This window comes from Ruditapes philippinarum, unplaced genomic scaffold, assembly GCF_026571515.1.
Source record: "Ruditapes philippinarum isolate M1 unplaced genomic scaffold, ASM2657151v2 ctg2385_1_1_1_1, whole genome shotgun sequence".
Taxonomy (NCBI): domain Eukaryota; kingdom Metazoa; phylum Mollusca; class Bivalvia; order Venerida; family Veneridae; genus Ruditapes; species Ruditapes philippinarum.
Window position 1 is genome coordinate 9,435 of NW_026862461.1, and position 62,249 is coordinate 71,683.

Below are 62,249 nucleotides of genomic sequence, written 5' to 3' on the forward strand. Positions count from 1 at the left end.
CACGCATGTACAGAAAATAGAAAGTACATATAAAATCAAATCCAATGGTTGCTACAGACCATTCGTTTCCAACTTATTTATTTTCTATATAACGTCATAATTATTAATATATTATAACTTTTCATAATATTTATGATGATTCAACGTTTAGCTGAAACGAAATATACATACATTAATGAGTTGTATATATAGCTATTTTAATTACTACTACTAACTTCGGTAATTCTATACTCATTAGATTTCCGGCTTACTTTTACTTTAATTAAAAATCATAGTCCAATTTTATTTCCACAACGACAAAATGTAAAGTTAAAACAATAAACTTACGACGAGTAAATACATGACTTTCGACACCCATGTTGCACGTTTTATCCTGAACAATAAATACAGACAGGTCTGGACAACGATCAGTTGTGTACGGCAACTTTATTACTTATTATGACTAATATGTCATCTTTTAATCATCGAACATGATTTATTACTTCGTCTGATCGGTTTTAATACCGCTGTACGAGGGTTATTCCAAAAGTATACAAAAATACAACTACTGTCATCTTTTTTCATTTTAGGTCACTCCTTCAAAATAGTTTTTAAGGCGTTCTTTCAACAGAATAGTCCCGTTTAATATACACAAAAGGACACTGTATAAAGAGCTTTTAGTCAACAATGCTAAACAACGTCCAAAAATGAAGTTGCTAATCTATTTTTCCCCATTTAAAGGAACAGAAGAGGACAATAAGGAGCATCTCAGCATCAAGAAATCATTAAGTCATATTTACGAGAAGAACTATATACATGAGATATATCCCTTCTAGAGCGACGATTTTGATTACTGATGTTTCAAAACAATATCCTTCATTCTGGTAATATTTACCATTGCATGGCTATCGGGAAATCCGAATTAAAAGAAGGCGAAACATATACTGTCGTCATCTATGGAAGCGTATATGGTGTCTAAAAGAAATAAGTAGTTCTGAACTTTAGTCAGATTGTCGCAACAGGTTGACTTACCTATTGTGACGGGCAGTGCACCGTGAAGCTATAATGGTGAAAGTTTGTTTGTACCAATGGATTAGCTGGGAAAACCCCACGGATAATTTTAAGTACTCGACGTAACATCGTATAGTTGAGTACTATTGTCCTTGCGGGCATTGTATGACAAAACCGGTTTGGTTAGAGCTTTTTGTTTGGCGGGAATTGATTGTTGAAATCAGTTCTAGCGAGATTTTCTACGTGGCAATTTCAAATTCAATAATGTTTTATTAGACGTGTAGTACCTGTTGGTCATATTGATATGTTCTTTTTTTATGATGCTTAATCTTAGAACTGGTCAGTGGCAGAAATCGCCTGTCTTAAATAAGAATTGCCCATTCAAGTCGCATTCCGACTACCTGTATTATAAAGTCTTATTCGATCTTTCGCGTTTCTTGCTTCTATACGTACTGTGTTAGAACGGGTACCCGTGTATCAAAAACATTGAATAAGAGGGAACCAAAATCAATAGCAAAGAGGTGGCCTGTTTCGCTGCAAAACCGAAAGTAGGGTGATTTTATTAATTTTACATTTATTTTTGACTAATAACTGCTACTTTTTCCTGAATATTATGTATAAATGAACATATGTAATAGGTATGATGCATATATAATCAAGCCACTGGTTCATTTCAGCCCGAAACAATATGTCGAGGTGATGGGCGAGACAAGACATGTCGATTTTATGTAGCTTATAGTGTGGTTGCAATGTTTGAAAATGGGCTCACTGCAATAAACACTCGGAGATAAAACATTTTAGTGTTCCGTGGTATACATATTTTCCACATGACATACCTCCTTTCGTCATTTGAAGGAGCGTGGATTGTTTTCCACCGCTGGTTTGTTTTTAGCAAAGAATAGCCTGTACATGTGCAGATAGGCTACAGTACCGTTGAGTAGATTTCGCAAAGTAGGTTACCGATATGGATAATGCACCGTGAGTTCGGTCGATTATCTTTTTTAAAGATACTTCTTGTTATTGATATTTCCGTTCTTATTAGGTTTCCTTATCATAATTATGATGCTAAAATAAAATCTGACATACACTGATGCACGGGTTATATTATATAGTAGATCTATTAGTTGATACTTTATATCTGGAAAATCTACGGCAATTCGTAAGCAGCGAGGAAGCGAGGAACGGAGAGTCTCGGTTAGATATCACAGGACCATTTGTGTAACTTACCAAGAGAAATGAAATTAAACGCGAATGTTGATTTTAAGAACTGTACAGTACTGTATCAAATATTTAAGACATCACGAGTTCATAGTTGACATACATGTACTGTATATAAAATGAATAAGGTGGAGAAATAAAAAGATCGGAAAACTTCCGAAAAATAAAAACAACGGCTTACCGCAATGGTGATCTGAGCGCTACTGGTCATTTATGACGTCAAACCACATTGAAGTGTTCGTTAAAGTTTGACGTCATTAATTGACGTCATAAATAGAGGATATTGAATGAGTGTAAGTTCAATACTAAATTTTTTGCACGAGTTGAATAAAATTATATTATGCGAGCCTCTGGCGAGCATAATATTATTTTATTCAACGAGTGCAATAAATTTAGTAATGATAGTTATTTTATTCAACGAGTGCAATAAATTTAGTAATGAACTTACACGAATTTAATATTCTATTTATCACATACCAAAAATAAAGACCGTTTAAAGTGAAATAAGAGTCATTTTTCATTGACGCACCTATAGTATAACGCTAACATTTAGCGCGTCTTTACACTATGTTTGTATAACGCTATTGACGTCACGTCAAAATAATATAGTAATAAGTCAAATAATATTAATACCATATTTACGGAGTCGCCAAATCGGCACGGATGTGTGATAAACATGTTCATTAAACTAGAACTCCGCGAGTCGGATGTTTTTTGTTGTTCTTTTTTTAACGAAGGTAACTTATTAAGACAACCGTACAATCAAATGAGCAGACAGCAGTTCCAACGTCGACAGCTGTACCAGTATAAACATGTCGGCGCACGAAACACAATTGACGGGCGGTAAGTATTCATCTATTTCTAACATATTCCAACTGTGTTGAGTAAATCAATGTTATGGATTCATAGTCAACATCCAAAGGAGCATACTAAAAAATTTCTGGCCCTGTGCAAGCTTTACTTCACGTGAATTTTGACTGAAAAAAAAAACACACTATCCGATGAGATAAGGCATTTTTATTTTTTAAGTCACAAAAACTTATATTTTCTCATGATAATATAGAGGATATTTGTTTAGTTCAGTGTAAGATCGGAATATATTTCACCGAGTGAGCACCAAAAGGTATATTTCACGAGTGGCGCAGCCACGAGTGAAATATAAAACTTTTGGTGTTCACAAGGAGAAATATATTTCGATCTTACACTAAATTAAACAAATTTTCTTTTTATTATATGCAAAGAAACGTTTTAAAAAGACATTAAACCTAATACTGAATGAAAAGCGCGCCAAATAATAATACAACGTGACGTCATTTACGACGTCACGTCATTAAGTTGGTACCAAGTTCTGTGCACGCTGGTATTTCACTGAAACAACGTTAGGGGCTTAAATTCAAAACAGTGAACTTATCAAAGTGGTAATTTCACTGTTTCAAACAGTGAAATTACCATTTTTATATCACTGATATATTTCTATAAACCACCGAAAAGCATGTAATAAAAATCCTTTTATCATACGATTCGTAAACGTCAACATTTCGTCATTAAATATTCCAATTCATATCTTCAAAAATGCTTTTCTGTTAAAGTTATAGGGTATTTAAGTTTGAGTGTCATCAAAATTTTAGTAACGTCATCAGCCGTTCACCTCTTTTAAATGATAACATCGACAGCCATTCATCAGCAAGAATGAATAACGCTGAAAGCCGTTCAAGGAAACAATTTTCAGCGCTTTTGTGCTACAGTAACTAGGAAAGAGTTAAACGTTTTTGTTCATTTAAAATATTACTTTATTCATGATACTTTCTAATAGACGTCATGCTTACGAAATCCATCTACTCTTCAATAATTTCTAAATTTTCCACCATAATAAATGATTTATTTTACAAAAAGTATGAGTATTAGTTCGTTCGTTCGTTCGTTCGTTAGTTAGTTAGTTAGTGTTAGTGTTAGTGTTAGTGTAAGAGTTCTCTTGACGGGCTTTTATTTGTTGTATCTTAGTTGAGAGACCTTTATGTCGATTTACCGCACTATATTTCAATATAAGAAAGGTAGCAAGATCTATAAATATGTTTCTGAAATGTTAAATTCAAAGTATGAATATATATAGGCAAATTTAACGCTTAAGACGAATATTCAGTCTTATAAATAAAGGCAACCATCAAGTGTTATTATAAATAATGGCATATAGTAGACATGTCCCATGCAGTGAATGGCTGTGTAACCCGAGATGTCTGCCATATAAAATGAGCGAGCGAGCGAGCTTCCATGCGGGCTTCTCATGATATTTTTTTCACAATTCAAAATCTTAATTTATCTAGTAACAAGAAAATTAATTAACAAATGTTTATAATATAATGAAATAAAAAAGTACAGACCAATGGAGCAATTATGTTTAACGCTCAACATTTAATTAAAATGGTGTTTCTCAAAGCAAGGGCTTCTTTAACAAATTTGGATTAATGAATTATTTATTTGTGCTATACAGTACTTGTGTTGTGTTCAACAATTGTAAAAACTATAAACTGGCGGGTTTCTGGCATATTTAATTTTCGAATATTTTTTCTTAACTCTGCATAACAACGGCATTAACAAATGAAATGTTCATATTCAACGTCCTTTCTACGGTCATTCGCGCTGTACCTCTGCTTTTGCATGGGGTGATGGTGTCTGCAAAAATGATAAGTGGTGTTCAAAGTGTCTGAGGTATGAACTGTCTGTATACGATTACTCTCCTGCGCATCGGTCGAATGTTCCACTATCGCTCACTTCTTAAGTAACGGGAGTGTATTCAGTAAGCTGCGAAGGGAGCGTAGTATACGATCAGAACTGGCTATCTTAACTAAAGTCATTATATTACAGACAAAAACTACATGGATGAATACACGATTTTAACTTGGGAGGACTTACATTGGGACACTTCAAAGAGCACCGAGGTGACTAAGTATGTACATGTATCGATACCGTGAGATTTCGTCCCGGGTAATCAATATTCCGGATACCAGAAGAAAGTGATTTCCTACCTGACATGAAGAGTATCTCGGATGTAAACAAAATATTGTTACATAAATTTGAAATCAGAACATTCGTTATGTAAAGTATGACAGTTAGATGTTTTCGAAGGTTCTATAGGTAGATCTTATTACTAATAGTTTATTTAACTTGAATGTGTTTGCAGATTTTTCTAAAACTCATTTCGTCTGATAGACAGGTAGGCCTACATCCGAATTTCTTACATCTGGCTTTCAAAACTTTATATGTTTATAATATCATATATATACTCAGTTCCTATGATATCACTGGTTCTATGATATCACGGTATTTACATTTTCTGTGACTGCGAGTAAAAACAACACATGTAGATGCATTTTTTTAAAACTAGATTCAGTAGATTGCTTAGCATGGTAGCAAGACACTTCACCCTCCAGACACTTCACCCCTCAAATTTTGAAGACACTTCACCCCTCAAGACACTTCACCCCCCAAAATCAGTAAGACACTTCACCCCTCATCCAATTTTTTCTAAAATAAGCCATAAAAATGCTTTTATATCATGTGTTTATTTTAATTGTTTTTAGTATAATTTGATTTATAATTTTTTAATTAAAGGACAATTTACAGACATTTCTAAGAGTAAATATTTGTTTAGTAAATAATTCAGAAACAAATAACACATGTTATTACGCGGAAAGTCCGAGGGCTGTAGCGCTCTTAGATAACATGTATGACGCGTATCAATTCAAATGAAATCAAATTAAAAGTAAATGAAATATTCAAAAAATATATATCCTATACCTAATGAGCTGTGAAAAAATCCTTAGTTAACTGGGAGCCGCCATTTTGAAATCCTTTTGAGCTAAATATAGATATCAGAGCACTTTTTATGAGCGTCTACATAATTCAGACCATTGCAAGCAGACGCATGCTAATACTTCCGGTGAATTAATGATGTACACAATCAGAATATAAACATAATTTCATTGATAAGAACTATAGTAATGATTTTAAATATAAAAAATTACTTTAACATATCCTTTTTGATAAATTAGCACATTGAAAAATAACATTAAAACAACAACCGTGATTAGAGACTAAAAAAATGGCGGACGGGATTTTCCAAACGCCGACACATGCGCAGTGGGCCCACTTTACTTTCGGTGATGTTCGGAATATTCCGAGCGCTCCGATGATAGGTTGAACACCACCAATTTATTCGTTTTGTTTACGGTACAAAATACCTGCAAGAAAGATCCTGGTTTACATGTACACTTAACATGTTATGCTAAAATCATAATTCATAAGAGCTTTCCGCGCCATAGGTAGCACCTAATTTCATATTACACATGTAATAATTTCTTTAAATCATTTACATATAACATGCAATAAAACATAACATTTTACTGGTTCTAAAAACCACATTCTTATAAATGTCCATAAATTCACCCACTTTCTCCAAGAACTCCTCAGTCCTTGACCATAAATTCGCATAATTCATGATCATCGTATTGCCCACTGTTATACATTATTAAGTGTTTATTGCATGTCACCTTGTTTATTCAACTTGTTGATTGGTTGTTTATTCAACAGTTATCTCATAATTGATTAAATAATTGGATTAAAAAGGTATAATTGTATGAAAATGAAATAAATGAATAAATAAATAATAGTGTATGTTACTTGTAAAATAAATAAATAAATAAATAATATTGTATGAAAAATAAATGAATAAATAATTATAATTGTTTGAAAATAACTAAATAAGTAAATAAATAATATAAATAAGTAAATAAATAATATGAATATATAAAAGAATATAAATGAATGAATGAATTATTTATTTATCCAATAATGTAATAAATAAAAAAGAACAATTTGTATTTCCTTATATACTTAAAAAATGTTGCTAACAAATTATTAAGTAAACTTACAGGTTCACATGCTATGTGTTGCCAGTTCAGTTTGTATTCAGTTTGTGTTCGATATATTATATCAAAGGAAAATTCACGAAAAAGGTTCACACACTTCAATAGAAGATATATGCTACAATTAGTTATATATCACTTTCACTTAAATTGAAATTAGTATAAAAGATATAAAAATAAAATAAAAAATAAAAAATTACTTACTAATAACTTTGTGATATGAGCCTTTTTTAGGGCAAAAACAACAGTATATATATCCATTGTCTTTGGTCTTTGGTCAATTACATGATAAAATAATAATAAAATATGTTAAAACAATAAACATACTCAATCACTATTGAATACATTTAACATTTTCTGCACAAAAAGTTGTTTAACACAAAATAAAAAATGGGGGGTGAAGTGTCTCAATCAAATTTCTTAAAATGAGGGGTGAACTGTCTGAGGGGTGAAGTGTCTGCAAAAAAGGGCCTAGGGTGAAGTGTCTGGGGGGTGAAGTGTCTGTAAACCCTTAGCATCTGTCAATAAATTTAATTTAGTGAATACGGTAAGAAAACTTTTTTCTATAAAATCTTCATATTTGTCAACTATTTCCCTTAATTCTTTTTACACAGTCAATTAAATTATGTTATAGTCCCATATATAGACATATAGTAGTACCCATATTTTTCATTTCAAATGTGTCACGGTTCAGAACTGTTCACTATGTAGGGGAGAAGATGTGTAAGAGGCCAAATTGCTCAGTGGGTAGAGCCGCAGAACGGTATTCTGAGGGTCCCGGGTTCGAGTCCCGGTCAGACTGCACATTTTTCTCACCCTGTGACATTTGGCGCCCAACGAGGGATTATAGCTCAGAGTTTAATTTACATTGCTCTGTAACTCTGTGAAATTCAAGGACGAATTTCAATATAGCAGGGGATATCAAATCAAGCAGATGCATGGACTGGTCCTATAAATATGAAGTAGCTTTGTGATATTTTTGCTTCTGGGCAAAGCAACAGGCTTGACCGACATAAACTATAATGAGACAAAATCTAAAGTGTCAGTCAGCAATATTTAGAAAAAGTTTAAATTTTAAATCGGTTTCACCTGTTCGTTGTCAAAAAGGTGACATTGTAAATGTTGGGGGATTTCTTCCTTCTGTTAAAGGGTTTTCCATTAATACCACCTTATAAGTGGACGATGTGATGAAAATCTGTTTAGTTATCAGAATTTTTACTATCTTACTATATTAAATAATTTCATGTCTTTTATGAGGAAAATATCATGCATACAAGCAAACCATTGCATGTGAATGTGTTGGAGTAATGGTACAGAGTAATATAGATAAGAGTAATAAAGATAACAGCGTTTAGTCTATGCTCTATTGACTGAATTACATCTATTTACCTCTGGGAAAATGTTCTCTTCAACATTTATAAATGAAAAATAGGGCTGATATAACAACAATTTTAGTTATAATGGGTTATATGTTATGTACCATTTCTGCTCAGTAGCTTTAAAATCATTTGACCCATTGCCTTCAAACTTCAATAACTCAGTAAGTAGATAAATAATTAACCCATTGCTTCTTACATCATGGGATGATTGAAAATTGTGTGGTCTTCATAGTCTTTTTCGGTTAATATAACTTTGGACCCCTAAAATTTAGGCCTGGACCCCGACTTTTCTAGTCTGTGCATCCACTGGACCCCTAAAATATCAAGAGACAATTGACTTTTAGTAGAAGCCAATTACTTCCGCAGCAGCCATTGACCTCCCAAAGCAACTAGTGACTTCAATTGAAAGCCAGTAATGTGATTTTCATAACAACCACTGATTTTCTTAACAATTTGTTATTTCCATAGTTACCATTGATTTTCATAGTATTCATTGCCTTTCCTGGACACCATTGAAGCAACGATTGACTTGCCATAGCAACCAGCGACTTCCATAGCAACAATTGACTTTATTGCAACCAGTGATTTCCAAAGCAAATATTGATATGAACTATATGATATCAGATCTAGATTTACTTCTTTTATCTGCTTTTCAATCATAGTAAATGATTATGTGTTCCTTGTCATATTGTCAGGTAAGCTATATAAGGGCCAGCATGGCCCTCTTCTTTAAATACATACATTGATTTCTTCTTGATTTTAGACAGTTTTATGACACATATTCAACACAAATTGTTTTCTTATCAAAGATAAAATTCTTTTAAAGATAAAAATGATTATTTTCAGCCAGGCACCAAAAATGTCAGATCAAATAAGAAAATGTTCAGACGGAGCTGTGTGGGGCATGCTTATAGCTGATGCACTATCTATGCCTGTACATTGGTATTACAATCCTCAAGACATATATACAGGCTATGGCTCCTGGTTGACTGGTTATGTGGCGCCAAATAAGAGACACCCATCAAGTATCTTGTCTCTTTCATCTGTAGGTTAGTGAATTGAATTCTTGTTTATAAATAGGTTTTAAACACTCAAAGGTAACTAAGATCTTTTTATAATATGGTGCTTTTCAAGCTGTTCAAATATTTGGTTTGGAGAAAGGGTCATGATTAGTTTATGACCCTTGTTAATTTTGAGGTCCCGAAGTCAAAGTACAGTCTTAAAAAACTGCTTAAATTTGAGTCCCTTTCTTAAAAGGTGCCTTAAAATGAAAAAAGGTGCTTAAAAGTCCATGAATTATATTACTCTCTTGAAAAGTACTTATATTTGTTGCAAATAACGCTTGAAAATTATTGAACAACAAAAGTGTCGGTAAAAATCGACAAATAAAACATGATACAATTTAGTATCAACAGCAACAGTAAGGGAATGAAATGCAGTTGATTTGAACTAATTTGGGTATGAATAAACCTTTTTTGTGCTATTGTTGTTTTTCTATAGAAACCGTAAAATGGTGACCAGAAAATGTGTATTTTATCATTGGTTAAATTTCAAGGAAACTTTACAGAAGTGATCAGTACTTTAATTTGAAACCCTTGTTTTGCATATTGTCGGCACATTCCCCTTTGCTGCATAAATGTTCGCTAGAGTTATAGACCTTTTTGCAATATGATTTTTCCATAGTAACAGATGTTGCCTTTCGTGCATGCGAATTTTGTGTAGGGCAAAAATGAATTTATGAAAGACTACATTTTATCATAAAAGGCTTTAATAGACGTGTATATCAAGTTTTGTCACCCAAAAAAGTAATTTTGAGATGACTTAAAGCGGTACATTTTTTAAAACATGATTTGATATTTATAACAGAGATAGGAAAGTATGCAGGAATAATAATTCAATGATAAAAACGTGCATACAAAAGTCCTTTATTAAGGTATCATTAGACGACTTTTTCACCAGTAATTGTCAGGTCCACGATCATAAGGGGGAATTCTTTAACAATCATCTTTTCCTTGCCTTTTTATGGCAATCTTAAAAATAGCCACAAAGCTATAAAGGTATCTTTTGTGTTTTTGTTAAAGGCTGTTTTATATAATTTTCTACTTTTTACCTTAAACTAACTTGGAATTGTCTGTGAACTTCTACTACATTTCTATGTAGAGTTTTGCCCTATAGATTGAGCATGCACGAGGAAACACTATTTCCGGTCGCTTTTTCATAGCAATGGACCACATCATAAAAAGGTCTATAGATAGAAAAATCTTGACCATCTTTCATAGGTCAAACTGCTGACAGGAATTTAATGAAACTTCACAGGAGTTTCTTCAGTACCAATATTAGTTGTGCATTGCCGGCACGTTTGTTTCTCTTTGCTGCACAAAATGACAGCCAAAGCTTAAAAAATGTTGTCTGGCTTCCACAGGTCAAACTGCTGGTGGGATTAACATGCGGCTGTTCCATTCATAGAGTAGATATGTGGGAAACATGTTTTTGGGACAAAAACCCTTTCTAGTTTAAGTAATGATATTTATATTTCAGCTTTTGAATGTCAGAGATGTGTTTCTGTTATTAACCAGGTTTTCAACGAAAACCGGGTTATTGTAATGCCGAAGTCGGCGGGCGGGCGTCAACTTTTGGTTTCCGCTCAATAACTTTAGTTTGCTTTGGCCTATTGACACCAAACTTGGTGTATGGATAGCTTATATCAAGAGGCAGCTTGGGATTGCTACCCAGGTGTCTGTGATCAAGGTCAAGGTCACTGTTACTAAAAATAGAAATTCAGTTTCCGCTCAATAACTTGAGTTTGCTTTGACCTATTGACACCAAACTTGGTGTATGGATAGCTTATATCAAGAGGCAGCTTGGGATTGCTACCCAGGTGTCTGTGATCAAGGTCAAGGTCACTGTTACTAAAAATAGAAATTCAGTTTCCGCTCAATAACTTGAGTTTGCTTTGGCCTATTGACACCAAACTTGGTGTATGGATAGCTTATATCAAGAGGCAGCTTGGGATTGCTACCCAGGTGTCTGTGATCAAGGTCAAGGTCACTGTTACTAAAAATAGAAATTCAGTTTCCGCTCAATAACTTGAGTTTGCTTTGGCCTATTGACACCAAACTTGGTGTATGGATAGCTTATATCAAGAGGCAGCTTGGGATTGCTATCCAGGTGTCTGTGATCAAGGTCAAGGTCACTGTTACTAAAAATAGAAATTCAGTTTCCGCTCAATAACTTGAGTTTGCTTTGGCCTATTGACACCAAACTTGGTGTATGGATAGCTTATATCAAGAGGCAGCTTGGGATTGCTACCCAGGTGTCTGTTATCAAGGTCAAGGTCACTGTTACTAAAAATAGAAATTCAGTTTCTGCTCAATAACTTGAGTTTGCTTTGGCCTATTGACACCAAACTTGATGAATGGGTAGCTTATATCAAGAGGCAGCTTGGGATTGCTACCCAGGTGTCTGTGATCAAGGTTAATGTATTTAGTTTTCATGTTATAACTTGAGTTTGCTTTGACCTTTTGACACCAAACTTGCTGAGTGGCAGCTTTGGATTGCTACTTAGATATCTGGGAGCAAGTTCAAGGTCATTTGCTTACAATAGAATTTTCAGCTTCTACCCAATAACTTCAGTGCACTTTGACCTATTGATTGCTGTCACATAAAAACTTGGCCGTTGAAAACCTGGTTTTCGTCGCATTGCGGCGCTTCTTGTTACATTAATGATAATGTGTAACTGTACATTTACATTTATGTAGAAGGGAATTATAAATGTGCAGGTTTGTACACATACAAATAATTCCTGGTATTTCTAATTACAGATGGATCTGGCAGGACTGGGTGGCACAGTAAATCCAAACAAATTATAGGGAGTGTTATATTACACGATAAATTAAAATATTGGCAAGGTGACAGATCAACACATTATCATCAAGGTAGGACTTTGATATTTCTAACCCAGCTGAGACTATATATTAAATGGATTTGTTCTGCTTTAAATGTGAACCTTACTTTAGTTGTAATGGGATTTTTTTGTTAAAATTGTCCAACACCCAAACCTGAACCTCCAAAGTCAAGGTCACACTTAAGGTCAAAGCTTAACATGGCCATTTTTGTGTCCAATTCACAAGTTTTCCATTCATCAAAGGATTAAAATAAGTTTGCACAAATGTTCACAATAATAACAAAATGAGTCATTGGAAACACCTTGATCCATAACACCAAGGTCAATCTCATACTTAGCGTCAAAACTAAACATGGTATTATTTTCCTTGTCCAGAGACATCATTCCTCAATCTTGAGAAATAATACAATTGTGTGCTTCTTGTAGAATTTCCTTTAGACGGGCACATTTTAAATTGTAACAAAATCTTGTTGTCACTAAAATGGTTGAGAAACTCTAAAAAAACAATGTTGTGAACTAAAGTCAGTAAAATTTATTTATCCGAACTTTTTCTAGATTATAAAAGTCTCCAGTGGCATAATCTAAATAAATTGTACAACATTTGATTTACTTGAAATTATTTATACAAGATGGAATGAATTATAATGATTTAGAACCACTAAACTTTGATTATATATTATAACCACAATTATAGCTCAACAAAACAATTTAGAGTGTTGCTTATGCATTCATCTAACTAGTGCCTTAAAGGGACTCCACTGAGGTTTAAAAACCTAAAAACATAACATTTGCATTTCTTACTTAAATAAGCTGGGGCACTTTAAAAAGAAATATATGCAAAGATAGTTAAGAAATATACTTTGAAATAAATTGAAATCGTATATTTATGCTTTTCTTAGCGCAATTTGAGTGAAAAGCGTTTAGAAATTTTGCACAAAGGTTAGTGGTCTAAACCTACATCAAATGGTACATTTATCTGGAAAAAATATTTTCAGTCCCATCATGTCAAAAAACCTCAGTGGAGTCTCTTTAATCTTTAGCTTCATATATTTTAATATTGATAATTATAAACTATATTTTGATATTAAAATATTGAATGATAATACAGGTATGAGAGCTGGAGACAACACACTCAATTCTCTAACAGCTCTCAATATACTCAACACTTTACAACAAGTTGATCCAAATCTTACTAAGTCAAGCAGGAATGTAAGAGGTCTGGTTTTAGAAGAGTATGTGAAATTTATGACCACCCCAGGAACACATAATGACACATATGCAGAATCATTTCACAGATCATTTTTCAAGGACTGGGCATCTGAGGAGAAAAAACTAGTTACTGCAGAGGAGCTTTTAGAATTCACAGACAAAAGGTATTTCAAGCATAAGTAATTTGCATCATTGAAATTATTTCTCCTAATTATTGATAACTGAATTCTAATTTAATAAGACCTACATTTTATTTCTTCTATTAACCTTTAAAAGAACGAAAAGAAAGCACAAGGCATAATTTTCTGATTCAAAAAAATAATTTTTTTTATCCAGACCATGAAAAAAAAATTTGAGTAGGGGCAAATTTTGTGAGTCGGTCGCGTTACTGCAAACAAACATTTTTTTAAGGATGGCCTCACCAACAGATTTTTAGTGAAAATTTCATCAGATTTAACTGTATTTGCCTTGTTGAAATTTTGTCATACAAATAATCCAGTCATATAAAGAGAAGGGTCATTTTGAAGACATGTAAGTGCATGTTCTTGTGACATGTGATAATTAAAATAAGAAGAAAACAAACAGAAATGGTAAATATTATATGGTCCTTGAAAGATTTAAAAGTAAGAAATACAGTGATATGAGTAACAGTATATTTACAAAGTTAAGCATTATTTTTGCAATATTTAAAGGTACCAACAAAAGTCAAAAGGTCCTGGGGACTCACAGTTGGTTGTTATAGGTGCAATGTCTCCAGCACTTCCCTGGATCATAAGAAATGCCCACAGATCAGAAGATGAATGTGCAAGAGAAACAATTGACTTTGTGAAATGTACTCATCCTGTACCAGCAATTATACCATTTGTTGATCTCTATGCTAGACTATTACATGGCGTGATTAATGGAAAAGATTTGAAGCAAGAGGTTTTAAGGGTGCTGAGTCATTCGGAGCTAGGAGGACCTCGGAAGAGAGAAATGGTAGTCTCTCTAATTGAAAGAGCAGAAAGGTATTGTTATTAGTAAGTAGTGATATGCATTACTCCTTTCCATCTGTTACATTACAGGTGTCAAGATTGCTATTGAAGTGACTGGTTGATATACATATAAGGAAAATCCATGACCCCCCTGGGCGGAGCCCATTTAGACTTTGTAGAAGTTAACAATATAATGTTGCATACCAAATATCTAAGCTCTAAGTCTTGTTAGCTTTTACTATATAGATGTAAGGAGATTCCTTGACCATCAGGGCGGGATCAATTTTAATCCAAGGGTTCAACATTGTGGGCCACTGAAATATTGTTCAAATAATGGTCCTAGTGTCAAAATAAGCCTAGCCTTGGGGGTCATATGTATTCTTTATATATGTATACATAAAACAGGAAAAAACAAATACAGAAACAGAGAAAGCTAGAGCTAAGATATTTGGCATATAATATTATCTGGTGGACCTTTATCAAAGTTGTTCAAATTTCGCATCTAGTTTCAAAATTTGCCCAGTCGCATGGGGGTCATAGGTTTTGCTTACATGTGTATAGTAAAAACTTAGAAAACTTTTTCTCTGAAATTAAAAAGGCCCGAGGTAAGATATTTGACATGAAAAATTGTGTAGTGGACCTCCATCAAGTTTGTTTTAATTATGACTATGGGGTTAAAATTGGCCATGTCCAGGTTGTAGGTGGGGGTGGAGAGGTTTTCATTATGTACATGTAGGAAAATATTATAAGAAAATTATCTTATGAAGCTACAAAGGCTAGAGCTTAGATGTTTGGCATGGAACATTGTGGACCTCTACAAAGATTCTTAAAATTATGGCTGTTTGGTCAAAAGCCCGTCCCGGGGTCATGAGTATTTTTATATACATTCAACAAAAACTAAAAACATGTTTTTTGAAACAGATAAAGATAGAGCTTAGATATTTGACATGAAACATTGTCTGGTGGACCTGTATCAAGATTGTTTGAGTTAAAGCCTTGGGGTCAAAAATGGCCTTGCCCCAGGAGACTCAGTGACCTGCTGTTTTGTTATTTGATATACAGCTATGACATTTTGAACATGTGCACAGTTTGAGGTGTAAAATAGAAATCTGATATCAAATGACCTAAATAATGACCTAGTAACTAACATTCCTGTTTTGATGTACAGCTATGAAATTAGACCATGTTTATAGAAAAAAATAAAAAATATATTTTGCATTTTAACCAACATTGTTCCAATTTTTCAAATAAACACTAGCTATTCACTGCTTTTACACAAATAATAGTTTGTCCTCATGTGAGTGCTTTATTTAATGCCCCCATGTTTACAAATGTCTTCTCATCTGAAACCACGGAGTCTAATTTGATAAAATATCTCTGGGGTGTTCCTAGCATTAAGCTCTATTAAAATTGTTCAAATGGTTCTGCTCCATCAGAGTGGCTAAAATAGGTTTTAAAAATGAAAGCTTTAAAAATCTTCATCTTTTAAAGTGCAAAAATGTTCAAATTATAGCCCTGGGGTCAAAGTTGACCCAGTTTCATAGCTTTCCATAGCACTCAGTGTTTTTCCATAGCAACCATTAACTTTCTACAGCTACCATTGACTTTCCAAAGTAATCATTGACTTCGAAAGCAACCAGTGATTCCCATAGCAACCAGTACCTCCAATAGCAACCATTTACCTCCCATAGCAACCATATACTTCAATAAAAACAATTGACTTTCCATAGCAACCAATGACTTTCTATAGCAACCTCTGACTTTCCCAACCATTGACTTGCATAGCAACCAGTGACTTTCCCTTGCAACCTTTGACTTCCACAGCAACCAGTGACTTCCCATAGCAACCAGTGACTTCTTTAGTAACCAGTGACTTCTCGTAACAACCAGTCACTTTCCTAAGTAACCATTGACTTTCCATAGCTACCATAGCCTGCCATAGCAACAGTAGACTTTCCATTACAACAATTGTATTTCATAGCAATTTTTGCCTTTCCACAGCAACCATTGACTTTCAATAGCAAACAATAAATTTCCATAGCAACCAGTTGATTCCTTAGCAAAACTTGACTTTTTTCATAGCAACCAGGTACTTCCATAGCAAACATCGAGTTTCCGGGAATTTACCATTGGAACGATTGAATCTACTATTGACTATCATAGCAACCACTGGCTTCCACAGAAACTGTTTGAATAGCAACCATTGACTTCTAAAGTTACTTTTTGATTTCCCTTAGCAATAGCAATCAGTAAAACCTTTACATAAGCACTATGCAGATATGAAGATGAAGATATGAAGATGCAGATATGAACTTTTTACTGATACCAGTTTAAGCCTTTCATTTATAAGTAACAAGATTACTTGTTCCTTGTATAATCAGGCGAGAGATATAAGGGCAATCATGGCTCTCTTGTTTTGAAATAATTGGTTTTGGAAGCATAACTTTTGAAGAATTTCAATGATTGTGTTTATATTTGGCATGGAAGTATGTTGTATGTTGTATCAAAACACAGGTTAAGTTTGATTTTTCTCTGTAATCAATTTATTATTAAGAAGAATATGCCCCTTCATATGCAAACGATCTATTACAAATATGCTTTTACCTTAAAAGAAATTGGACTGTATTTTTTCACACCTAATGGAAAAATCATTTGTGCTATTTACATTAAATTTTCTATCTATCTTGGAGGCATATTTTCGTGCATGATACCTTCTTTAAAACTTGCCATGGGGGTATGTTGCCCCACCTCAGTGGAGTTCTTGTTGTTTATGGTCATTAAGTTCAATGTTAATGAAGATAATTCATTGAAACTTTCAACGTGGATGCACCTTGATGAGTTTAACCTGCCACACTTACATTCAGGCCAAAAGGTCAAATGTCAAGGACACAAGGGCCTGTAAACAGAAAACATTAAACAGTCATTAAATTAATGGGCATTGACCAAGGAGCTTGAAACATGTTATTTATTTGTACCTAGAGGCTCTTGTTTGTATCCAGACATAAATGAATAATACTTTTAAGTTAGAAAAAATACACAAAAAGATATTCACAGCTGGTCTACAAGTCTTACATTTTATGTACCTAATAATTATTGCTTCGATTGAAAGACTTGATATGTTCAAACATTGTTAATTTTTGTTATTAGGCTCTTCATATTAAAATGGGGCAAAAAAGGGGGCAATTTAAAATTGGCGATTGATATAATTCATAAAGATAATTTTCAAGTATATACAGTCGTATATGATATTTTGTATTATGTTAGATTTGTTATATAATTTGTATTTAATACCTTATCTTTATAGACATCCAAAAGGGTCTGAGGAAAGGCTTAGGGCTTATCAAACAGCTACACAGACGTTAGGGTCAGCGTGCTATGTAGAAGGTGCTATGAGCTCAATGCTGTTTTTAGCATATGAATTTGCAGAAGATTTTAGAGGAGGTGTTCTTAGTAATGCAAATTGTGGAGGTTAGTGATTTTGGCTATTTAAAGACACTAGTAAAGGTGTGTCATACAACTTTCTATCTCATTAACTTAGAAGGTAATCATTTTAGGTTGCTTTCCAGAACTGACATGTCTTACATGGATCTTCTCTTAATTTAACCTTTATGGACTTGACAACTTTAACCTAATGTGGTTTTCTTTCGAAACTTTAACACAATGTTTAGGATCATCATAATGTTAACTTTCAAACCCATTATATTTAAATGAATTTATGACACCCCGTAAAATGGAGGGGGAGGGACCCTTTGTCCATGTGTGTGTAACTGTGTGTGTACTTTGTTTTCAGGCCATAACTTTTGCATGCATGATGGGATTTCAAAGTAAATTAATACACATGACCACCATAGGTTGAAAAATTGTCATATGCAAGAACGAGGTCCACGCTCAAAAGTCAAGGTCAAAGATTGGCATTGAATTTTTCATAAATATTGTCTGAAGTTCTGTTAGAGTTTGTGTATAGACCATAAAGAGAATACCTGTCGTGTTCCAGAACAATGTAGAGGTATTGTGTATGCTGAAGACCCAGGTTTCTAGCTCAAAGGTCAAGGTTACAACAAGAGATTGAACTCAGAGTTTTGTCATTTAGTTCATGTGAAGCTGAATTTTGTATCATGATGGGATTTCAAAAGAAAATGGTACAAAAAGTGTTGCATGCAAGAAGCACACTTAGAGCGCACAAGCTCATACTTTGAGGTCAAAGGTCAAATCGTTTTGGTTTACAACTTGATCATTAATTGATGGATTGTCCAAATATTTGACATATGTCTTCACCACTGTCAGGATATGTGTCACATACAAGAATCATATCTTCAAGTTCAAGGTCATTTTGGAGATCAAACCCACTTCAGTGGTGGTGAAATATAGGGATCATTTCTCTGTCATCTGTCTGTCAGCACAACCGATTAAGGATAGGGGGCCATCTAACTGTAAACAGAACAAAAGAGAATAATAGCCCTGCCTCAGGGTGCCATTGATTTTCCTTATATATACTTGTATATAGTTAAAACTTAAAAATCTTCTTGTGAAAATCCAAAAGAACTAGAGCTTAGATATTTAGCAGAAAACATCTTCTAGTGGATGTCTACAAAGTTTGTTCAAATGAAAGCCAAAGGGTCAAAATTGGCCCAGTCAGAGGGGTCATTTACCTTAAATACATATAGTAAAGATTGTGAAGCTTGTCTGGACTACTTTGCAAAAACTGGTGCAATTTCATTCAAACTCAAGAGGAATGATCAGTACCAAGTCTAGTTGTGCATGCATATCATCGGCTTTTAATGGTTCAGAGTTATTGCCTTTTAATTATTTTTATTGTCCATCAAGGTCAAATTATTGAAATTTGCTTAAATTGTCCTAACTTTGATTCATTCTTGGACAAAAGAACATGTATGACAACATATCAGATATGATGATTAATTCAGATGTGACCTTATCCTTTTATTGACCATGACAGTGAAGGTCATATATCATATATATGATATTTGAATTATATTTATTTTCTAGGAGTATTCTTTACTACAATATTTTTCCTCCAATATGTTTGTCTTAAGTAATATGAAAAAGTCAAATGTGGCCCCGCTTCTTTGTCATAGAATTCTTAATAGATGACAATTTTTTGAGCAATTTTATGGTCAGGTATGTAAATGCCAAACTGCAAATTTGTATTGAAAATAAAGTTAAAATAAACATTTGTATATATTTGACTTTTTACTTCCAGGAGAAAATTGTCATCGTGGGGCTGCATTAGGGGCATTGCTAGGGGCCAATGCAATAAACAAAGGCAAAGATATACCTCAGAATCTTAAGGAAGGATTACAAGCCAAAGAAACTGTGAAAATTCTTCTGGAACAAATGAAGGAGTCTAACAATAAGCAATCAGTCAGTTGATAAAGTGAAAGAAATTTCAACAAAATTGTGGTTGATATATTGTTGAAACATGTTGGTGTTGAGTGTATATTGATTATTTACAACATATTTCCCATATCTCGAAGTGTCAGACTGAACTTACAAAGTTGTACAAAAGTGTAATAGTCTATGCATCAGAATTTTAACAAATTACCAATAGTTGTTTTGACTTTAAGAATTGATCTCTATAATATTCTTCATGTTTAAGGAATGTCACTGTTTCATCAACATTGATAGGTCTACTCTGAACTTTCATTTATATAACAATAGATTTCACCACAAAACATTGACATGTGCTCTTTTGTTAATAAATTTGTTGTTGTGAAATTTCTTATTTTAATCGACTAATTTGATATTTTCATGTAGAGATCTATGCATTGGCCCAGTAGGTCAGAGAAGATATTGAGCCATGCCACGACAAAACCAACATAGTGTGTTTGCGACCAGCATGGATCCAGACCAGCCTGCATAGTCTGATCAGGATCCATGCTGTTCGCTATCAGTTTCTCTACTTGTTATACGGTTTGTAAGCGAACAGCATGGATTATGATCATGTTGGTTTTGTCATGACGCGGCTCAATTATCTTTTGAAGAAAGAGATGCACATTGTTTTGAAGAAAGAGATACGCAATGGAATATGAGCTCACTTTGGCCATTTATACCAGGTGAGTTAATAATGGACAGTACATAAATGTTGGGTTACAGTTTAAACACATCTTAAGGAAAATAAGATGTTGATTATAGCAATTTTGTTTTCTGGAAAATTAACCACAGGACCAGATTTTGACTGTTAAAAATACTTAGCTTGTACCCACTTCCTTTTTAGCTGGTCTTTTCTGAATAAAAATGTTCAAGCCATTATTAAAGTCTTGTTGTGGTTGACGTTGCTGTCGTTATTGCATTCTGAAAAACCGATGCTGATGCCCTTGCCATCCAAAAATTTAAACGTTGGTTACTTTATTAGCTTGACTTTTTCGAAAGAAAATTCGAGCTATTGCTACAGTCATGTCATCCATTGCTGTTTCTGTTGCCATATGAAAACATTTAACATTGGCCATTATTATATATATATTTTTGTGATGGATTGTCTGTATATTTAAACATTACAACTATTTGGACAAGACCTTCAAGTAGACCAGACTGAACTTGACCTTGCCTCACAAATGACCTTCACTTTCTAGGTCAAATGTTTGAATTTGGCTTCATATTTTCAAAGTATGGATCAAATTTGTCCATTAATAACAAAGTAAGGACAATTATAGCAAAAGTTAATATGACAGATAAGGTCACATTAAGGTTAAGGTCAATTAATGTGTGGTTTACCTCGTACAGACAGATGGGAGGGATGGACAGATGGTTCCATTACTATATGTCTGGGGGCATAAAAACTGTGAAATTTCTATAATTTGACCTTCAATATTAAGGACATTTTTGAGTCAAGGTCAAAATGAGTTTGATCTTTTTTTAAAAATTGTCCTTTAGGCAGTTGCGCTCCAGTATAATGACTTTCAATTCATAAATAACCACGCTTTAGCACATATTAGCAAAAAATGAAGCCAAATGCCATAATTTGTTTTTGAAAAAGCAACTCCAATGCCTTGCGAACATGGAGATGTTAGAAATTCAAGTATGACCTTTATAAGTAAATGCCCTTAACATACAAGGTCAAATATGAAATTTCAATTAGTTCTGTACAGAAAAATATGTTTTTCGAAAAGCTTTTACAACAAGGTTTCCCCTCTGAAATGTTTATCTATGGAAATAAGTCAACAGTGACCTGCACTTGATGGTGGCTCTTTTCATCAATTTTGCATAATGATGTGTGGAGTGTAATATTCAGGTTGCTACAACCAAGGTCTAGGTCACACGTAGAGTACAAATGTTAAAAGTCAACAATTAATGTCCTCTTCATAACTTTTTAACTACTGAAATTTTGTAATGATATTGGCACAAATGATCACCATCATCACCTACAGAGGGCAACAACCAGGTGGCTACCCCCAAGGTCAAGGTTATAACATATCCAGCAGTCTTGTAATTCTCACCTGAATGATTTGTAAAACATGAAAACTATAACAAATAATACACTAGAGTCACAATCGAAATATAATTATTATAAGTTAAAACAGGACATATCACTAAAGCCCATGGCCTAAAGCATGATTCAACCAAATATGTAAGAAACTTCTCAATATATGAAGTCTAAAATTACCCATGGTTACCAAGAGCTTGACCTAAAAGTTCAAGCCAGACAAGATTCTTCTATTTTAGCTTTGGCAACCATATTGTGCAGTGAAGCAGAATATACCGGCAATATGTACAACTTTGTGTTTTTGTCAGCACAATAGGATGTGCCTGTGATATACACAATGGTTAGTGATATGCACAAGATTTTTTACTGATTAATCCTGTGGAGTTTTGTCGGAATCTCTCTAACAGTTTGACCTGAGAAAGTGGGACAACTTTTCTAGTTTAAGCTCTAGCTGCTATTTTGTGCAGCAAAGCGTAACATAACAGCAATATGCAATGAAGGTCACTGTACAGCAGTCAATGAGGGCCTTAACGTACAGTTACTGAAAAGGAAGTAGGGCTGATTAGTTCTGTTGGTGCAAAGACAAGGCCTACCTTTCATGCTGTCACTTTGTGCCAGGGTCACGAATTGCTGTAAAATAACATTTTAATTTTCAATAGTCATAGCCTTTCTGGTCTATTTCTACAACAGTAGTATTTAAAATGGACAAGCAATTTTGTTTAAAGCGAGCTCTCTGTATTCTTGCCTTTGTACTCATAGCATAAAGATAGCATAAAAAGTCTTCAACAGTTCAACTATCAGATTGTTCAATTTTTGCCAAAAATCTGAATAAATAAATCTTTAAATAGCGCGTAAGCATCGTTATTATGAACTCATTGTATGATGAGTAAGATTTACAAAGGTTTCAAAATAACTGACTCCTATTGATAGATCCCTACTCTGACCTTTTATTTGAATAACAATAGATTTAAACATTGACATGTGCTCTTTTGTTATCAAATGTGAAATGGTGAAATTCTTATTGTACCCACTAATCTGATAATTAGAACTAGACAGCTCAGGGATCTATGCATTGTCATCTACTGTTGAACTTTTTTAGTTTTTATGGCCCAACCTATTTGTAAATGTTTCTGTGTTTGTACCTATATCAATTATATGCAGGAATGCATACAATAAACTATCATTACTTTAAAGACAAGCATTCAAGTAACTGTTTAGAATTGCCACAAAGTTGTTTGGTTATTTGTATTGTTTTAAACAGCCACACTGAAAAGATACACTTTGTTACCAAAAGCAACAATGATTTTTGGAAACAGATAATATTCATGGGAGAGACACAACTGGCTAAGAATAAAAAAGAGATTTTACTGTTGACTAAAACTTATTATATCAACTAAAGTTAATCAAATAAAAGGGCAATCCATGAAAGAAATGTATATAAAATCAACAAAAACAGAAAATCAAGAGATTTTATTGTTTTCTTGTGTAAAGAAAGAGGTATACAGTTATAATAAGTGGGCATTGTTGATGATGGCCCTTAATCGCTCACCAGGTGATGAAGTTTACATAGACAAGATTTAATTATCAGGATATTCATATTTATTAAGTTTATCAAAAGCAACCCAGGATAGAGATCTATGCCGAAATTTATATTTATCTTTTAGCTCTGGTGGCTATTTTGTTTCTCAGACAAGAACCATATGAGCACTCTTTATAAAGGACCTTTCAAAAAATCATTCCTGTAAAGTTTTATACTTACTGGCCAAGGGAAATAAGGAGGATCTGTTGGGTAAGTAAAAATGTTATGAGACAACAGTACATGCCGGACAATGAGTGATCTCAATAGCTCACCTTGAGCATGTAGTGCTCTGGTGAGCAAAAAAACCAGATCAATACAATATTTAAATATCTAAATATGAATACATCAACATCAAAAACAAATTACATCAATAAATCTATTCATTATCCTGTAAAATATATTATGTACACATCAGATTTGTCAGTAACTTATATAACATTTTGTGATTCAAAATCTTAAATCATGCTTAAATCAAAATATGTTTATGATCGTTAACTTCTGCAGGAAAAGTTTAGTTAAAAATATAAATAGAAAAGCTGTCTACAGCCTAAATTGCCACATTAAAAATAAAAATTTATTTAAGATACCTTAATTATATAAAATGTATATCTATTATGTTCAAAATAATACCTATATATACAATGTATTAGTTAGATTGCAATATCTCATTCCTAGCTTTATCATCCAGACATCATTTTATATATCTTATATTCAAGATTCAAGTAACAGTTTAAATGGTTTGTGTGATTTATGACTGATTCTTCAGTATATATTACTTTTTTTTCTACTACACATATATTGAATTATTTTGGTAACTATATCTGGATTGCAATGTGCTAATTACTTTCTTTGTTCACTTAACAATAATTTACTTTTACATTTTCAAAATTTTCATGAAAATTAACAAGAATCTAAATGAATGCTGCTTTAAGTAACAGTGACTTTGACCTTAGCTGACCAGAAACAATCCCAAAATGAGGCTTCCACATATTAAGCTTACTATTTACGAAGTATGATCAAAATATCTTGCTCCAAACTCTTTAGTCCAGAAACCATTTTTATTAACCTTTATGGCGCAGGGTAAATGCTACTACTGACTGTAAATATGTCCATTTAATGAAATCAATAGCTAATAATTTTAATTCTGCAGAAACATTGTTCAATTTAAAATTCTCTTTGCCAGTACAGTCAATACTCCTAATATAGACCTTGCTTATTTTTAAGACTCATCAACTTCGATCAATGCATGTTTCCTCCCTTTTCTACCTTAATGTGCAGAAAAATTTTCTTGCATTTTATTATTAGGAGCATAGCAGAATGAAGTTCAGTACTTGAGTACTCCTTCATTTTTTCCATCATAACAAGTTAGCCTGTCGATTTCAAGTGCTCACAAATCAACACCGTCCCATGTACTTTCGTTTTATTTAAATTAAAGAATTTGACTATAATTAGGCGCAGAAAAATTAAATTAAAAATAATCAAATTACATCATATTTATTACAAACGTTATTATAATTATTGCAATAGCAAGTTTAAATACGGATATGAACAGTTTAATTTCTCTAATTCTTGTCTTGAAAAAAATATAGACTGGATCTCGGCGGTCAACAAAGTTTAAAAGGGGTTAAAATCTAGTCCCTATGTTTAATTCCAAATAGCAAATACGCCTATGTATGTTTCAAAATAGTTACTTCCGCTACAAACTGTTACTGAATATCATAAAAGCTGGATGGCATAAGCAACACATGTGCGCGTGTCAACCATTGATCGCCTATCATTTTCGCACCTCTGCAAGGATGTTTTGATTACATTTAACAGGTAATTAATGAAGATACATGCATATCTCCGAAAATTGGACACATCAATCTTTCTTAATGGTAAAAAATATAAATTATATATTCTTTCCGAGTAATCAAATATCAATTTTGTTAACCGATATTTGGACGTTCGATCGAGTACTCGGTTAACTGGTTACTCGTTGCCATCCCTAATTTTTATCTCTAATTATCAGCATTTAGCAGTGAAGTTTCAAGTCTTGCACTCCTTTTTATTATTATCTTGAACAAAGCTTAGACAGCTGTCCCATTGAGGTGCTGCAAAAACACCATGTAAACAATTTTGACAGTTGTTAATTCTCAAGTCTAAAGACTTAATTTTGCATAATTATGCCTAATTAAAAATGGTAAATACCTTGGCAAAAAAGCAACAAAATAAACATTCACTTATGTTTACTTACAAATAATATATTCATAAATATATTTATAAATGTTGTAAATTGATGGATTATAAACATTTGTAATTTCTCTAAAAATTCCTTTAACATATAAAACAAGAATATTATTGACACTGAAAGATGCTCCAGTCATTTTTGAATTGCCTTTAAACATGGAAAAGTAGAAAATCTATTGTTAGCTTCAGTAACCTTGCCCAAAGATGCAAAATATCAGTCCTTTAGTAAAGAAATGGAAAATATCTGTGCAGAGGGAAGGAATGAAGGCGAGAAGGAATAAAAGATAAACTGCAATTGTGTCCTGAGCATTTAAAATTATCAAAATTTTCATAAAAATTGATAAATCAAACAGAAACACAGATAAGAGGACTGTATCACCAGATTCTAAAGGCTTTCAATTACAAAGGACAGATACTATTAATAACTATGTAGTAAAGCATGCATTAGGTCAACATTAATTTGATAATACAGTTCAAATGTGCATGTAGTCAAAATTCCATAGCTGTAGCTACAAATATTTACTAATTCAAGGGCAATAACTCTAGAAATACTAGATAAATCCACAAACGAAACACCAGGTGCACAACTTCACATGCTGACCATAGTTCCTATTAAGTTTCATGACTCTAGGTTAAATACTTTTTGAACTACCCACAACACAAATTGAAAATTTTACGAAGTCAAGGGAATATCTTATAAGTTATTCTCTGGACAAGAGTGTGACAGAGAAACAAGGCGGTGAGTTTTGGGGAGCATAAAAATTGGTAACTGTCCACTAGACATTGCTCCATACCAAATATCTACGCTCTTACCCTAAATTTTGAAGTTTTTATTATATACATATTAGGAAAACCCATGATTGGGCCAGTTTTAATCTTGAGCTTTAATTTGAATAAAAACTTTGTAGAGGTTGACAAGACAATGTTTTATACTAAATATCTTAGGTCTAGTCTTTAAAAACAGTTTTTAAAGAATTTTTATGTTACTGATATACATGTAGCTAAGGAACATCTTACAAGTCAACATCTTATCCAAAATACTTCAAATGAATCAAATGTAAAAATCTAAATAAAATTTAAAAAATCTAAATTCACTAAGTATAACAGTTAAAACTTTTACACATATATGTCATACAAAATACAATCTTATCAAGAATATGAGGCAATTTAAAAAAAGAAGTGTTTCAATAATTTTACATAAACATTATTTCATTGTCAAAAGTTCAGATTATCTGGTCTCTGCAACTGATGTAATTGGAATAGTTTTAATCCAGCCTAATCTCTCTGATCAATAGCCTTTGAGGGATTTCTTTTGAGTTACAGGCTTTTAGTCAGTTGATTTACAAAGAAATGAGGTGTATCTATCTATATCTGACACTTCAGCACTGTCTTCTACATCATGAGATGTTCCTTCTGAGGTTGGCTTAAGAATATTATCCATCATGAAGCCCCTGTTTGGAGCATCAGTTTCTACTCTAGGCAAAGGACTTGAACGCTGTAGAGGTGGTGGTCCAGGAAGTCTTGTCGGAGGTCTCACTTGATGATTAGGGCTGATGCTTTGTTGTGAAATAGGAGGACTAAAGCCTGGTCTATGCATATCTTGTTGAGGCATATTTGAATAGTTATAAGGCATTCCTGGGTATGGACCTGGACATTGTTGGTTTGGTGGGATTGACACAAGGCCTTGAGGACCCATATGGTAAGGCAGTTGATAATCTGGATACCCATGCCTTTGCCCTTGATACTGCCCTTGGTGAGGATGGTAATATTGTGGATTTGCACCATGGGGATTCTGGTGTCCTAATCCTTCGCCTTGGCCTCCTGTAGGCCTGTAATTTCCTTGAAAGAAACTTTGCCCTTGTTGCATTGGACCCATGTAAGAGCTATGTTGCTGATAGCTGTTTCCCTGGTTAGGTGGATACTGAGGATGTCCTTGAGGCATTCCCTGAGGACCAATGTGATGGGGATGGTGAGGTCCAGGGCCGCTTTGACCATAAGGTGGGGCTGGATTTTGATAATTCTGAAAACCTGGTTGACCAATAAAGCTTGGCATATTTGGAGCCTGATAACTTGACTGTGTGTATGGTGTAAAACTGCTTTGGTGTGAACCTTGTATGTTCTGATTTCCCATTGCAAGGTCTCTCATTCCTTGAAGAGGATTTACAGGATTTTCACCTGGCCTGTTCTCATTCAATCTACCATCTGTAACTTGCTTGTTTTCAACAATTACACCTTGCCTTACTTCTGGTTTCACTACTCCTACTGGGGCATTATGTTTATTTCTTGCTGACAATGGACTGTCATCCTTACCCTTTTCTATCATTTGTGAAATTTCTGTTGCATTCTTATTATCAACCTTTTGTTCTTCAGATTTTTCTGCTTCATCAATCTTCTTTGGAGCATCTGTCTGATTTTCTGAAGTATCTTCTGTCTTCTGTTCTTCATATACACCACTGTCAGCTTCCCCCTTATCAACATGTATGTCTGGACCAGACACTTCAGCAACTTTTTCAATCTTTAGTTTGTGACCTCTCTTTTTCTTAACAGGTATTTCATCACTGTTAGTTTCACTAGCTTCTGGTTTTGCCTTTGGTTTTCTTCCACGTTTCTTGGGTGTCATTTCTTGCGTTGTATTATCCTCATTAACAGTTTCACTTTTAGGCTTCCTACCTCTCATTTTCTTTTGTGATGTAACTACAGCTGTAAAATTATCTTTTTCACTAAATGCCATTTCATCTTTCATTTCCATTGTTTCAACAGTATCTGATTCCATTTTATTTTCATTAAAATTACAATTTTCCACTTTATTTCTTGTTTCACTGACATGTTCTTGTTTCCCACTAACTCCTGTAATTGTTTCATCTGTACAAACCATGTCTGATTTACCTAATTGATCTCCTTTCTCACCACCTTTTTCTTCTAATTTTTTGGAATTCGACACAATTTCATCAGTATCTACACCTATTTCTTCCCACCCACTTTCTTCTGAGTCTTTCCCAGTGTCTTGTGAGTCATCTCTCTTCTCCTCATCATCACCTCTGTCATCTTCCTCAGAGTCAGACTTAATAACCTTTTTCATAATCTTTTCCTTTGTCTTTTTCTTGTTTTTAGTTGAATCAGAGTCACTGACCTCAGTTTCAGAAGAATCTGTCTCGTCATTTTCTTCTGTTTCTGATTCAGATTTATCTGAAAGCTGCTGGATTTTTTTGTCTTTGGATTTCGAAATTTTGCTTCTGTCTAAGCTCTCATCTGTCTCATCACTGTCATACCTGTAAGCAAATAAACCATTATTAAAGAAAAGAAGATAACCATTTCAAAAGCATTCATTTTTTCAGTACTTACCTGCCCATGATAGTCATCAAATATTTAAAGTTTGTAGTGAATACCTTTGACAGTTTTTGAGAAAAAGGCAAACATTCTATATCAAAACAAGAGTACCCCTAAGGTGCGGAAATATATGCCTGAATGAAAATTTGAGTAATTATAAATAATCTTTCATCTATGAAACTTGACCAAAAATGTTTTTATCTTAATCATTCTTATAATACTAAATGACCCCAGGGTGGACATTTTAATACCCTAGGTGCATTATTCATTCAAAATGTGTAGAGGTCTACTAGGCAATGCCATTTGTCAAATTTATAAGGTCGTAGAATTGAAATAAAATAAAAATAACAGGTGATCACAAGGGCAGGGACAATTTTGACCTCTGGTCAAGATTAATATAACTTCTGTAGTAGACCTACAAACTGATCCTACAAGCTAAATATCTGGGCTTTAATATTTTGGAGTAAAAAAAATAAAGCACATAAGTCTACATAAACAAAGTGTGTCCTAAAGTACTTTGTATGAACAGACGGATGGTTAAATTCCTATGTGCCCTGGGGCATAATAAGACTTAAAATTGAGTACCAGCACCAGTAGTTTTTGAGTAGTCCGGACAAGTTTTGTTCTGAACAAAGACAGATGAATGGACAGATAGATGGACATAAAAAAGAAGTGATCTTTATCAGTTATGGCTACTTTGTAGCATGTATCAGCTATGTGTAGCAGGCAACACATTTAAAACATTAACAGGCCAAAATCCCTTTTTATTCAAGGGCCGTATCTTGACCAAAAATCATATAAGAAAACCTGTGTAATATGTGCAAGTACTTGAGTAACTGAAAAATCCTATAAAATGTCATTCAAATTGCATTACTGGTATTAAAGAAGAAGTCCAGACAGACTTTAGGAATAAACATCATTAAAAGGCCATAACTCTGACAATAAGAGTCACCGCTGGAAGGGGGCAACACTCAACATTTTTTCACTTTTTCTAAAAGCAAACAAATAAATGGTTCAAATATATAAACCTTTAAAAAGAAAATTAAAGAAAAAAAGATTGTATTTGCGAAAAAATGCCATGCCACTGCATAAATTCAACTCCAAATAATCAGAAACAGAAGTAAATTTTTTTTCTTTTGTTTCCATACAATTGAACTTTGCAATAATGCAGTAGTGTCTTGTAAATTCAGAAATCAAGGTCATATTTCAGCATGTCAAATAAAAGAGAATGTGCAGATATGTCTAATGTTCAGATACAAAGGTCACAGTACATTAATCGATTCAAAATAAAGGTATTCTTACTTGATAAAAATTTAGGTATTTTCTGTATTACATAGCTGTATTAAACTTTGAAAAACAGTTACAATATTTTTCTTAAATACTATTTTTTCAATTAAGCATTTACTGTATTCCTAGAAATAATTTCGTGCTTTGTAAGTTAGCGTTTTTCACAGCCAATACATTGTCAGGAATGTTTGTATCCGCGAAAAAGTTGCATGTAACAAATCCGCGAACGTGTAGCTTCAACCACTTAATTTAGCATTATGTCATTATGAAGTACTATCATATGGTATGCATAACTTATGCTTAACTGATACACATTCAAGGTAAAATTTCACTGTACAAAAAGTTTTAGCTTTTGATAGTATCTATTATTTACGGATTAAATACAAGAGCTGTCAGAGGAGACAGCAAAGCTCGACTAATTAAATATTGGACACAGTAAGGAAGACAAAACTATGAAAGAAAAATTAATTATGATATAAATATATTTCTTGTAATGACAAAAAGTAATTGCTGTTAACATAAATTCCAAGTTCAAGGGAAGAAAACTCTGGAAATATTCACACTAGAGTTATGGACCTTGTCACACAACAAGTGTGTAATGATAAGAAATATATATTTGAAGTTTGAAGTAGATACCTTAAAAAGTAAAGAAGTTATTATATTTCTTAAAGAAATTTCTAAGTTCAAAGGGAGATAAATCTGAAAATATTGCTTCAAGAGTAAAGAACCTTGTCACATAAGATTTGGTTGATGATAAGGAATAAGTATTTGAAGTTTGAGGTAGATACCTTTAAAACTAAAGAAGTTATAGTCAAAAATAACATTTTTCAAGTAAAAAAATCTAAGTTAACGGGGAGATAATTCTTGCAATATTGGTACAAGAGTTATGAACCTTGTCACATAAGATCTGACTGATGATAAGGAATAAGTATTTGAAGCATGAAGTTGATCACTAAAGAAATAAAGAAGTTACAGTAAGGAAAATTCTAAGATCAAGGGGAGATAAATCTGAAAATATTGGTGCCAGAGTTATGAACCTTGTCACATAAGATCTGGTTGATGATAAGAAACATATATTTAAAGTATTAAGTTGATCCCTTAAGAAATAAAGAAGTTACAGTAAAAAATAATATTTTTTAAGGAAAATTTTAAGATCAAGGGGAGATAAATCTGAAAATATTAAAAAATTAGTGCTATAGTTATGAACCTTGTCACATAAGATGTGGTTGATGATAAGGAACATATTTTTGAAGTTGATACCTTAAGAAATGAAAAAGTTATAGTGAAAAATATTTTACTGCACCAAAACTTTAATCTGAAATCTGGACGCTGATGCAGACGCCAGGGCGAGTAGGACAGCTCTCCATACACGTAGTATAGTCGAGCTAAAAATCATTAAATACATGTTATTGACAGTTTACGACCTTGAATTGAGGTAATTTTACTCGCTAAAAAACGAAAGTGTTATTGTTAGTTACAAGTACAATAGCAAATAATACCTTTATGGATAAGGACTTCCTGTACATTTTTTATGGTTAAAATTTATTTTATTCAAACAATGAATTTGCTTTTGGATAGTAAGGTTTGACGTTATGATTTTAACTGTAAATAACATTATTTGCAACAAAAAAAAAGAATTTTGGATGCCTTTTCATTTTTCTAGTATTAGAGCATTACGTCAGAAACGTATCTTAAAGCTTGCATATAGATTGTTTATAGGTAAAATTTGGTCAATAACATATGCCATAGTCTTGTCTTTCGGATATAGAAAATGTAATTGTAATTAAAATGTATATATGCTCTTTACCCAAGTGACTTAATATTTGTGAAATTTGCAGTCACTATGTTTACATGAAAGTTTGTCTCTGCGAAATCGAAAACTTTATGAAAATCGCAAAATATTGTTTCTGCGAAAGTTTCTAGGAATACAGCACCTACTTCCTACTAAATCATCATTATATACATGGTTTGAATAATAATGTCCTTATTAATAATTACACAGGTGAATCACTAAACGCCACCACATCACAGATGCTGCGGTGGAATGACCTCCAATTATGCTATCAAATAAGTGTGTGAAGTAACAAGCAAATAATTTTAGTGGTTGAAACATGATGTTGCATATAAAACTTTAACCAAAAAGTTATGGTGGTGCAATGCCGATGCTAGAGTGAGTAGGATACCCCAAATATTCTTTGAATAGTCAAACTTAACATGTAAACATCTGTTACTACCTAGCTGTTTTAAATGGTGGTTTCTTCCCTTTCTTTGTTCTAGGCCTGGACTCATCGGAATCTTCCTCTGAACTTTCTGAAGAGGATAAAACTTTTCTAATTCTTTGTCTTTTTCCAGAAATTTGCCTCTCTTTGATCTCAGGTTTCTTCTTTTTATCAATTCGATTTTTCCTCTTGTCTTCAAAATCAGAGTCACTCAATTCTGAAGAATGAAATGAGTCATCGTTGTCCTCTACCTCTGTCTCATCACTGTTTATTTCTTTATAGTTGATTTTTGATTTACGAGGACGTCGCCTAGACCGTCGCTTACTGTCTTCCTCACTTTCAAAATCACTTTCCACAACTATAAATGGACAGATATTAATGAAAGAAATTAAAATATACAGAACTTTATACTATATTTTCATGGGGATAAAATCTATGATATGTGAGTATAAAAAAACTGGTGTAACAAAAGATGACCCTGAACTAACCTAAGAAAACATATTTATGTATCAAGATTTCTTTGCAATTTAAAGTTTGTTTGTTTACTTATCTGAAATTTTTAGTATCTCTTACAATGAATTACATAATTTACGCTCAATCGCTCATAAGGATCTTGTTCTGAAAAGTATACCTCATACAAATTATTTAAGGATTTGTTTTCTTATTTCAGTATTGACGTTTGGAATAGATTACCTATTACTATCAAACAATGTTCGACTTTAAAATCTTTCAAAACCAGCTGTAAAATTTATTTGCTAAGTTTACAGTTAGATACATGATGAAAATTGACCACTTTATATTGTTACTGTTGTAAATGTAGATATCATTATTTTTTTTAAATCATTACGACTATCTATAATAACTATAATTAATATGAGTGTCAGTCGGATGAATGAATGAAAATATCTAACCTTTACATTCAAGAATATATTTTTTTATTTAAAAGGATTTTAAATTTTGTATAGATCTATCGTTAAATCAGAAGTCTGTTCTGAAAATAAGTACACTTTCACAGTGTGAACTTTGAATGTTACCTTCTATAAATAAAGATTTTATTATTATTATCATCATTCAGAAAACAATTAGTTGCTGTTTTACTATATGTACATAACAATAATTAATGACCCTCAGGGCTGGGCCAATTTTTACCCCAGGTCCACTACACAATGTTTCATGCAAAATATCTAACCTCTAGCCTTTGTCAATTCAGAGAAGAAGATTTTTTATTTTTTTTACAATATACATAATAATATGGAAAACCTATGACCCCTGATTTTACAAATGGTTGCTCCCATAAACAGATTCACAGTGCAATGATGCATTGTCCTATAATGAAGTAACAATGGTTATCAAATTACACTGAAAATAACCCATATTTATATTTTGTTATCTTTTGCTAAAAATAAAATTAATATATAATTACCCAAATGATTAATTTCAATTACAATAATTTTGTTTTTACCAAAGTCATCTTTAAATTTCCTATTTCTGCCTCCTTTCCTATGGGATTTGCGTGTTGACCTTGTATTCAGTCTCCATGACGATTCAATACTGTCCTCACTTACATCTTCACTCTCGTATATTGATGATTTTGTTGCATCAGTTGCATTTGAAGCACTAAAAATATAACAATTTTAATTAAGAGGCCATCATCCAGTGTTACTGTGCATGTTAAAAAAATATAGAAAGACAAGAATGTCAGTCACATTGATGTAGTCATACAGCTAAAAACATTGCAAAACTATTAGGTTACATTAGGTCATCTACTTTTTAAAATATAATGTCCATTAGGAAATACTACATGCCCTGGGTACTGTTATTTCACACAAGAAGTATTAAAATGCAAGTCCCTTTTGATCCCTTTTTTGATCTCAGAGACATGATTTATGCCACTATTATAAAGAACCACAAAGCAATGCTGCAAGCTAAAAAATCTAATCTCTGAGCATTATAGTTTCATACAAGAGGACTTCAAGTGTTTCCAATGTATGTCTACATTAACTAAATAACCCGGAGTGGAGCCAATTTTAACCAAAGGAGCATGATTTATATATCTTTTGTAGAGCACAAGGTTATGTTACAAGCAAAATATCAAGCTCTGGGCATTGTAGATTCTTGGATAAAGTTTTTTTAAGACTTTTACAATACAAGTCTAAGGTAGGCCATTTTTGACCCAAGGTGCATGACTTAAATGTAGGACGAAACCTCACTTGTTGAAACGTCAAAACCCCAAACCTCAAAATTTCATAGAGTGGACAAAACATCAGACATGAATATTTTAGAGTGGACAAAACTCCACACCTTTAAATTCTATAGAGTGCACATAACCCCATACTTTGTAATTATTTGTTATAAAACCATACAATTCATATGATCACGCAAGTTCTTGTAAGAAAAGAACTAAACAGAATATTTACTGAAGTTTGATATAGTTACTTTAATTATTTTACATTATAGTTACTTTGTTCATGATAACTAATGGTATCCTATATTTTATTTAAATATATAGTACAATACGATTGAATGATAATAGACTATACAAATACTACAAACTGGTAAAATAAGAATCAAAGGGTAAACATTCATTAATCTAAATTAACAATAAGTGCCAACAATAACAGTTATTTTATTGTCAATCATAGGTCTATACTAATAAGTAATTTAAGTGTTAATTAAATTTAATTTATCCACTCTATAATATTCATGAGTGGGGTTTTATCCACTCTATAATATTCATGAGTGGGGTTTTGCCCACTCTATAAAATTTTGAAGTGTGGGGTTTTGTCCATCTTCCACAAGACTGATGTAACTTTTGTAGAGGTCCATAGGCCAAATATCTAAACTCTCAGCATTGCAGTTTTATATAATTTAGGTAGAGGTTTACAAGGTGATGCTAAATATCTAAGGCCTATGCATTGTAGTTTCTGAGAAGAGGTTTTTTTTAAACACTTAATTTTCAAAACCTACTTTTAGCTTCTGTCGCCTACTTATGCATCAGACTGGGACCATTTATATGACAGAGGGCAAGCTAAGGGTCATTCTTGTGAAGTTTGGTCAAAATCCACAAAGTGGTTTAGGAGAAAATGAAATTGATTCTAGCTTCAGGCACTGGTGACTGCTTCATCAACTTCAAAACCTAAATATGTGTAACAGAAGAATAAAGTTCATGCCTACATACATTAACACAACTTGCTTATAAATAGAACTAGAACTAACTCTGAGAGTTGATAATCATCAGTGTCATCATCATCATCTATGTCCTCATCAAGCTCTGTCAGACGGGGTTTACGTTTACGTACAGGTTTCTTTGGGGCTTCCTCATCTGATGCACCCAAAATATTAGACATATCTTTACCTCTGCTTATACCTGATAATAATAAATAAACACAGTTATATTCAATCCTGTATATTGATATCGGCATGCAAGTTATTTCTTAAATATACATAGCATAGTGCCAAACAACCTAGATTACTGAAATTTACAACTTGCAAGTATTATCACATCATTAACAAGACAAAATGTCAATAATAATTGGCATTTAAAATTAATAAGGGTTTGTAAAATTTATTTGTAAAGCTAAGTTTAGAAAGGACAATTAACCATTTCATTTGGTTACAAGAGCACCGCATGGGCGTGGCAATATATGCCTGAATACAAATTTGTTTTAAGTAAACAAAATTTAAAGTAATCAAAAATAATTTTAAACAGAGATATATTCTCTAAATATATGCATACTGGGATCCTACATATTTACCGGACAATCAGTTTACCGGACAAAATATATTCCTGTCGAATAAGGCTTTATTTTTGTTGCAATTCAAAAGTCATCTGGTCTGAATTACACACAAAGTAAATAACAATACCACTCTCATGTAAATATTGTTGATTCAGTTCTTTATTTCATAACATGCCATTTTGTTGACTATTTTATTTCATACCTGGTCATGCGGGGGAATTATTCTGCGTATGCCCCAATATTGAGGTCCTTAATGGGTTATTTTAGACAGGTTTCACTTATATATTGCATTATCTCAGCAGACAATCATAACATATTTTAATAATAGAAAGTATATCTAATTTAATCCAGACAGAATTTCATTGTTGTATTTTATAGGGAAATGCAAAGTAAAAACCACATTAGGAAACGGGTCACGCCCGATTTTTCAAACCAAGGGAGGAAACTCTACATGTAATGTAAATAAAAAATATTGTCTGGATTTTACTGGCTTCATGATGACCAAAAGAAACTGTATGACAAAGAAGAGAATTACAAATGAATATCAAAATTTACGTTTACTGATTTATGATGAATCAATGCGATAATTGAGTTAATAATGTGAATTTCCATTACACCCCATATATAGGCCTCTTCGTAACAAGCATGGCTTCCGTGAATATTTTTAGTGACATCTTCGGGTTTTCCTATATCTTAACATTGCCATTCAACAGTCGTAGCTCCCTTGCTGATTATTTTAAGATTAATTCCAATTCATGACTTCAAAATATCATGAAACACAATGTCCGGTAATTGAGTTGTCTACAAGATTTTTTTCCCCTATAATGCCCCACTTTGTAGACACTTTTTTATGGACACAAGAGCGATCAGTGCTCACATGTGTCGCCTCATGATGGCCAATTTCATGTTGGGACAAGTTTTGTGACAGACGGACAGACAGACTGACAGTGCACAACTAGACTTGGTACTGATCATTCCTGAAAAGTTTGGATAAAATTGCACCAGTAGTTTGTGAGGAGTAGTCCAGACAAGCTTTTTTGTATCTGGCAACACACAGAAAAAAACACCTTTTTATCAAAGGGCCATAACTCGGCCAAAAATCATTCAACCGGAAAACCCGTGCAATATGCGCAAGGACTTGAGCTACAGATCAATCCTGTAAAGTTTCATTGAAATTGCATTAGTGGTATAAGAGAAGTAGCCCGGACAAACTTTAAAAATAAAAATTATTAAAGGGCCATAACTCTGACAAAAATCATTGAACCGGAAAATGCTGACAATATGCACAACTAGACTTGGTACTGATCATTCCTGTAAAGTTTGGATGAAATTGCACCAGTAGTTTATGAGGAGTAGTCCGGACAAGTTTTGTGACGGATGGACAGACAGACGGACGGACAGACGACGGAGAAGTGATCCCTATATGTCAGCACTACTCCGTAGAGGAGACACAAAAATGTAAAATTTTGTGCTTGATAAGGTAACGTTTACCTGTATTAAGAACCCAAAATCAATTGGGTAAAATTTCATTGCTTTTTATGGTTTTAAATAAAAGTTATAGCGAAAAAAACATCATATTTTGTCCTGTAATATGAAGGATCCCAGTATATTTTTATCAAAAAGACTATACCTGGGGGTTTTACTTTCCTTGGTTTTGGCTCCTTTGGTATGCTAAGATCTTCTTCAATAGCATCCATGATCAATTCATCGAACTCTTCAAACCTGTAGCTTACAGACTTTTTACTTCTACAAGCTCTCTGCACAAACTTTTGTTTTGATTTTTTATGGTGAGTGTTTTCAACTTCTGAAGAACTCTCTGATTCAGTGGTGGACAATGAACTTTGAGTCTCATTACTGGATTCAGTTCCTGTTTCATACTCACTGTCTTTGTAATTAGCTTTCTTGCATGGTCTTTCCTTCTTAATTTCCTAATGAATTCAAAGATAAATTTATTTTTAAAATCACTGTCATATGTTCAAAAGTCAAACACAGCAGAGCATAAATATTACAGTTAACAAGAGACACTGCCTGTTGGGGCACTATTCAACTTTTTAATATTTTTCTTAAAGCAAACAAATAAACTGTTTATAAAAATCATTAAAAAGAAAGTTAAAGGAAAAAAAAGATTTTCTTTTTTTTAAGTCTAGTCATACTAAGTCTTGTTCTTTTGTGCAAGTTATAATGAATCTTCTATAAAAAAAAATTATATTTAAGATTCAATGATTTGATAGTCAAGTTCATTTAAAGGTCAAGGTCATATTTAAATTATTCCACACGTCTATTTGTTCACAAGTGAAAATTTAATCATTTGACCTTGACGGTCAATGTCATACATGAGTTGAGGTCAATTTGATTTTAATATACATGAAGGTAATGAACAAGAAGATGTTGTATCTAAATGTGAAGTTAATCCATTTATAAATAACCAAGTTATAGCCAGTTACAGAAAAAACAAGAGAATTTCATTAATTCCACCTTGACAGTCAAGGTCAATTTAAGGTCAAGGTTACATCTAAATTATTCAATATGTTTGTTTGGTATCAAGTCTTGTTATGAATCAAATCAATACTTAAATAACACAATTATGACAATCTAACCAAAATTCAATAATTTGACTTTGTCAGTCATAGTCATTTAAAGCTCAAGGTTCAACCTTAAAATAGGTCTTGTTAAAAATGTTATGTTGTCAAAGTATGAAAATAATCCATTTATTAATTACCAATTTCAGTCAATAATAGCAAAAATCAGTGAAAATTCAATAATTTAACCTTCAAGGTCAAGGTCATAAAAGAGCCAAGGTCAATTCCAGTGTATCTACAAGTAGGTCTTATCCTATAATATGAAGTCAATCCATTCATTAATAACAAAGTTATTACACACACAAACACAAAACAAAAAAAAACAAAAAATCGATAATTTCACTTTTGAAGACAAAGAAATGTGATTCAATGTAACATCAAAATAGAAAAATAGTAAAAGTGTGTATTATTAGAATATTATTCTCTCAGTAGAAAAAAGACAGTCAAGAAAAAGACTTATACAATGTGCAGAAAATCCTGTAAAAATTCTGTCCATTTTTCTGTCTCATAAAACTCATTTATGAGATCAACCCGCTATTAAGACCAGATATGCGAGGTCCCTTAAGTGGTCTTATTAACAAGTTTTTACTGTATAGCAGATAATAAACAGTTCTGGAACAAAATATTATTATTCATCATATACATAACTTGATACCAAACTATATTAACATTTCTTTTTAAAGCAATATCTCATAAAAATATCCAAATGATACATTACTATTGTTTTTATCAATATTTGTATCAATAATATCGATATTACTTATGATGTGCCCTTTATAGACCAATCCACTTCTTAGATCTTTCAAGTGCATATAAAAAGATTCATAAATTTATTGTTTATCTTTTCAAGAAACATACCCCAGGCTCAGGTTCCTTCAAGACATTATCCAAACTCACTGATACAAAGGCCAGGCGCTCTTTTCTGTAAAATAATGTTACAAATTTTAATGATTAAAATCACAGAACCAATAAACTTTTAGGTTCTTTGTAATTATACACATCAACCTCAGGCTTTTATGTAGTCACCCACTAGAAGATGCTCAATGCTAAAGAGCTCTAGCTCTTTGGGGTTTTTAATATAAGAATTTTTTTGGTTTTTACTACATACATATAAAGTAAATCCAATGACCCTGTAGGGTGCTGCCAATTTTGACCTCAGGGCTTTTATTTGAACAAACATGGTAGACACTCACAAGAAGATGTTTCATACTCAATATCTAAGCACAACACTGCTTCTCATAGTGGTGAACATTTCTATGAAGTTTCATTAGAATCCCTTCATATGTGTAGGAGATAACAATGGTGGGATACTACGTCATCGTGCACCTGCTAAATGCTACCACTTGGACCATTATTTTGCGGAAAATCCGTCGACTCGAAGGTGAAATATAATATTATTATAAGAAATATTAAGAGTATCAAAAAATCATGTAGCGCACCAAAGAATTGCTATAGTACTTGAGATCATTGTAAAAAAAGTTTATAGATTTATTGCCTGGTTTAGGCCTGAAAATGGGATAAGTGTTTTTCTTTGAATGCTCCCACTCGGATGTTTCCCGAAACATATAAGAAATAAGGTTGAAAAACCTTCTTGAAAATTATTTTCAACGTACCGGAACATGAACCAAGTCATGTTTACACATAATTAGATTGGTTTCAGATATTTCTATTCAAGACTCTTACCATTGCTTACAATAAAATTGTATTTTACCTTCGAGTTGACAGATTTTATGTATAAATGGTCCGAGTGGAAGCATTCAGCAGGTGCGCAATGACGTAGTATCCTACCATTGGATATGCTCTGGACAAAATCTCTATACTTTATCATCTTTTGTGACCTTGACCTTGCATATATTAACCTAAATTACACCTTTCACACCGGTAGTCATGATAATGACCATAATGTGCTTCAATACCTCAGTACATGATGACTAAATAGTCCGAATACACATTTTTATATTTTTATCTGAACTTTGACCCCTATGTGTGACCTTGGCCACAGGGATCTAAATTTTGCACACAACACTCCGCCTCATAAAAGTAAACATTTGTGCCAAATATGCAAGTAGAATTTAAATCCAGACAAGTCTTTTCTATGACCTGAAGGTGTTGACTTTGACCCTAGAGACCTGGCTCATGTGCGCGACACAGCTTCTCAAAGTGGTAAACATTTCTGTGAAGTTTCATTATAATTCCTTCAAATATGTAAGAGATATGCTCCAAACAAAATTTTTGATGCCAGCCTTGGTACAGGGTGCCCTACCCAATGGTTAATTCTATGATTCATTACTAAAAACTAGAGAAAACAAGCAACAAATTAAACACACAATTTTGACAAAAAGCATGACAGAACAAGCATTTACCTTCTGACCATTCTATCATTTTTCAATATGGCCTGATCCAATTGTTTTAGATTTTCCTCTAACTTTTCTTTTAATGAAGTCTGGAAAGAAAGAAAAATACATGCAACAATACAGTAAAAACATGCAAAATAAGGAATCCTCATAAAACGGAAACTAGGTATGCAGGATACAAGCATCATTAAGTACATGTATTACATCATTAAGTACATGTATTACATCATTAAGTACATGTATTACAAAGGGAGATATTTAAAAAATCAAATGTTTCATGGAAAACACACATCCTCTCTCTGGTCTCTACAATTATTTGATGTGTTAATTAAATTCTTTCAATACATTTCAAGTTATTCTCTTGATAAACACTATTATGCATTATAAAAGGAGGCAAGTTTCTTTTTTCTTTAACACAGCACTTCCTCTCACTTGTCTGTAATACTCTTTATACTATGTAAAGTTTCAATTCCGTAACATTGAAAGTTTAAAAGTTATATTCTGGACAAGATCCGACAATATCTCTTATAATTTTAGAGTAATGTCCCGAACAAAGTTCAAAGTGTCAAAATGAACAATGGGAAATAACTCCAAAAATAGGTAAGACAGAGTTATGGTTCTTTAACAATGCACTTCTACTCAATTAGATCTATCTACCTACAAATTTTCATGTTGATATCTCTTACACTTTTAGAGTTATGTCCCAGACAAAGTTCACAGTGTAAAAATAAACAAAGGGTAATAATTCAAAAATTAGGCACGGCAGCGTGATGGTTCTTGTGCACTGCAAACCTACTCAATGAGATCTATCTACCTGTTGATACCTCTTGTTGTTTCAAAGTTATGTCCCACACAAGAAAAGCAGACGGACAAAGCGGCGTCTATATGCTCACCCTCTTGGGAAGCATAAAAAGGACGGAAGAATAAAATGACGGAACAGGGTAACACTATATGCCCGGCAATTTTATGGCGGAGGCATAAAATTTTTTTTATTTGTTTCTATACAATTTGCAAAAATGCAGTTGAATCTAGTGAATTTGTGATCAAGGTCATATTTCCATTGGCCTAAATTTATTATCAAACATCCTGACAAAGTTTGGTGAGAATTGAGGCAAAAATGAAAACACTAGAGTGTTAACAAACTAAATCTGGACGGACGACAGACATTCAATAATCCTAAAGGCTCACCCTGAGCCAACTCATGTGAGCTTAAAAATTAAAAATATTCTTTCTTTAATCATGACAAATACTGAAAGGAATACTTACATGTTCACAAGGAGGACAGAACCAGTCTCCATCTGGTATTATCATTAAAGGAGGACGTAAACATGCTGTATGGTATCCAGCATCACATTTATCACACAATAATATCTATAAATATAAAATACAAAACTCTGTTATAGTGTTACCAACTTCCATTGCCTAACTGAAGTTTTACATGAAGCACACAACTGTCTTTTTTAGGCACAAATTTAGAATCTTGATAAATGCTAGATCTGTACATGCAACAAATTAATTCATTAAAATAAAATGATAATACTCTGTATATGTCTCAACATATTTTTGCAGTTTTTAGCACTGAAAATAATTACATAAATGGAGGTATTTTGAAAATCAGATGGAGTTATGATTCTCTTGCAGTGCTACTTTCACACTGTTATATTTTTATATTATAAGTTTCACTGAAATTAAGGTGTAGATTTTGTTTAAAGGTTTATCCATTTTTAGCTCTGGTGGCGACCTAATGTTCAGCAGATCAGGAAAATTTTAGCAATTTAAGACATAAGTCACTGCCGGGTGGAAACCAGGATTAACTTTTTCTTACTTCTTGGGACAAACACATTGAAGAAAGAAAATATTGCAGTAAGAAATTATCCCAGAAATTATATAACTGTCTTGAACAAATAATAATTCAAATTTCACATTTGACCTTGACAGTCAAGGTCACATTTGAATTAATTATCATTGCCAATTTTGTAATAAGTGTTCTTTTGTTCAAGAAGGAACCAAATTATTAAATAAACAAGCAAATGTTGCAAGCAATACAAACAGTTAGAACCCCAAGCAACATTCTGAAGGGACTTGGCCATTCATAAGAAACATATATTTGAAGTTGGAAGTAGATATGTTAAGAAATATAAAAGTAAGTACCTTAACAAATTAAGTAGTTAAAGAGAAAAAGATTTTACTGCATGAAATCTTTAATCTGAAATCATTGCTGATGCTGAGTGAGTAGGACAGCTCTCAATATACTACCTAGAGTTGAACTTAAAATGATGTGCATTATCTGCATACTGCCATCTATCCATATTTCAAGTTTCATAAAAAATATTTTCAGTATTTTTTGATTTACCACAAATATAGTTATATTTGCCATATTCTATTTGTTGCCATAGCAAAGAAGAGCTGTCATAGGAGACAGCGAAGCTCGACTAAAAAAATACTGGAAGCAGTAAGAAAGACAAAACTATGAAAGAAAAATCAATTATGTACAATTATGATTTAAAAATTGGCATTTGTTAACATAAATTCAAGTTCAAGGGGGAATAATTATGGAAATAATCAGGCTAGAGTTATGAACCTTGTCAAACAACATGTGTGTAATGATAAGAAATATATATTTGAAGTAGATACTTTAAAAAGTAAAGAAGTTATAATATTTCTTAAAGAAAATTCTAAAATCAAAGAGAGATAAATCTGAAAATATTGCTTCTAGAGTTAAAAAACCTTGTCACATAAGATCTGGTTGATGATAAGGAATAAGTATTTAAAGTTTGAGGTAGATACCTTTAAAACTAAAGAAGTTATAGTCAACTAGAAATGTGTCCATAGGACACGGGTGCCCCCACCACGGCGCCACTGTTCTGTCAATCTTATTACTCTATAATATTGCTTCAAGAGTTATGAACATTGTCACATAAGATGTAATTGATGATAAGGAATAAGTATTTTTATTACAACTAAAGAAGTCATAGTGAAAAATAACATTTTTGAAGTAAAGGAAACATGTATTTGAAGTATGAAGTTGATCCCTTAAGAAATAAATACATGTAAGTAACAGTAAAATATAATATTTTTTAAGGAAAATTCTAAGTTCAATGGGAGATAAATCTGAAAATATTGGTGCTAGAGTTATGAACCTTGTCACATAAGATGTGGTTGATGATAAAGAACATATATCATAAGATGTGGTTGATGATAAAGAACATATATTTGAAGTTTGAAGTTGATACCTTAAGAAATGAAAAAGTTATAGTGAAAAATATTTTACTGCACCAAAACTTTAATCTGAAATCTGGATGCAGACGCTGACGTCGGGGCGAGTAGGACAGCTCTCCATATACTTTGTATAGTCGAGCTATAAAGGGGGTAATCCTCTTAGTCATTTTGGAAAAAATTTGGTTGGCTGCCCCTATATACCAAGATTATTTTTATATGTTCGCCATTTCATTCTCATAGAAAAGTCACCTTTTTAGCATGAAAACTCAATTTTAAGGTAGGATTAGGGACCAGTTCACATGATGTAAGTCTATGGGAAAATCAATACGATAGTCTGACTTATATGTGTATATTATTTCAATAAACTGCATGAAAAATCCTTCTCTCTTCCTCTCGGTATGAGCACATTGTGGAGAAGGCACAGGCTTGACAGATGATTGAAGAACTTTTAACACTTGACCTTTAAGTGTGACATTGACCTTGAGGGTAGCAACCCAATTATTGCACTCTGCACAATGGTGATCACTTGTGCAAAGTTATTTTCAAAAAACACAGCTTCTCATAGTGGTGAATATTTCTATGAAGCCCGCCAGGGGATTTCCTATAATACAACCCTTTTTCAAACGGGCCTATAAAAAAGGAATGCTACCTTGATGCAACCCTCCCACCTGCATGCAAGGGACGATCCCATGATAGGTCTGTTCTTTGTTTTAAATAGGCATATAAAGACTTTAAATAACCTTAACAGAATTGGTCTTAAAATAAACCAGACAAATGATTTTAATGAAAACAATGTGTTATAATTTTTTAATGTTATTTTCTTACTTAAACCTTTCATTGTAAATCTTTAGACTGGAAACTCACTGCTTTGAATTTGAATCCTTTATTTATAATAACAAAATGCTAAAATTGAGGATTCAACAGTACAAACTCAGGTCAGCATGCACCACATAATTTATTATAATGTATAGGTGTAGGCAAGTAATTATTACCCCCATTTTATTTCTTAACTAGTATACAAAGTCTGTATATAATAGTCATTCCTAGTCTGATGTTTTTCAAACTTTTTCAATGAGATTTTTATCATATTAGTATATATATATATGTTACCCATTCTGGTTGATGAGATCTGAGACATTTAACACATGCTGCTTCTCCTTCCTCTTCCTCTTCTTCCTCTTTAACCTTTCCTCCTTTCTCTGAAATATTTATACCAGAATTATAACCTTAAACTCTGCATATCGTCCAAATTTCATAGTAATACATCAAAGGACGTAGGTCACTTGGTCAAAATCAAGGTCAGCTCATATCAAAGTTCAATGGAGGCTACATCTTTTCTATCATCAACATGTAAAGTGTGCATTTTATTTAATTGGCACATCTCAAAGATGCCAATTTTTACACATATTTAAGTAGTCTTATGTTAAAAAGAGTAGACGACAATATTTTCATTCAAATTTATCCAAGGGTTCAATTTAGAACCTATCAATTAATAACCACACACACTGAAGAAACTGTGCATTGTACACACAACAAAAGAATATCTCACACCTTAGTACAGAAGAATTACCTTTCATATTTAATGTGAAGCGTCACAAGTTTTTAGAAAACAAATGGTAGATGGTTAAAATCAACAGCTGGCATTGTAGACCCACTCAATTTTCATAGTATAAGGTCAGCAGAAATGCCTTATGCTTTTTATAGAGGGATTCCTTTATCTGACATAATCAAAACTGTGGAATGGAATGATGCTTAAGTAAAATAAAACATGTCAACTGAGGTGTGTAATTGTTATCTGCAATTACTTACTGTTAGCTTTGGCTTCATGACGCAGAGCATTTCTACCTTTTGGAACTTCTTCTACAACTGAAAAACAAATAGTTAAATAACAAACTGTAGAAAGATCTGACTTTTAAAATTACTCCTTTGCCTTTCAATGGTATAGTAGAATTTGAACTTCTATTAGGTGTTAAATTGTCTGAATAATGCTTTATTCTTACAAACTTTGTTATCAGCTTGTGATGTAAAGTTCATTGAAAAGTTTGACATATTGTTTGATGTAATCACTCATAAACAACAAATTTTCTGCAATGCAACTGAACTATTGACTGCAAATTTTTGCCATAAGATATGAGCCTGCAGGAAAAACAAGAAGTAAGCACGACTAAAGTTTTGCATTTATTTAGGATATTCTGCAATACAGACATGAAACATTGCAAAATCTTGTGTACATTGTTCATCTGAAATCAGATAGAAATTTATAGGTGGATTTTTACCTCATCTACACCTGTACATGTAGTTAATCAATGAAAATCAATGAAATGCCCTTAAGCAGCTTCATACGATTTCTTGATGGACAATTTCTTGACAGATGCTGGACAGGGAGAGAGGAAGATCCACTGACCGAGGGACAAACAGCCAGATGGACAAGGCAAAATCTATATCCCTCTGTCTTTCACAGGGGATAACAGAACAACTTTCAAAACATTAAGATCAATTATAATACCTTCTTTTGGTTCTCTTTTTTTCCTTTTCTTTGATTTCAATATAAATTCATCATCAAAATCATCATCAAGAAAGTCATCATCAGAAACATCAAGGTCACTCGGAACATAATCTGGTGAGGGTGACTTTTTACGTGCACGCATATTCCGGACTCGTGCGCTGCGTCTTCGACCTGTGTCCTCTTCACTTAGATCTGCTGGTATTGCAGGCATATCTAAACTACTGGTCTTCACATCCTTCTGTTCAACTTTCTTTTTCTGGGAATTAAACATACAAATATTAAAAAACCCAGAGATATTTGTGAAACACTTATGCCCCAGGGCAGTATACATTATGGGCAGTATACATGTACCTACTGAAATTAAAATCAATGAGGGTCATCTACCAGATGCATCAACCTATCAAATATGATGTGTCTAAGGCAACAAAAAATAAAGTCCCATATCCTCATCCTTGCCCGCCCGCAAAAAATTGCTCCGCTCAAATGATATTTTTAAACAAGAGCACCGCTAGGCGGAGCATTATATGCCCGAAAGTGTTTTTTTTTAGTAAGGATGAAGCATTTGTAAGACATGGAATTTCGCTGTTCATCCTATAAAATTTTACAGCTGTTACTAAGGTTGATTAATACTTAAGTTATTAATAATGACCTTAACCTTTGACCGTGTGACCCCAAAATCAATAGGGGTCTTCTACCTTATATGGACAATCATCCTAAGAAGTTTGAATATTGGGCCAATTGGAACTTAATTTATGCTCTAGAAACTGTTTTCAGTATTAAGGTAAAAGTGACTTTGACCTTGTGACCCCAAAATCAATAGGGGTCTTCTACCCAATATGGATAATCATCCTATGAAGTTTGAATATTGTGGGCCAAATGGAACTAACATTATGCTCCAGAAACTGTTTTTGGTTTTAAGGTAATTGTGACCTTGACCTTTGACCTAGTGACCCCAAAATCAATAGGGGTCTTTTGCCCAATATGGACATTCATCCTATGAAGTTTGAATATTGTGGGCCAAATGGAACTTAAGTTATGCTCCAGAAACTGTTTTCAGTTTTAAGGATATAGTGACCTTGACCTTTTGACCCCAAAATCAATAGGGGTCTTCTACCCAATATGGACAATCATCCTATGAAGTTTGAACACTGTGGGCCAAATGGAACTTAAGTTATGCTCTGGAAACTGTTTCCAGTATCAAGGTAATAGTGACCTTGACCTTTGACCTTGTGACCCCAAAATCAATAGGGGTCTTCTATCCAATATAGACAATCATCCTATGAAGTTTGAACATTGTGGGTCAATTGGAACTTACATTATGCTCCGGAAACTGTTTTCAGTTTTAAGGTCATAGTGACCTTGACCTTTGACCTTTTGACCCCAAAATCAATAGGGGTCTTCTACCTAATATGGACAATCATCCTATGAAGTTTTAACATTGTGGGTCGAATGGAACTTAAGTTATGCTCCGGAAACTGTTTTCAGTTTTAAAGTCATAGTGACCTTGACCTTTGACCTTTTGACCCCAAAATCAATAGGGGTCTTCTACCTAATATGGACAATCATCCTATGAAGTTTGAACATTGTGGGCCAAATGGAACTTAAGTTATGCTCCGGAAACCAAATTGCTAACAGACGGATGGACGGACGGACGGACGTACTGACGGACGGACGTACGGACGGACGGACAGACAGACAGACAGACGGACGCCAGGGGGTATAACATAATATGCCCTTTTCGGGCATATAAAAAAAGTTGATAGAACTTTCCATTTTATTATGAATGCTGAGTACTGAAAATATGTAAGTGTGAATCGATCATTCAATAATTATGTCTGTTTGAAAGTCTGTTGGTCGTCGGTCCTAGCTGAATAAAAATCAGATCAAGCCGTCCGAGATAATTTTTCTTACCATCAATCCTAATGTGCCCGCTTAAAATTTGAAGGAGCTAAAAACACCTATGACCTGTTTCATAGTAAAAACGAAATTTGTTAAAGAACTTAAAGATATTGACCTACATTAAACCAATTTTGGACAAGTCAAATAAACAGCAGTAAACTTTGTCTACATCAATATCGGCGTTTGTCATCGGTAAATTTTGCCGTCCATTACAAATTTGAAAAACTTTTTTACAATGCCTTTTGAAATAGCGGATGAAAAACAATCTAAAATAATCATAACATATTTAATCTAATATAATTAAAATCAACATCAACTAGAATTGTGAATGTTTCTGCAGGAAACAAACTTTCATTTGTCACATATTTTCGTGATGCCAATTTTTATGATGAAAAAAAAATGTGGCCAAAAGGAAGCTTCATTTTGTTAAAATGCTTTCAATAGCACTTTTAATGTAGTTTATTAATTAAAATTACTTCAGGTATTGAGAAATTTGCCATTATGTGTTGAACAATGAATATTTTCTTAAGGGATTTTCTTATTCCATGACTGCGGTGGCATTAAAAATTATGAACAACATTAAATTTTGTGAATGGCAACAGCAACATCAACGACATCATGACTGTAGCAAAAGTCTTTGTTTGTTTTTTTATTGAAAAAGTTGTGCTAAAAATGACACACAATGACGGAGGCTGATCACAATAGCTCTCCATGAGCATGTTGTGTTTTATTGACCTAACAACAGCAATGGCTTCATTAAGCAAAAAATACATAATGATGTCAAATGTGTATCACAAATATAATAAAAACATACTTTAGTCTGCTCTTTGGTAGCTTTTGTTTGTTGCCCGCCAACAGCTTTCCTTCCTCCCCTTCTAGAGTTACTTCCCCTACCTCTTCCAACCACCTGACTGAGAGGAAGATCATCATCAGAGGAAGAAGAGTCAAAGTTAACACCCCTTCTCTTTCCTCGACCTCTAGAGCTCACACGACCTCTCAACTTTGATCTTTTAGAGGCTGGCTCAGCTGGTTGCGTATCATCTGAATTTTCAGCCTTTAATGTAAAGTTGTCCAAATTTAAGGGTTAAAAAGTTGCACATTGTCCAATATACATGTATATGGAAAATATTATGGAAATGCATATGAAATTGCAACAGACACATTTTAGTTTTGCCTCTTATAAACACTTATTCGAGGGCCTCAATCACATAACGGTGAGCAGCATGCATTCATTTACGAGGCCCTCAAATCAATAATTTCAATATCACAAGACCGCATGACTCTTTGGCAAAAATGCCAAATCCGTCAATTTTTTTGCTTGTTTACTGGGCTCAGTATGTATTGCGCATAGGTAAAACCGAGCTTTAACAAGAGTGCGTGACTATGTTAACACATGGTTTGGGTCCCATTATAACATAGGCAAAAGAGGGGAAAATAGCTGATTTTATGCTATAATTAATGATAAGAGTTTATAAGAGTCAAAACTAAAATGTGTCTGTTGCAATTTCATATGCATTTCCATTTTCTTTCCATAAACTATTCTGCCCTTCACATGTACAAATATGAAAAAAAAAACTTCTAATCCTGAAACCTTTCTAATCCAAACTTTTCTTCTGGTCCTGACATGTTCAGATTAGACAGGTTCCACTGTATAAGGATACCTTACAATAGTTAATTATTACTCCTAAATATTTTTACGCACAAAAGGCATAGAAATTAAAAAGAAAGTTTAAATTCCAAAAAGACACAAAATTACCTGCCGTTTCTGGGCCTTAGATTTGCCTCTTTTGGAATGAGCAACAAGTCCTTTAACATTTCTCTGTGGCTGCCTGTCTACCTCATTGGCAAAATCATTCTTTTCATCTAATTCACTTGTATTTTGATCAGCATTTCCTTCTAATTCACTAGCTTTTTTCTCGTTTTCATTGATTTCCTTCAGATTATCTTTTTCTTTTGATTCACAAACAAATTTCTCACTAACATCTGCTGCTCCTTCCTCAGCCTTTTCTTCAACATCATTGTCACTTTTCTTACATTCAATTATCTGCTCAACTTTTTCAGTAATTTCACTTTCATTTTTATCTTTTTTCAAATGCACTTCTTGTTCAACATTTCTTTCTTTTTCACAACCAGACATGTATTTGTTATTTGTGTTTAAAGCTTTCTCCTCTGCTTTAATGTCTGCTTCATTTTTCTGATCATTTATCTTTTCTGCTTTCTTAGGAACATCATCTGGATTAGTTATTATATCCTGTTTATTATTTGATTCACATTCTTTTGATCTCATTACTTCTTTTTTCACTGTATCAGAATCTATATCATGTTTATTCTCTGACTTAAAAGAACCATTAATTTCTCCATCATTATTCAACCCAGTCTCTTTCATGATATCTGTTTCATCTAACTGTTTAACTGGACTTTTTCGGACAGCTGCCTTAACTGGACGTTTACATGGTTGTTTAGATTCTAAGTCTACATCTTCATCAGTTGAGCTACTGCAACATTCTGAATTTATTTCTTTGTTCTTTCTTTTCCTTGCTTTTTTCAAAACAGCACTGTCTGAAGGTGCTTCAATACCTTCAACATCCTCTTTTACTGAGTTCTCATCCACACTTTTTTCTATGACATAACTTTTACATTCCTTGCTATGGGACTTGCATTCTTTTCCAGTACCCATTTCCTCCACATCCTCTTCACTAACTTTTATCTTAATGACATTATCAGAAACATCACTTTCAGTGTCTTTCCTTGGTTCATCTGTGTCAATGTTTTTCACAAGGTTTTCAAGGTTGTTTTCAACGGACACTTCATCAGCAGATTCAATACTAACTGTTTTATGAGATTCATTTTCTGTACAATCATCAGAAGATCTCACTTCAGTTTCATTAATAAATAATTGTTTTGCTGTTTTATTATCATTCTCAATATTTTGTTCACTTGTTTGAGATGAACATTTTTCAGATGAATATAACAACTCTGCACTTTCTGATTTTTCATTTGCTTGAGAAGAAACAGATATTGCAGGAACTTTATTTGTATTAACAGCACCATCATTTCCTATGTCTTCTTTATTTTGTGTTTCATCACTCAATACCCTTTTGTCTATCTCCTTAGCGTTTTCCTCTTTATCATCCATTTCACTTTTATCATTTTTGTCTTCAGATAGTACAGCAGCACTTTGTTTAAATTTATTTCCTTGATTAGTTGTATTAGAATGTTCATTCATGTTATAACTAATATCTCTATTTAAGGAACTTTCACTTCTCTCAGATGTTTCAATTATGTCACTTTGTGATTCAAATTTGATTTTTATTGCAATTTCAGAGGGACTGTCTTTTTGAGGTATATTAATTTCATCTCTTTCTGTCTCAGACGTACAATCTTTGGTAGATTTTTCCTGATCCATTTCTTTTAACACTTCTGAATTTTCTAATATTGACTTTGTTTTTGTATTCTCCTCAATATTATTTTGTAAATTTGTTTCCTTTTCTTTGAAATAAACTGTATGTTCACTACAATTAACACCATCCACATTATCAGAATGTTTTTCCTTGTTATCTCCTCTTTCGCCTTCACCAGGAGAGTTATCTGAAACATCCATTTTCACAGGGGTTTTTTCCACCTCAGATGTGGCATTTATTTCCTTGCTTTTGAATTCCTGCAACCTGTTTTCTAATACTTCTGAATTTTCAACATCTCCTTTTGAACTTACACCCTTTTCTAAATTTTCTTCTCCATTTACAATGTCATCTGGTTTTTCTTCCTTTATATCAGTCTTAAAATCCATATTATCCACTTTGCCTTTCATAAAACTGTCAAGAGTTATAATATTACCATCATTCTTTGCTAGTGACTCCTCACAAACATCCTTACTATCCAGTAAACAATCAACTTCTTTTTTATGACTCTTATCTTGTATTCTATCTTCATCTTCACTTTCCGAATTAATAAGACCTTCTTCTTTCATTTTACACATAATTCTTTTAATTTCTGAACCTTTCTCCTTGACAAATTTATCTTTTAACATTTTACTAGGTGACTTGGTATCTGATTTGCTTATCTTCAACACTAGTTGTTGTTTAAAGTCATTAGATTCACCGTCTCCTGTTGCCTGTTTTATCGTAAGTGGTGAGGGGCCAAGTGGTGTTTTCTGTTTAAATGAATCTCTCGAGTCTTCATTAAAATCACTTACTGGTTCTGAAATTATTAAATATAAAAAATTGTGTTACAAGATGTTGATAAACAAGAAAAGTTTAAAAGAATGGAGGTTAATCAAGCACATTCCTAGATTATATATCCCTGCCTTTGAGACTACTCATTTCATTGAAGCGTTTTATTATCACATACCTCAGATTAAAAGTGAGAATCAATTTCATATACATGCATGTGTATTCACTTATTATGAAACAAAGACATACAATTTAGTAGTGTCAAACAAATGGATATCTTTTTAGAGATAAAATGTCATTATAAAAATACTGCTTATGATGATGGATACTCCTCAAACCTTGTCAATGTATCCAGTGCACATTACTCAATAATGCCTGTATAAGGATAAGTATAAAAATCAATTTTAGAAGCCATATCCTTGATTTTTGTGTCTGACTGTCCCATTTCTTGACCCAAAATTAAAGGACCATCAAAAGTATCTATATATTATATATAGGGTGTTTGTTTGACCAGAGACCTCGGGTCTTGACCCATAAAAATTCTAAAATGCACTTGTTTGACCTGTTATCAAATCGGCTTGCATGTCATTTTAAACCCATGATAACTTCCTATGATGCATGGAAACTTTACTGTCTCTCAATCAATAAGTGCCGCCAAAAGAATTTTGAATGGACAGAGCAATTAGCCCCGCCTACAGCTCCAGTAGGCGTGATGAATTATCCACATTAAAGCGGTTTAAGCCAATATCTGGTGAGGACACGTGTGGTTTGCATTTGATAGTGGGAAGTACAATTGCAAGTTTTCCGCTAATCAATATACACGGCATATGATGTGTACATAATAATTAACATTAATTGGTAAACAAAAGTAGTTATGTACGCGTGATGATTTGTCACACTTTCGTATTAATATTGGACTGCGGAAATTTTAATTTCACAAATTATATATAGAAGGATTGGACATTTTAAAGTATTTTTTTGCAGGTGGCTAATTTTAGTCTACAGTTATTGTTGATAATCAACCCCTTTCTACAAGTAACATCTTTTTTTTCCGCTTTTCTGATTTAAACAGAAAACAATGTTTTTGTTCAAAATATTATGCAACTGATTTGGTAATTTTCATTGTTCAAGATTCACACTGATGTCTATTTAGCAGAGTCAGAAAATTCTACACAGTTTATGTGCTGTTGACATGCAATTCATTATCACTAAAAAAACACCTGTTTGACTTAAGATTTTCTAGCACTAAACATGATTAACAAAAAGAACAACAGACAGACGACGGAGAAGTGATCCTTATTTGTCACCACTACTCCATAGAGGCCACACAAAACTGAATTAATTCACATTCAAAACCCCAGGTGCACAGCTCCACATGCTGATCATCATTCCTGTAAAGTTTCATGAGTTCAGGTTAAAATACTTTTTGAGCTACACATCACACAATTTGAAAATTGCAAATTTAAACTAAATCAAGGGCAATAACTCTGACAAACTCAATTAATCCACATGACAAACCCTAGGTGCACAACTTCACATGCTGATTAACATTTCTGAAAATTATCATGACTCAAGAGAAATACTTTTGGGATTACAAGCAACACAAGTTGAAAATAGCTATTTTTATTAAGTCAAAGGTTATAACTCCAACAACTAGATCAATCCACACACTAAGCCCCAGGTGCACAACTTCACTTGCAGATGAACATTCCTGTAAAGTTTCTTGACTCTAGCTCAAGCCCCTGTGACACAACATGAGTGGAGACACAAAAACTGTTATATACCACATATCAAAGTTTTGGGCATTGTACCTTCAGACAAGAATATTTTTAAAATTTGCATTTTTAAAACCTCAAAAACCAATTTAATGGCTCTGTGACTTAAACACTAATAAGGGACAACCCGAAGATAATTCTTGTGTAGTTTGGTTAATATCAATTCATTGGTTTCAATAGGAGTCATGGACAATGACAGACATCATGCTCACAAAGAAGCTTACCTTAGCACTTTTTGTGCTCAGATGAGCTAAATCATTAATAATCAACATCACCTGATTGGTCAGAAGACTCCTGTTTATCTAATTTCATGCCTGTACCAGTTTCAAGACCAGTTACCAATTTTGCAAGATCTTCTCTGTTTCTAAAAATACACACAAAATAACAACTATTTGCCATGATTCCATAACTATCTCCTGCGCACTTGTCTTTAATTTATAATGTTTTCTGCCAAAATAAAGAAATTGATGATCAATGATCACATGATGGAAACAAATGTATAAAGAAATTGATGATCAATGATCACATGATGGAAACAAATGTATAAAGAAATTGATGATCAATGATCACATGATGGAAACAAATGTATAAAGAAATTGATGATCAATGATCACATGATGGAAACAAATGTATAAAGAAATTGATGATCAATGATCACATGATGGAAACAAATGTATAAAGAAATTGATTATCAATGATCACATGATGGAAACAAATGTATAAAGAAATTGATGATCAATGATCACATGATGGAAACAAATGTATAAAGAAATTGATGATCAATGATCACATGATGGAAACAAATGTATAAAGAAATTGATGATCAATGATCACATGATGGAAACAAATGTATACAGAAATTGATGATCAATGATCACATGATGGAAACAAATGTATTGTATCACATTACCTTGCCACTTTTGTGACTCCATAAAAATGGTATTGCATGACTGTGCATGTATTTGATGTGACCTCATTTGCATTATGCAAACATGGTGTAAAGTTTGAATAAATGTTACTATAAGCACAGTAATCAAAAAGTGATTATTTTCTCATGTTCACTGTTCTTATTTTTATTTGCTTTGTGATAAATAAAATATTATCTTTGTGTAAGTTCTTTACTAAATTTATTGATCTCATTGAATAAAATAATGTAAAGCTTGCATAATTATTTTTTTCAACTCATTGACATTCAATACATTCAGTATAGAACCTATACCCATTCAGTATCATCTATATGTTTATTTAATTAAAAATTTTGAATCACCACATTTCTAAATAACTTCCATGGCAAACATTTTAAACATTTCAAATATTTATACTTCAAAATTCAAAGCCCTAGACATTGGAAGACATTATTTTGGAATTTAAATACAGAATCAGCGTAAGGTAATTAATTAAATATGCTACAGTGGTCAAAATGAAACTAGAAGTGACTCTCAAGACAGTGTACTGAATAGAAGAGCATGATTGAAATGACAACAGTGAAGGGCAGAGATATACCTGCAGACAAGTTCCCAGGACTCCGAGTCAACATCATCTTGATGCTCTCTATAAACACGAAGGTTCAACTCTTTATCCTGTAATTATAAACAAAACATGATTGTGTTTTATATGCTACCTTTACATTAATAATGTCTGCTTCTCTTCTTTTAGACTGACATCATGCCAATTCAAATGTAAGTGGTCAATGTACAGGTAAAAATACATAGAACTTGTCTTTTTGCCATAGCTGTGTTTGATTTTATATTTTACTATGAAAAAATAATCTATAATCCATAATACAACAGAAATTTCTATATACAAAGTTCAGAATGTATGAGTAATGCTAAATTCTTAACAAGAGGGCCATGATGGCCCTGAGGTCGCTCACCTGTATATAGCCCCCCCCCCCCCGGGCCAATTTTTACCCAAGGGCTTTTATTTGAACAGACTTGGTAGACACCCATAAGAAGATGTTTCATGCTAAACATCTAAGTTCTAGCTCATTGGGTTTTTTAAAAGAAGATTTTTAAGTTTTTACTATACACATATAGTTAAAAACAATGACACCCCTGGGGCAGGGCCAGTTTTTGACCCCCGGGCTTTTTTATTTGGAACAAAACTTTGTAAGATATTTACTTAAAGATGTTTCATGTATAATATCTAAACTCAAGCTATTTGGGTTTTTTCAAAGAAGATTTTTAGTTTTTGCTATATACATATAAGGAAAAAATCAAATGACCCCGGGGCGGCTCAGTTTTTGACCCCAGGGCTTTTATTTGAACATACTTGGTAGACACCCATTAGAACATGTTTCATCGCTAAATATCTTAGCTCTAGCTCTTTGAGTTCTTTAAAAGAAATTTTTTAAGTTTTTACTATATGCATATAGGGAAAATCAATTGACCCCCTGGGGTGGGGCCCAATTTTGACCCAGGGCTTTTTAATGTTGAACAAACTTGGTAGACCTCATTAGGAAGATGTTTCATGCTAAATATTTAGCTCTAGCTCTTTGTTCTTTTAAAAAGAAGTTTTTAAGTTTTTATATATGCATATAGGGAAAATCTATGACCCCCTGGGACGGGGCCAATTTTGACCTCCAGGGCTTTTAATTTGAACAAACTTGTAGATCATTCACTAGAAGATGTTTCATGTCCAAATATCTAAGCTCTAGCTCTTACGGTTCTTTAAAAGAAAGATTTTTTAAATGTTTTTACATATGTATATAGGGAAAATCAATGACCCCCCGGGGCGGGGCAATTTTGACCCCAGGTCTTTTATTTGAACAAACTTGGTAGACACTCCACTAGAAGATATTTCATCGTCAAAATATCTTAGCTCTAGCTCTTTTGGGTTCTTTAAAAGAAGATTTTTTTAAAGTTTTTTAACTATAATGCATATTAGGGAAAATCTAATGACCCCCTGGGGCAGGGCCAATTTTGGACCTCAGGGCTTTTATTTGAACAAACTTGGTAGACACTCATTAGAAGATGTTTTCATGCTAAATATTTTAGCTCTAGCTCTTTGGTTCTTAAAAGAAGATTTTTTAAGTTTTTACTATATGATATAGGGAAATATCAATGACCCTCTGGGGCGGGACCATTTGACACCCAGGGCTTTTATTTGACAAATTTGGTAGACATTCACTAGAAGAATGTTTTTCATCCCAAATATCTAAGCTCTAGCTTTTACAGTTCTTTAAAAAGAAGATTTTTTAAAGTTTTTTACTATAATGCATATATAGGGAAACACAATGACCCACCGGGACGGGGCCAATTTTGAACCACAGGGCTTTTATTGAATACAAACTTGTAGACACTCACTAGAAGATTTTCATCGCCAATATCTTAGCTTCTAGCTCTTTGGGTTCTTTAAACAAGAAAAGATTTTTAAGTTTTTACTATATGCCAATATAGGGAAAATCAATGACCCCTGGGCGGGGCCAATTTGACCCTAGAGGCTTTTATTTGAACAACTTGGCTAGACACTCATCATAGAAGATGTTTCATGCAATATTAAGCTCTAGCTCTTACGGTTTCTTTAAAAAGAAGATATTTTAAAGATTTTTCTTCGGTGCCATGGCAACCAGAAAGTTCTGCTAATGAAATGGAATTATTTGAACAATCTTGATAGAGCTTCCATACAAAAGAGTATTCCTGCCAAGTTTCCATTAACATTGGGCCCTTGCGGTATCACAGAAGATGTCCCTTAGAATATTTAAAATGTGGACGGATCGACGACAGACGATCGGACGCCATTTGGTTGGCCTCCATAAAAGCTCCCCTGCACTTTTGTGCAAGGTGAGGCTAAAAAGAGTGGGCAGTCTTTTGTAATTTTGGTAGTTTTTATATTGTATTATAAACAATTTTCATTAGCAATTACATGTAATGATGAAACATCATTATAAAAGGAATTCATTTAAAATATATTGCTCATTCAACTTGACAGTGAAACAAGAACTGTCGGAGGACAATAAGGCTCGACTATTCCAAAAAGTTGTCACAAGTATGTTTTATTGAGTATAATAATGCTTACCTATGAATACATAAAATTGACAGAAAAGGTACATAGGCTTGTTATTAAGATGTTTAATCAAGTAAATCACTGCTTTATTATTATGAATGCATAAAATGTCCAAGATAACAGCTAACAAGCAAAACTTTACCATGAATTTCTAAGTTGAAAGGGGAGAAAAAATCAGCCAATGCAAGATAGAGTTATGGACTTGGTCCAGTGACATACAATTAAGTGAACATAATGCATATCAAATCTCTGATAGTTATTGAGATATGTAACTTACATGTAAACATTAACCAGAGACTTAGTAAAAAAGGTGATATAAAATCAGCACAGATATGATCGCTGTTTCGGTGATATTATTTATGACCACAAATATACATAGATTGTTTTCAAGTTTGTAATTTCAGGAGATATGCCAAAACCTTCTTGTTAAAAACTTAACCAAGAAAAGGAGAATTTTTTTAATAGCAAAAGGGAGCAAAATGAATTCAGTCAAAATTACATGGCAGAGTAATGAATTTGAAGATGTGACCTTAAATTATGACCCTAAGTACATGTGTTAAAGTTTCAAATAATATCTTTGAAGAACCTTTAAACCTTTAAACTCAAATTTCTAAGTTCAAGGGGCAAATAATTCTGCAATATTGCAGGCAGAGTTATTCAACTTTGCAAACTGATGTACATTGTTACTTAAATAAGTATGTAAGTGTCAATTGAATTATCTCAAGCATATTGAGATATTTTTGACTTTCAAAAACTTTAAAACCAAAATTTCTAGTTAAGAAGGGGCATAATTCTTGTAAATATTGGTAGGCAGAGTAATCCACTTTCAATCTGAATATACATTGTAACTATAAATAAGTATTGTAAGTTTCAATTGAATATATTCAAGCTATAATTTGAGATATTTGACTTTACCAAAAAACTTTAAACCAACGCAGATCTAAACGCGGACCCCGGGGCGACTAAATAGCCTCATATCTTCGAATAGCAAGCTAAAAAGAGCAAATTAATCTCATTCAGGTTGCGTCAATTTTCATTTAATCATTTAAATACAAAAATTAGAAAAAATAAATTTGGCCCCATTTAAAAGTGGTATATGCTCCCAACAGCTTTTTTTTTGTAAAATTAAAAAAACCGAATTTTACACATTTTTTTTTTTTCATTTGGATACACAATTGGGGAATACGAGGGTTTTATTAATATTTTTGCAGAATTCTCCCCTTTAATTTTTTTTTCATCAAACACATGAAAAAATTTTTTACCAGAAAAACAACTTATTTTCCTTTTAATCAGGTAGTTTTTAATGTACAATACTTAAAAAGAATAAGCAGAAGTAAAGAATAAGATAAATGAGGGGAACTTAAAAACGGCGATGACATCAACAAAACATTGAGAGTGGCAGTTGAAATTTTGTGACAGATTTTCAAACTTTAACTAGAGAAAATTTAAAAGGGTTAACAAGAGGGCCATTATGGCCCGATTTTTCCCTCACCTGTTTTTAACTGAATTTTTCTTGGTGTAAATTATGGTTTATGGCCACCATACAAAAAAATTAACAGGTATAAGATTGGGTTTTTTTCATTTTTACTTATATGTAAAAATCCTTTTTCAAATTTTTCACCTTGTTATGAAAAAAAAAACCATTTTTCAAAAAATTAGACTTACAAGAAGGTACCCGTATGCCATGCCATCTTTGTCTCTCCCGACAGGTTGAAATCTCATCTCTTCTACAGGGATCTCATTTACTTTGTCTTTAAATTATGTTACAATCAAACTGAGATTCCTATCAAGTTCTGAAAACATACAACAGGAATGGTCACAAAATCAGGTTTTCAGCCAATAAGTTAATCCCATCAAAACTGTTAGGGGCCTTGCACATAGAAGAGCATTTCTCTATTACTTAGATATTAAAATATATATATATATAATGGCCATACTTTCCCTGGCAGCAAGTGCCACCCCAAGGGACTCAGGGCCACACTCTTTTTCACATTTACAAAGGCAAATACATTGAAGGAAGCATATTGCAATGAAGGGTTTTCAAAGCCTTTATTCTTTTTGTACAGAATTAACATAAAATTTCATATTTGACCTTGACAGTCCATGTCATTAAGAGTCAATATCCAACTTTGACTAGAACTATCACTAAATCTCATTTTATTATAAGTTCTCATTCCTAACTCTAGTTATCATTCATAAACCATTTTTCTACTTTTAGTAACAAAGACATTGACCTTGATCTAAGGAAATAAAAACAATCTCAAACAAGGTCTCCACATAAGCTTGCTATATACCAAGTTTGATTACAATATCTCATTCCCAACTCTTGTTATAAATCATTTCTATATTTTTAGAAACAGTGACCTTGACCTTGATCCCATGTCCACTTTAGACTTAAGATAATTGTTCTTTGTCACCACTCACATCATGTATGACGATGTTCATAATTCTAGCATCTTTATTTTAAAGAGTTATCTCATCTGTCTGGCCTTCTCTAAAAACTGTTTTCTGAGATAACTTTTAAAGAACTTGGAGTTTTTCCAACAAATTTACTTAATATAGAGAAAAGTTGAAACATTTGTTATACATATTCACCCTGAGAAAATTGGATCTTTTGATTATCTGATACATGTATAAACATAATTTCCTTATAAGGCATGGAAATTTAACATATTATTATGATGCAGATAAACTAAGAACTCAAAATACAATGTATTTAATGTTCATGCATGTCTTCCACAATGGTTTAACTGAATGACAACAGCCCTTCAGAATGTTGCTGGTATTTTAACTGGTAGGGGACTTTTGTATTGCTTGCAATATTATGATATATCTTGTTCAGATAAGTTTCTTGATTGGGTCTGTTCCCTAATTGAAAGAATATTTTGATTACTCAGACAAATTTACATTCGGGTATATATTGTCCCACCTTGGCAGTGCTTTTGTTTATCATTTCATAAACTGGTAAGGGACTAAAAATGTTTATCTTAATTATCTTTATGATACTATATGACCTCAAAGGTGAAGGCACTTTTTACCCTAAGTGTATGATTCATAAAACTTTTATAGAGGTCTACTACATGTAGGCAATGCTATATGCCAAATATAGAGGCATAGTTTTTATCTGCAAAAAGATGTTTTCCTATACCATGGTCTACATAAAGCACGTGAATACGGGACAGGGCCATTTGACCTTGAGGATTTATTTATTAATATAAAATCTTGTAGAAATATACAACTTCTTTCTACATGCCAAAAAATCTTAGCTCTGGGCTTTGTAATTTCACACAATAAGACTAAATGTGTTTTCCCATATAAATCAATGCCCCCC

General features: G+C 33.0%; 2 protein-coding genes across 4 annotated transcripts; one reads left to right on the plus strand and one right to left on the minus strand.

The window, feature by feature from the left end:
* The first annotated feature begins 2,911 nt into the window (after positions 1 to 2,911).
* Positions 2,912 to 20,861, plus strand: LOC132719151 (uncharacterized). Of its 3 annotated transcripts, none has more exons than XM_060702895.1 (7): positions 2,912 to 3,051; positions 9,356 to 9,558; positions 12,331 to 12,444; positions 13,522 to 13,786; positions 14,315 to 14,629; positions 17,901 to 18,064; positions 19,815 to 20,861. In XM_060702895.1, exons 1-7 carry the CDS (start codon positions 2,975 to 2,977, stop codon positions 19,982 to 19,984), a joined length of 1,308 nt encoding a protein of 435 aa, XP_060558878.1. In that variant the 5' UTR covers positions 2,912 to 2,974; the 3' UTR covers positions 19,985 to 20,861. The 3 variants fall into 3 exon arrangements, with proteins under 3 accessions (XP_060558878.1, XP_060558879.1, XP_060558880.1); XM_060702896.1 differs by lacking the exon at positions 2,912 to 3,051 and adding an exon at positions 5,176 to 5,340; XM_060702897.1 differs by lacking the exon at positions 2,912 to 3,051 and adding an exon at positions 5,191 to 5,340 and having other exon boundaries at positions 9,360 to 9,558.
* A 5,669-nt stretch (positions 20,862 to 26,530) lies between these two features.
* On the minus strand, positions 26,531 to 60,678 carry LOC132719152 (remodeling and spacing factor 1-like; the record flags this gene model as incomplete). Its single annotated transcript, XM_060702898.1, is given in 16 exon segments — positions 26,531 to 29,111; positions 32,691 to 33,033; positions 34,138 to 34,292; positions 35,892 to 36,042; positions 38,043 to 38,340; positions 39,850 to 39,913; positions 41,355 to 41,434; positions 42,612 to 42,716; positions 45,675 to 45,763; positions 46,374 to 46,430; positions 47,071 to 47,326; positions 49,784 to 50,023; positions 50,726 to 53,166; positions 55,189 to 55,277; positions 56,417 to 56,493; positions 60,584 to 60,678. Coding segments are annotated over 16 exon segments (6,482 nt in total), but the record flags the coding sequence as incomplete, so codon positions are not given.
* Positions 60,679 to 62,249: the final 1,571 nt, after the last annotated feature.

What these genes read in the sequence shown, in the direction of transcription:
- LOC132719151 (XM_060702895.1), top strand. Translation starts at nt 2,975, where the DNA reads ATGAGCAGACAGCAGTTCCAACGTCGACAGCTGTACCAGTATAAACAT. An exon ending in CTTGTCTCTTTCATCTGTAG is followed by an intron (nt 9,559 to 12,330) that starts GTTAGTGAATTG and finishes TTCTAATTACAG; the next exon opens with ATGGATCTGGCAGGACTGGG. An exon ending in ATCAACACATTATCATCAAG is followed by an intron (nt 12,445 to 13,521) that starts GTAGGACTTTGA and finishes ATGATAATACAG; the next exon opens with GTATGAGAGCTGGAGACAAC.